The following is a 68100-nucleotide window of genomic DNA, read 5'->3' on the forward strand; positions in this document are numbered from 1 at the left end:
ACCACCATCAGTGAGCCTTCCCCCCCCACCACCATCAGTGAGCCTTCCCTCCCCACCACCATCAGTGAGCCTTCCCCCCCCACCACCATCAGTGAGCCTTCCCTCCCCACCACCATCAGTGAGCCTTCCCTCCCCACCACCATCAGTGAGCCTTCCCTCCCCACCTCCATCAGTGAGCCTTCCCCCCCCACCACCATCAGTGAGCCTCCCCCCCCCCCCCCCCACCATCAGTGAGCCTCCCCCCCCCCCCCACCATCAGTGAGCCTCCCCCCCCCCCCCACCACCATCAGTGAGCCTTCCCTCCCCACCACCATCAGTGAGCCTTCCCTCCCCACCACCATCAGTGAGCCTTCCCTCCTCACCACCATCAGTGAGCCTTCCCTCCCCACCACCATCAGTGAGCCTTCCCTCCTCACCACCATCAGTGAGCCTTCCCTCCCCACCACCATCAGTGAGCCTTCCCTCCCCACCACCATCAGTGAGCCTTCCCTCCCCACCTCCATCAGTGAGCCTTCCCTCCCCACCACCATCAGTGAGCCTCCCCCCCCCCCCCACCACCATCAGTGAACCTCCCCCCCCCCCCACCACCATCAGTGAGCCTTCCCTCCCCACCACCATCAGTGAGCCTTCCCTCCCCACCACCATCAGTAAGCCTTCCCTCCCCACCTCCATCAGTGAGCCTTCCCTCCCCACCTCCATCAGTGAGCCTTCCCTCCCCACCTCCATCAGTGAGCCTTCCCTCCCCACCTCCATCAGTGAGCCTTCCCTCCCCACCTCCATCAGTGAGCCTTCCCTCCCCACCTCCATCAGTGAGCCTTCCCTCCCCACCTCCATCAGTGAGCCTTCCCTCCCCACCACCATCAGTGAGCCTTCCCTCCCCACCTCCATCAGTGAGCCTTCCCTCCCCACCTCCATCAGTGAGCCTTCCCTCCCCACCTCCATCAGTGAGCCTTCCCTCCCACCTCCATCAGTGAGCCTTCCCTCCCCACCTCCATCAGTGAGCCTTCCCTCCCCACCTCCATCAGTGAGCCTTCCCCTCCCCACCTCCCTCAGTGAGCCTTCCCTCCCCACCTCCATCAGTGAGCCTTCCCTCCTCACCCCCATGTCACGAGTTCACGCCACACCCACAGTGACTAGCTATCCCGAGGCACACGTGCGGCCATGACTTGGGGGTACGAGGGAATAAAGGGGACTTAAGTTTGAATGTACAAAACCGTATATAAGATCAGCCGGGATATCCTTCCACAGCTGCACTACCTCTGCCCACCACCAGATGGAGACTCCACTCCAATCCAGATGGCTGACCACACACTGGCAGATACAAATCTTACATACAATCTGGTGCACTGATTAGAGTTGCGGAGCAGCTTAGTAATCACACCCTTCTAGGGTCCCTCCAGCTACCTACAGCTTGAACCCCGATGTTATCACCCTTCCACTGTCCACACCCCCCCCCCCCCCCCACACCAGACACACCACAAAAGGTAGCCTGCCACCACCCAACAGTTTATCTGCAGAACGGTCTGCTGGGACACCCCACACACACAGATCTCCGTCTGGACGATCTGTTACCTATACAATCTGCCCACACACAGTGCAATTCCATACAGATTGGTAATGAGCTGACCGAGCAAATAAATAAAATAAAATACAATACAAGACACAGAAATGACTTCACTATAAAATAAAAGGGAATAAAACAGAATAAAACTTTTACCGAGATCTATCCTGCGACTGGAGCCAGTCAGAGCGTCAGCAATCCGTCAGTCAATAGGACGGGCTCCGTACGAATCACAACGTCCATACCTCAGGGTCCTCAATTTATGGGGATATGGATGTAGGCGGGACGTTGGTCTTTGGCCAATTGACTCTGGGGGGTGTTCCTGTACCCGTCCACAGGATGTTCTGGGTGCTGACCTGCCCAAAGTCAATTGGACCAAGACCGGCTTGAATCACCAAGTCGGGGATTGAATTTCCGACACCAGCGCATCAGTCCGATCGCGACCGTACCAATCACTGTTCCGCTATCGCACTCCAGCGCCACATAACCATTCCCTGCATTTCCTGGCCTTCTACCTAATCCACAAATATGATTTGTATATGTCGGTGTGACCCACAGAGTGTCCAATCAGAAGGAAGTATTTTCATCTCTGTGCAACTAATATTTTAGCTTTTATGAGGGAGGAAACATTCCCCTTTGATGTATGGAGACACTTTTAGAGCTCCCAATGTCAAGGAGACAGATCGGAGCCCCCTGGTGTCATGGAGCTGAAATCTTCAGGAAGATGGCAGAGTCTGATTACATATAGGTGACAACATCTTATTAGCACCCAGGTGTCACTTCCAGCCTGAGGAAGCTTTTCAGATGCTAATTGATGACCCTATACCTCTGCCTATGACTGAATATTTCTTTCATGACAAGGAATGAACTACATTTCCGATTACATATTGCTACAGATCACATTTCAGCTACTCAAATCTTACATTTACGTCACATCCCCCCCTTCTAGATGACACATAGCTGAGCCTAAACGGGCCGGCTAACTCGTCTGCCAGGAAGGTTCCCTAGGTTGGGGGGGGGGGGGGGGAGTTCTCCCAACAAAAGCTTGACACCGCTGACAGCTCAGCCCATCCCCCTGCCGATGGGGGAGGGCTCCTGTACAGCTCTCTGACTGATCCTAAAGGGTTTGGGTCACCACTGGCCAGCAGATCCCCCCGCGGATCCATTTCATCCACTGGCCACCGACTATCTACTGGACAGGTCCAGGCAAACTTGCCATTGTGCGCTGTCACCATTTCCAGCCACTGGCCAGGGTCATCTGGAGGTTCTCTATCAGCTGCAACACCCAGATGCCTGAGCCTGGCATAGGGTCATTCCTGGGTGATCTGGACCTGGTTCCATGGCCTGGATACTAGAGCCTCCACCCTTGGACCTGTCTCCCACACTTCTGCTCTTTCTGCCTCAGCCAGAGACCGGTCAGCACAACCCCTGAGCTCCTCCAGGCTGACATCCAACCTATCAGCCTGCGAGAATGCAGTGTTGTCAGCTCCAGCCTCTGAGAAAGCAGATTCCGAGGGGGTCAGTGTTCCCCATCATCCTGTGGTCCTTCCCTTGCTGTGCACAGCAATGACTCCTCAATCATGATACTCAGCTGTGGGGACCAAGGATAGATCCACAGAAGACTTTATTCCACCCGGGGTCATCCTCTGACCCGTGCCACACCCTTCTACTCTGTCCTCCTCAGCAGAACATCTGTCAGCACCACCCCTGAGCTCCTCCGGGCCAACCTCAAACCTATCAGCCTGGAAGGACTCAGTGAGGTCAGCTGCAACTGCTGAGGTGGAAGACACTGATTGGTTTGAATTGGCCCCAACATCCTGCAGACGTCCCTCTGCAACACACAGCAATGAGTCTGCACTGGCAGCACCCGCGACTGGTGACAGAGGGGAAGGTTACAGGAGGAAGGATTCCACTAGGGGTTGTCCTCCGACCCACGTCACACACCAGAGGTTGTCCTCCGACCCACGTCACGCACCAGGGGTTGTCCTCCGACCCACGTCACGCACCAGGGGTTGTCCTCCGACCCACGTCACGCACCAGGGGTTGTCCTCCGACCCACGTCACGCACCAGGGGTTGCCCTCCGACCCACGTCACGCACCAGGGGTTGCCCTCCGACCCACGTCACGCACCAGGGGTTGCCCTCCGACCCACGTCACGCACCAGGGGTTGCCCTCCGACCCACGTCACGCACCAGGGGTTGCCCTCCGACCCACGTCACGCACCAGGGGTTGCCCTCCGACCCACGTCACGCACCAGGGGTTGCCCTCCGACCCACGTCACGCACCAGGGGTTGCCCTCCGACCCACGTCACGCACCAGGGGTTGCCCTCCGACCCACGTCACGCACCAGGGGTTGCCCCCCGACCCACGTCACGCACCAGGGGTTGCCCCCCGACCCACGTCACGCACCAGGGGTTGCCCCCTGACCCACGTCACGCACCAGGGGTTGCCCTCCGACCCACGTCACGCACCAGGGGTTGCCCTCCGACCCACGTCACGCACCAGGGGTTGCCCTCCGACCCACGTCACGCACCAGGGGTTGCCCTCCGACCCACGTCACGCACCAGGGGTTGCCCTCCGACCCACGTCACGCACCAGGGGTTGCCCTCCGACCCACGTCACGCACCAGGGGTTGCCCTCCGACCCACGTCACGCACCAGGGGTTGCCCTCCGACCCACGTCACGCACCAGGGGTTGCCCTCCGACCCACGTCACGCACCAGGGGTTGCCCTCCGACCCACGTCACGCACCAGGGGTTGCCCTCCGACCCACGTCACGCACCAGGGGTTGTCCCACGTCACGCACCAGGGGTTGTCCCACGTCACGCACCAGGGGTTGCCCTCCGACCCACGTCGCACACCAGGGGTTTTCCTCCGACCCACGTCGCACACCAGGGGTTGCCCTCCGACCCACGTCGCACACCAGGGGTTTTCCTCCGACCCACGTCACACACCAGGGGTTGTCCTCCGACCCACGTCACACACCAGGGGTTTCCCTCCGACCCACGTCACACACTTCTACCCCGTCCTCAGCAAAGCGTCTGTCGGCACAGCCGAGTTCCTCTGGGCATCAGATGTAACATCCTCTGGAAACTCGGTACCGTCAGCCCCAGCTACTGAGGGGGTAGAGTCAGAAAGAGTCAGACTTAAACCCTCACTCTGTGGTCCCTCCTCTGTGCTCCACAGATCAGGATCCAAAATGGCATGACTGGTATCTGTGGTGTCAGGGGAGCGGACAACAGAGAACTTCATCCCACAAGGGGCGAGGGGCACACAACACGGGTCCATACCAGGACTTACTGACACACAATGTGCCTTTTCCCCGGGAACTTCAGAAGAACATTCTGTTTCTTCACATAGGGGTACAAAACCAAATTCCTTTTGCCCATGCAACCCCATCCTGCCATCCACTGCTGGCGGTCCTTCAGCCAGACCCCTGAGATCCTCTGGGCTGCCATCAATTCTCACAGCTCCAGGGGACCTAGAGCTATCTGCCACAGGGGACAGGTGGACAACAGTCTGAGGAGACCTTAGGCCCTCTGGACCAGGTTCACAAGGGTCCAACCCAGCTAGATTGGGCCCTTCCACAGACAGTTCCTCTGTAGCAGTGGGCAGTGACTGGTCCGGGGCCACCTGGTGGGCACCCTGAGTCACCACTGCAGCAGAGGGAAGGTCTGCCTTGTACATGTCATTACATATGGCATCACATAACACATTGTCAGTTGCAGAGTCCTCTGGGACTTTAAACTCTTCTCCAGGCCTTGACCCCAGACATCCACTAGAGCCAGGCCCTGGTACACAGTCCTTCACCCCCTGACCCTCCCCAGAACCCCCAGTGTTCATGGAGTCTTCAGTCGTTTACATGAGTCCAGGGCGTCAGGTGGTGAGGTAGGTTCTAGGGGGGCTGGATATGGCTCATAATGGGCTACCAACCGTCCCAGGTCAGTACCCAATAATACATTAGTGGGAATGGCATCTGTTACCCCCACTTCTCTCATTCCTCTCCCAGCTCCCCAGTCTAGATAAACACAGGCCGTGGGGACCGCTGGGTTGATGCCCCCAACCCCCCTTACAGTCATGGTCTTACCAGGAAGATCCCCAGGTCTCACCAGTTCATGGGTGCACTAAGGTCACCTCCGCTCCGCTGTCCCTCAGGCCGGTGGTAACTTTGCCCCCCACAGTGACAGGCTGCAGGTTATCGGAGAGCCCTCCGGCATCCCTGGAAGCACACAGAACAGTAGACTCCGGGCCGGTTGTCCTGGTAGGTTGTGGGGCAGCCTTCCTTTTCTCAGGGCAGGATACACTGAGATGACCTATCTGGTGGCACAAAAACATCTCCGGGTATCCACAGTGGTTGGGGCGGCTCCTGAAGGTCAGGATGTCTTGGTCTTCTGGATGTCCTGAGAAGAGCGGCCGGTTGCTTCTCCTCCTTTCCAGCTGGGTTCAGTAGTCCTCCTGCTGACAGGCATTCTGTTAGCCGCATAGGAGTCAGCTATTTCTGCTGCTTGATCCACTGTCTCGGGATCTCGGTCCAGTACAAACTGCCGGACCTCAGAAGGACATGTCTGTAGGAACTGGTCCTTAATCATTAGCTCCTGTAGGGTGTCAGAGGTGCTACGGACAGTCCCTTTAGCCATTGCTGGAAAGCAGCGCGCTGACTGCAGACGAGGTCCATGTAGCTGTCATTAGGACCCCACTGCAATGTTCTGAAACGCTGGTGGTACACCTCTGGCGTGAGCTGGTACCGTGTAACAATGGCCTGTTTAAGAGTCTCATAGTCCCTTTCTTGGCCCTCCGGAAGACTTAGAAGCACATCCAGGGCCTCGCCTTCCAGCCCTGGGATGAGGTACTGTGCCCATCGCTCCTTGGCAGGAGGTACTGACGACAAGTCCTCTCAAATCCTTGTAAGAAAGTGTCCATATCACCATCCCGGTCCATGGTGGGGAACCTGTCCGGGGGAACTCTGTGTATCCGTTCTTCCCTGGACCCAGTGTTACCAGCAGATCTGTTCTGCTGCAGCCGGAGTTTTTCTAGCTCCAGTTCATGTCGCCGTTCTGCTTCCCGGTCTTTTCGTCTGTCCTCCCGCTCTGCCCGCCTGTGCTCCCGCTCTGCCCGCCTGTGCTCCCGCTCTGCCCGCCTGTCCTCCCGCTCTGCCCGCCTGTCCTCTGCTTCCCGCTCTGCCCACCTGTCCTCTTTCTCTGCCCGCCTGTCCTCTTGCTCTGCCCACCTGTCCTCTCGCTCTGCCCGCCTGTCCTCTCGCTCTGCCCACCTGTCCTCTCGCTCTGCCCGCCTGTCCTCTGCTTCCCGCTCTGCCCGCCTGTCCTCCCGCTCTGCCCGCCTGTCCTCCCGCTCTGCCCGTCTGTCCTCCCGCTCTGCTCGCCTGTCCTCCCGCTCTGCCCGCCTGTCCTCTGCTTCCCGCTCTGCCCACCTGTCCTCTTTCTCTGCCCGCCTGTCCTCTCGCTCTGCCCACCTGTCCTCTGCTTCCCGCTCTGCCCGCCTGTCCTCCCGCTCTGCCCGCCTGTCCTCCCGCTCTGCCCGCCTGTCCTCTCGCTCTGCCCACCTGTCCTCTCGCTCTGCCCGCCTGTCCTCCCGCTCTGCCCGCCTGTCCTCTGCTTCCCACTCTGCCCACCTGTCCTCCCGCTCTGCCCGCCTGTCCTCCCGCTCTGCCCGCCTGTCCTCTCGCTCTGCCCGCCTGTCCTCTCGCTCTGCCCGCCTGTCCTCTCGCTCTGCCCGCCTGTCCTCTCGCTCTGCCCACCTGTCCTCTCGCTCTGCCCGCCTGTCCTCCCGCTCTGCCCGCCTGTCCTCTGCTTCCCGCTCTGCCCGCCTGTCCTCTCGCTCTGCCCGCCTGTCCTCCCGCTCTGCCCGCCTGTCCTCCCGCTCTGCCCGCCTGTCCTCCCGCTCTGCCCGCCTGTCCTCCCGCTCTGCCCGCCTGTCCTCCCGCTCTGCCCGCCTGTCCTCCCGCTCTGCCCGCCTGTCCTCTGCTTCCCGCTCTGCCCACCTGTCCTCTTTCTCTGCCCGCCTGTCCTCTGCTTCCCGCTCTGCCCACCTGTCCTCTCGCTCTGCCCACCTGTCCTCTCGCTCTGCCCGCCTGTCCTCTCGCTCTGCCCGCCTGTCCTCCCGCTCTGCCCGCCTGTCCTCTGCTTCCCGCTCTGCCCACCTGTCCTCCCGCTCTGCCCGCCTGTCCTCTGCTTCCCGCTCTGCCCGCCTGTCCTCTCGCTCTGCCCGCCTGTCCTCCCGCTCTGCCCGCCTGTCCTCTGCTTCCCGCTCTGCCCGCCTGTCCTCCCGCTCTGCCCGCCTGTCCTCCCGCTCTGCCCGCCTGTCCTCCCGTCTGTCCTCCCGCTCTGCCCGCCTGTCCTCCCGCTCTGCCCGCCTGTCCTCCCGTCTGTCCTCCCGCTCTGCCCGCCTGTCCTCTGCTGGAGGGGGAGGGGAGGAAGGAGGGGGGGAGGAGCAAATAGCCAAGTATGTGTTTTACAAAACACAAATGATGCACTGAGTGATCTTCTGTAGGTGTCACTGCTACCGAGAGTCCAACCTTCAGTACACGGGGTACATGACTAAACCACTAATGTACTAAGCAGATCCCACCGCTGCCACCAATCTGTCACGTGTCCCCCACATGCCACGCCCACAGCGACTAGCTAACCGAGGCGCACGTGCAGCCGTGACTTGGGGTAAAGAGGGAATAAAGGGGACTCAACCTCCATCAGTGAGCCTTCCCTCCTCACCCCCATCAGTGAGCCTTCCCTCCTCACCCCCATCAGTGAGCCTTCCCTCCCCACCCCCATCAGTGAGCCTTCCCTCCCCACCCCCATCAGTGAGCCTTCCCTCCCCACCCCCATCAGTGAGCCTTCCCTCCTCACCTCCATCAGTGAGCCTTCCCTCCCCACCCCCATCAGTGAGCCTTCCCTCCCCACCTCCATCAGTGAGCCTTCCCTCCCCACCTCCATCAGTGAGCCTTCCCTCCCCACCTCCATCAGTGAGCCTTCCCTCCCCACCTCCATCAGTGAGCCTTCCCTCCCCACCTCCATCAGTGAGCCTTCCCTCCCCACCTCCATCAGTGAGCCTTCCCTCCCCACCCCCATCAGTGAGCCTTCCCTCCTCACCCCCATCAGTGAGCCTTCCCTCCTCACCTCCATCAGTGAGCCTTCCCTCCCCACCCCCATCAGTGAGCCTTCCCTCCCCACCCCCATCAGTGAGCCTTCCCTCCCCACCCCCATCAGTGAGCCTTCCCTCCCCACCCCCATCAGTGAGCCTTCCCTCCCCACCCCCATCAGTGAGCCTTCCCTCTCCACCCCCATCAGTGAGCCTTCCCTCCCCACCCCCATCAGTGAGCCTTCCCTCCCCACCCCCATCAGTGAGCCTTCCCTCCTCACCCCCATCAGTGAGCCTTCCCTCTCCACCCCCATCAGTGAGCCTTCCCTCCCCACCTCCATCAGTGAGCCTTCCCTCCCCACCACCATCAGTGAGCCTTCCCTCCCCACCACCATCAGTGAGCCTTCCCTCCTCACCCCCATGTCACGAGTTCACGCCACACCCACAGTGACTAGCTATCCGAGGCGCACGTGTGGCCGTGACTTGGGGGTAAGAGGGAATAAAGGGGACTTAAGTTTGAATATGTAAAACCGTATATAAGATCAGCCGGGATATCCTTCCACAGCCCGCACTACCTCTGCCCACCACCGGGGGAGACTCCACTCCAATCCAGATGGCTGACCACACACTGGCAGATACAAATCTGTCCAAACCCCCCACAGCAGACACACCCCTCCCCCACACACCCCCACACCAGACACCCCTCCCCCACACACCCCCACATCAGACACACCACAAACTGTAGCCTGCCACCACCCAACAGTTTATCCACAGAACGGTCTGCTGGGACACCCCCCACACACAGATCTCCATCTGGCAGATCTGTTACCTTTACAATATGCATGCAATCTGCCCACACACAGTGCAATTGCATACAGATTGGTAATGAGCTGACCGAGTGTTTAAAGGCACTAAAATACGATCCAATCTCTCCAATCCCATCTCTCCGGAGATATGAGCCGGAGCTTAAATACACAGAAGTCACTAATTAATTTTAAGATTTAATTTCCCAAAAGTGGGCGGGGCATAAAATATGTACAAAATATAAAGAGTTACAGAAATACAAGAAGACACACAAATGACTTCACTATAAAATAAAAGGGAATAAAACGTTTACCGAGATCTATCCTGCGACTGGAGCAAGTCAGGGAGTCCGCAATCCGTTAGTCGATTGACCAGCTCCATACGAATCACAATGTCAGGGTACTCAATTCATGGTGTGCTGTGATCACAGGATGTTCATCATTTAGAGTTCATGTGGATTGCAGATGACAGCACACAGCGGGGGATGGTAAAGGATCAAAATCCCGCCCCTTTCTGTGCCATGTAGTCAGGAAACATGCCATGTCAGCACACGTGTTGGCTCTCTTCCCTCACAGGGGGGTCTCCAGCACAGTCCGGCGCTGTATACACCGAGAGACGGGACGGGAATACGCCGCAAAGATCATTGAGGTAACGCCGGAGAGGCTGAGTCCAGAGCAACTACAGGAGGTGCGGATGTCCACCGCCAAGGAGATGGAGATCCTTCACCAAGTGTCCCACCATCCGTCCATCAGTAAGGACTTCCCGAGACCCAACAGGGTTCTATCACTGTCCTACCGTCTCCTCTCCACCACCCATCTCCTGTCCTACCGTCTCCTCTCCACCACCCATCTCCTGTCCTACCGTCTCCTCTCCACCACCCATCTCCTGTCCTACCGTCTCCTCTCCACCACCCATCTCCTGTCCTACCGTCTCCTCTCCACCACCCATCTCCTGTCCTACCGTCTCCTCTCCACCACCCATCTCCTGTCCTACCGTCTCCTCTCCACCACCCATCTCCTGTCCTACCGTCTCCTCTCCACCACCCATCTCCTGTCCTACCGTCTCCTCTCCACCACCCATCTCCTGTCCTACCGTCTCCTCTCCACCACCCATCTCCTGTCCTACCGTCTCCTCTCCACCACCCATCTCCTGTCCTACCGTCTCCTCTCCACCACCCATCTCCTGTCCTACCGTCTCCTCTCCACCACCCATCTCCTGTCCTACCGTCTCTGACTCCTCTCCACCACCCATCTCCTGTCCTACCGTCTCCTCTCCACCACCCATCTCCTGTCCTACCGTCTCCTCTCCACCACCCATCTCCTGTCCTACCGTCTCCTCTCCACCACCCATCTCCTGTCCTACCGTCTCCTCTCCACCACCCATCTCCTGTCCTACCGTCTCCTCTCCACCACCCATCTCCTGTCCTACCGTCTCCTCTCCACCACCCATCTCCTGTCCTACCGTCTCCTCTCCACCACCCATCTCCTGTCCTACCGTCTCCTCTCCACCACCCATCTCCTGTCCTACCGTCTCCTCTCCACCACCCATCTCCTGTCCTACCGTCTCCTCTCCACCACCCATCTCGTGTCCTACCGTCTCCTCTCCACCACCAATCTCGTGTCCTACCGTCTCCTCTCCACCACCCATCTCCTGTCCTACCGTCTCCTCTCCACCACCCATCTCCTGTCCTACCGTCTCCTCTCCACCACCCATCTCCTGTCCTACCGTCTCCTCTCCACCACCCATCTCGTGTCCTACCGTCTCCTCTCCACCACCAATCTCGTGTCCTACCGTCTCCTCTCCACCACCCATCTCCTGTCCTACCGTCTCCTCTCCACCACCCATCTCCTGTCCTACCGTCTCCTCTCCACCACCCATCTCCTGTCCTACCGTCTCCTCTCCACCACCCATCTCCTGTCCTACCGTCTCCTCTCCACCACCCATCTCCTGTCCTACCGTCTCCTCTCCACCACCCATCTCCTGTCCTACCGTCTCCTCTCCACCACCCATCTCGTGTCCTACCGTCTCCTCTCCACCACCCATCTCCTGTCCTACCGTCTCCTCTCCACCACCCATCTCCTGTCCTACCGTCTCCTCTCCACCACCCATCTCCTGTCCTACCGTCTCCTCTCCACCACCCATCTCCTGTCCTACCGTCTCCTCTCCACCACCCATCTCCTGTCCTACCGTCTCCTCTCCACCACCCATCTCCTGTCCTACCGTCTCCTCTCCACCACCCATCTCATGTCCTACCGTCTCCTCTCCACCACCCATCTCCTGTCCTACCGTCTCCTCTCCACCACCCATCTCCTGTCCTACCGTCTCCTCTCCACCACCCATCTCCTGTCCTACCGACTCCTCTCCACCACCCATCTCCTGTCCTACCGTCTCCTCTCCACCACCCATCTCCTGTCCTACCGTCTCCTCTCCACCACCCATCTCCTGTCCTACCGACTCCTCTCCACCACCCATCTCCTGTCCTACCGTCTCCTCTCCACCACCCATCTCCTGTCCTACCGTCTCCTCTCCACCACCCATCTCCTGTCCTACCGACTCCTCTCCACCACCCATCTCCTGTCCTACCGTCTCCTCTCCACCACCCATCTCCTGTCCTACCGTCTCCTCTCCACCACCCATCTCCTGTCCTACCGTCTCCTCTCCACCACCCATCTCCTGTCCTACCGTCTCCTCTCCACCACCCATCTCCTGTCCTACCGTCTCCTCTCCACCACCCATCTCCTGTCCTACCGTCTCTGACTCCTCTCCACCGCCCATCTCCTGTCCTACCGTCTCTGACTCCTCTCCACCGCCCATCTCCTGTCCTACCGTCTCTGACTCCTCTCCACCACCCATCTTCTCTAGTCATCTCTATCACTGATCACCTCCAAAATCATCTCTAGCTCCTCTCCAGCACAAACCTTCTGTCTTACGATCACCGACCTCCTCTAACCATCTTTGGCTCCTCCACCAATCATTTTATATCCTGTCCTACCATCTCCATTGCCTCTCCATCATCAGTTTCCTCTAATCATCTCGATCTCGTCTCCATTACCGATCTCCTCTAGTCCTCCATCTCTCCTCCACCCCCTATCATGCTTATTGAAGATGTAATGTTTGGAGATGTTTTGGCGGCAGACTTTGATTTTCTCTTCCAGTTTCCCTCATCGATTCCTTTGAGTCTTCCACGTTTATCTTTCTGGTCTTTGACTTGTGAGTATGTTGGGTCTGTGTGTCGGTTGTGTGCGGGGCGGTTGTGTTGGGCAGTTGTGTGGGGCGGTTGTGCGTGTCGGTTGTGTGCGTGTCGGTTGTGTGCGTGTCGGTTGTGTGCGTGTCGGTTGTGTGCGTGTCGGTTGTGTGCGTGTCGGTTGTGTGCGGGGCGGTTGTGTGCGGGGCGGTTGTGCGTGTCGGTTGTGTGGGGTGGTTGTGCGGGGCAGTTGTGCGGGGCGGTTGTATTGGGCGGTTGTGTGTGTCGGTTGTGCGTGTCGGTTGTGTGGGGTGGTTGTGCGGGGCAGTTGTGCGGGGCGGTTGTATTGGGCGGTTGTGTGTGTCGGTTGTGCGTGTCGGTTGTGTGGGGTGGTTGTGCGGGGCAGTTGTGCGTGTCGGTTGTATTGGGCGGTTGTGTGTGTCGGTTGTGCGTGTCGGTTGTGCATGTCGGTTGTGCGTGTCGGTTGTGTGGGGTGGTTGTATTGGGCGGTTGTGCGGGGCAGTTGTGTGGGGCGGTTGTGTGGGGCGGTTGTATTGGTCGGTTGTGTGTGTCGGTTGTGCGGGGCGGTTGTATTGGGCGGTTGTGTGTGTCGGTTGTGTGGGGCGGTTGTGCGGGGCAGTTGTGCGGGGCGGTTGTATTGGGCGGTTGTATTGGGCGGTTGTGTGTGTCGGTTGTGCGGGGCGGTTGTGCGGGGCGGTTGTGCGGGGCGGTTGTATTGGGCGGTTGTGTGTGTCGGTTGTGCGGGGTGGTTGTATTGGGGGGTTGTGTGGGGCGGTTGTATTGGGCGGTTGTGTGTGTCGGTTGTATTGGGGGGTTGTGTGGGGCGGTTGTATTGGGCGGTTGTGTGTGTCGGTTGTATTGGGCGGTTGTGTGTGTCGGTTGTATGGGGCGGTTGTATTGGGCGGTTGTGCGGGGCGGTTGTATTGGGCGGTTGTGCGGGGCGGTTGTATTGGGCGGTTGTGTGTGTCGGTTGTGCGGGGCGGTTGTGCGTGTCGGTTGTGCGGGGTGGTTGTGCGGGGCGGTTGTATTGGGCGGTTGTGTGGGGCGGTTGTATTGGGCGGTTGTGTGTGTCGGTTGTGTGTGTCGGTTGTGTGGGGCGGTTGTATTGGGCGGTTGTGTGTGGCGGTTGTGTGTGTCGGTTGTGTGGGGCGGTTGTATTGGGCGGTTGTGTGTGTCGGTTGTGTGTGTCGGTTGTATTGGGCGGTTGTGTGTGTCGGTTGTGTGTGTCGGTTGTATTGGGCGGTTGTGTGTGTCGGTTGTGTGTGTCGGTTGTATTGGGCGGTTGTGTGTGTCGGTTGTGTGTGTCGGTTGTGCGGGGCGGTTGTATTGGGCGGTTGTGTGTGTCGGTTGTGCGGGGCGGTTGTATTGGGCGGTTGTGTGTGTCGGTTGTATTGGGCGGTTGTGTGTGTCGGTTGTGTGTGTCGGTTGTGCGGGGCGGTTGTATTGGGCGGTTGTGTGTGTCGGTTGTGTGGGGCGGTTGTGCGGAGCGGTTGTGCGGGGCGGTTGTGTGTGGCGGTTGTGCGGGGCGGTTGTATTGGGCGGTTGTGTGTGTCGGTTGTGCGGGGCAGTTGTGCGGAGCGGTTGTGCGGGGCGGTTGTGTGTGGCGGTTGTGCGGGGCGGTTGTATTGGGCGGTTGTGTGTGTCGGTTGTGCGGGGCGGTTGTGCGGGGTGGTTGTATTGGGGGGTTGTGTGGGGCGGTTGTATTGGGCGGTTGTGTGTGTCGGTTGTATTGGGCGGTTGTGTGTGTTGGTTGTATGGGGCGGTTGTATTGGGCGGTTGTATTGGGCGGTTGTGTGGGGCGGTTGTGTGGGGCGGTTGTGCGGGGCGGTTGTATTGGGCGGTTGTGTGGGGCGGTTGTATTGGGCGGTTGTGTGGGGCGGTTGTATTGGGCGGTTGTGTGGGGCGGTTGTGTGGGGCGGTTGTATTGGGCGGTTGTGTGGGGCGGTTGTGTGGGGCGGTTGTATTGGGCGGTTGTGTGGGGCGGTTGTGTGGGGCGGTTGTATTGGGCGGTTGTGCGGGGCGGTTGTATTGGGCGGTTGTGTGGGGCGGTTGTGTGGGGCGGTTGTATTGGGCGGTTGTGTGGGGTGGTTGTGTGGGGCGGTTGTGTGGGGCGGTTGTGCGGGGCGGTTGTATTGGGCGGTTGTGTGTGTATTGGGCGGTTGTTTCTTGGTCGTCTTTCTGGTTTGGTCACCCGGTGGTCTCGGTTTCTCTTGTAGGATGAAGAGGGGAGAATTGTTCGATTATCTGACAGAAAAAGTCAAGCTGAGTGAGAAGGAGACTCGGTGAGGACTTCCTGGGACTCTTCAGGAGATCTTTGTAGATCTGTCTTCATTTGCACTAATCTGTGTGTGTGGGGGTGCAGGGTTTGGGGGGAGGGGGGTGCAGGGTTTGGGGGGAGGGAGGTGCAGGGTTTGGGGGGAGGGGCGTGCAGGGTTTGGGGGGAGGGAGGTGCAGGGTTTGGGGGGGGGTGCAGGGTTTGGGGGGGAGGGGAATCATGGAGTGTCTCTGTAAAGTAGCTATAGAGGTAATATTGCACAATATGTTCCCCTGAATTCCTCTCCAAGTGCCGCCTTCCTGTGGGAGGAGCATTTTGTGTAGCAAGCCTATAGGCTTCATCTGTAGAGCCCACGGAGGTGGAGAGGCGGAGCTTGTTCAGCAATATGGAAGCAGGAGTTGTAATTGAAGTGAGATACGGGGTACTGGACTGGGCACCCAATACAAACCACGGACGGTCCATATATAGGAACCTCCACTGATCATAGTCTGCACACCGGCCAGTCTTCCCCCCTAATGGTGTCCTTGGAGATCCCCGCTCTTCCCTACGTGTCCTACGTGTCCCCTCTCTGGCCTCACTCTTCTCCCCGTGTCGCTGTAGGTGCATCATGCGCTCTCTGCTGGAAGCCGTGTCCTACCTACACAGGAACCACATCGTTCACCGCGACCTGAAACCAGAGAATATCCTGATGGACGACCACCTCAACATCAAGTTGTCTGACTTCGGCTTCAGCTGCGTCCTGAAACCTTCCGAGAAGCTGAGAGGTGCGTCTTCTGTGTACATATGTGGGGTGGACGAGCAATCATTGTCTGCCAGAGTTCTGTGCAATCCCCGAGAGATTCCTCGCTGTCACTGACCGTCCATTTCATGGTGCCTACATGGCCACAGGACCAACGCAACGAGGAGGAGTCAGCGGCATCACTCCACGGATCATGAGAGCGATCTGTAAGGGTGGTACTATAACCAGCACATCAAGAGGGGGGACATTCTTCCCACTGACCCCCAATGTAAGGGACATTCTTCCCACTGACCCCCAATGTAAGGGACATTCTTCCCACTGACCCCCAATGTAAGGGACATTCTTCCCACTGATCACCAATGTAAGGGACATTCTTCCCACTGACCCCCCGATGTAAGGGACATTCTTCCCACTGACCCCCCGATGTAAGGGACATTCTTCCCACTGACCCCCCGATGTAAGGGACATTCTTCCCACTGACCCCCCGATGTAAGGGACATTCTTCCCACTGACCCCCCGATGTAAGGGACATTCTTCCCACTGACCCCCCGATGTAAGGGACATTCTACCCACTGACCCCCAATGTAAGGGACATTCTTCCCACTGACCCCCCAATGTAAGGGACATTCTTCCCACTGACCCCCCAATGTAAGGGACATTCTTCCCACTGACCCCCAATGTAAGGGACATTCTTCCCACTGACCCCCCGATGTAAGGGACATTCTTCCCACTGACCCCCCGATGTAAGGGACATTCTACCCACTGACCCCCAATGTAAGGGACATTCTTCCCACTGACCCCCCAATGTAAGGGACATTCTTCCCACTGACCCCCCAATGTAAGGGACATTCTTCCCACTGACCCCCAATGTAAGGGACATTCTTCCCACTGACCCCCAATGTAAGGGACATTCTTCCCACTGACCCCCCGATGTAAGGGACATTCTTCCCACTGACCCCCCGATGTAAGGGACATTCTTCCCACTGACCCCCAATGTAAGGGACATTCTACCCACTGACCCCCAATGTAAGGGACATTCTTCCCACTGACCCCCCAATGTAAGGGACATTCTTCCCACTGACCCCCCAATGTAAGGGACATTCTTCCCACTGACCCCCAATGTAAGGGACATTCTTCCCACTGACCCCCCGATGTAAGGGACATTCTTCCCACTGACCCCCCGATGTAAGGGACATTCTTCCCACTGACCCCCCGATGTAAGGGACATTCTTCCCACTGACCCCCCGATGTAAGGGACATTCTTCCCACTGACCCCCCGATGTAAGGGACATTCTTCCCACTGACCCCCCGATGTAAGGGACATTCTTCCCACTGACCCCCCGATGTAAGGGACATTCTTCCCACTGACCCCCCGATGTAAGGGACATTCTACCCACTGACCCCCAATGTAAGGGACATTCTTCCCACTGACCCCCCAATGTAAGGGACATTCTTCCCACTGACCCCCCAATGTAAGGGACATTCTTCCCACTGACCCCCAATGTAAGGGACATTCTTCCCACTGACCCCCCAATGTAAGGGACATTCTTCCCACTGACCCCCAATGTAAGGGACATTCTTCCCACTGACCCCCAATGTAAGGGACATTCTTCCCACTGACCCCCAATGTAAGGGACATTCTTCCCACTGACCCCCAATGTAAGGGACATTCTTCCCACTGACCCCCAATGTAAGGGACATTCTTCCCACTGACCCCCAATGTAAGGGACATTCTTCCCACTGACCCCCAATGTAAGGGACATTCTTCCCACTGACCCCCAATGTAAGGGACATTCTTCCCACTGACCCTCCAATGTAAGGGACATTCTTCCCACTGACCCTCCAATGTAAGGGACGTTCTTCCCACTGACCCCCAATGTAAGGGACGTTCTTCCCACTGACTCCCAATGTAAGGGACGTTCTTCCCACTGACCCCAAATGTAAGGGACGTTCTTCCCACTGACCCCCCAATGTAAGGGACGTTCTTCCCACTGATCACCAATGTAAGGGACATTCTTCCCACTGATCCCCAATGTAAGGGACATTCTTCCCACTGACCCCCAATGTAAGGGACATTCTTCCCACTGACCACCAATGTAAGGGACATTCTTCCCACTGACCCCCAATGTAAGGGACGTTCTTCCCACTGACCCCAAATGTAAGGGACGTTCTTCCCACTGACCCCCCAATGTAAGGGACATTCCTCCCACTGACCCCCAATGTAAGGGACATTCTTCCAATTGACCTCCAATGTAAGGGACATTCCTCCCACTGACCCCCAATGTAAGGGACATTCCTCCCACTGACCCCCAATGTAAGGGACATTCTTCCCACTGACCCCCAATGTAAGGGACATTCTTCCAATTGACCTCCAATGTAGGGAGCTGTGCAGGAAGGAGATGATGATAGGACAAAGTCTGATATGGAGGAGGAAAGGATCTCCTGGATTTTTATCATTAGTTCATCAGCTCTTCCTTTATGTTGTCCTCAGAGCTCTGTGGAACCCCGGGGTATTTGGCTCCAGAGATTCTCAAGTGTTCCATGGATGAGACTCACGCTGGATATGGGAAGGAGGTGGACCTGTAAGTACAGGAAGGTGCGGGTAAGGGTAGTAGTGTGGCGGTAGCAGACATTCATTGAATCTTGCCTTGTAGGTGGGCGTGCGGTGTGATCATGTTTACCCTGCTGGCCGGCTCCCCTCCATTCTGGCACCGCAGACAGATGTTGATGCTTCGAATGATCATGGATGGACGCTTCCAGTTTAGTTCTCCGGAGTGGGATGACCGATCTGCCACAGTGAAGGATCTGGTAATGTCACATCTCTACGTTCCTCCTCTTTGTGTAGGAAGTCTCACATCTCTACGTTCCTCCTCATTGGGTGGGAAGTGTCACATCTCTACGTTCCTCCTCATTGGGTGGGAAGTGTCACATCTCTACGTTCCTCCTCTTTGTGTAGGAAGTCTCACATCTCTACGTTCCTCCTCATTGGGTGGGAAGTGTCACATCTCTACGTTCCTCTTCATTGGGTGGGAAGTGTCACATCTCTACGTTCCTCCTCATTGGGTGGGAAGTCTCACATCTCTACGTTTCTTCTCATTGGGTGGGAAGTCTCACATCTCTACGTTCCTCATTGGGTGGGAAGTCTCACATCTCTACGTTCCTCATTGGGTGGGAAGGGTCACATCTCTATGTTCCTCATTGGGTGGGAAGGGTCACATCTCTACGTTTCTTCTCATTGGGTGGGAAGTCTCACATCTCTACGTTTCTTCTCATTGGGTGGGAAGTCTCACATCTCTACGTTCCTCATTGGGTGGGAAGTCTCACATCTCTACATTTCTTCTCATTGGGTGGGAAGTCTCACATCTCTACGTTTCTTCTCATTGGGTGGGAAGTCTCACATCTCTACGTTCCTCATTGGGTGGGAAGTCTCACATCTCTACGTTCCTCATTGGGTGGGAAGGGTCACATCTCTACGTTCCTCATTGGGTGGGAAGGGTCACATCTCTACGTTCCTCATTGGGTGGGAAGTCTCACATCTCTATGTTCCTCATTGGGTGGGAAGGGTCACATCTCTACGTTTCTTCTCATTGGGTGGTAAGTCTCACATCTCTACGTTTCTTCTCATTGGGTGGGAAGTCTCACATCTCTACGTTTCTTCTCATTGGGTGGGAAGTCTCACATCTCTACGTTCCTCATTGGGTGGGAAGGGTCACATCTCTACGTTCCTCATTGGGTGGGAAGTCTCACATCTCTATGTTCCTCATTGGGTGGGAAGGGTCACATCTCTACGTTTCTTCTCATTGGGTGGGAAGTCTCACATCTCTACGTTCCTCATTGGGTGGGAAGGGTCACATCTCTACGTTCCTCATTGGGTGGGAAGTCTCACATCTCTATGTACCTCATTGGGTGGGAAGGGTCACATCTCTACGTTTCTTCTCATTGGGTGGGAAGTCTCACATCTCTACGTTTCTTCTCATTGGGTGGGAAGTCTCACATCTCTACGTTCCTCATTGGGTGGGAAGGGTCACATCTCTACGTTCCTCATTGGGTGGGAAGTCTCACATCTCTACGTTTCTTCTCATTGGGAGGGAAGTCTCACATCTCTACGTTGAGCTGTCACTTTATGAACTGGATTGAACTGTGCTCTCTTGTCTTCAAGATTACCCGTCTCCTCGAGATGTCTCCAGAAAAGCGTCTTACGGCAGACCAGGCGCTCCAGCATCCGTTCTTCCAGAGTCACCAGAGAGAGCAGGGCTCGACTGTCACACCATATTACCGTTTTCGGGTCAGTCTGTCTTCCATTGATCAGGGAGAAGGGAGGAGCTTATTGTGATGAGGAAATTATCTTTGGTCATAGGTGAAGGGCAGGGTTAGTGCTGAAGTCGGGTTTCTCTTGGAGGAGATTTTTCTTCTTTTCGTGGGGAGTCAGACACCCGTCACCTGGACAGGAATTGAAGAAAAATCTCACAAATGAGAATACAGAGAACAATAGGTTTTAATTCATCCCTGCTCCACCCGATTGTAAAAATCTGAAGTTTTGTCTGGAGTTGGACTTTAATAACAGGATGGTCTCTCCACAGATGGCAGCCTGGGCAGCTTTGGCGTGTGTGCGAATACTGATGAGATGGCGGCGAGCCCGGCCCGTTACAAGTGAACTTCTTATTAGGGACCCGTATGGTGTGAAGGGTGTACGGCGACTGATCGATGCCTGTGCCTTCCGGATCTATGGGCACTGGGTGAAAAAGGGAGAGAGACAAAATCGAGCAGCTTTATTCCAGAACCAGCCCAAAGCTCTGCTGCTGACACTGGGGGAGGATGAGGATCAGGATGGTGAGCTGTAACTGCACCTGATTGGGTCCAACGGCTGGAAATGGGCCAACACTGGAGAATCACGCGGTCAATGCTGGATCCAGTCCAGATCCCATCTGCTGATACACACTGTCCCTGGACTCAACAGGTTGGCCAGGGACCAGCAAAGCCAACTTCAGAGACCTCTTTGTTTACTGCAATGTTCTCTGTGTATCGGTGACTCGAGGGTGGGGGTGGGGGGTTCTTATAACAGAGGGGCCACTTTTAGGGTCCATCAGTCACAAGAGATACACTAACCATACAAACTTCCATTCATTTTTTTATTATTATTTATGTTACAAAATGAAATAAAATGTCTAACCTGATCAACAACCACAGAAAACTGGCCACTGTGTTTTCCTGCCACGACTGAGATTGGTCCTGGTCACGGCACCAAAATGCGATGAAAGCATGTAGAACGCAACCTTCATGCAGGTTCCAGGCAACCTTGGTTCTTCTCGGAGACGTAGCCTTTGTTTTTGGATATTCGATGGATGACAAGTCCACCAGAGTATACACAGAAGAACCTGGTCATAAGACCCCCTTCAGAACCCCCAGATCTTCATCATCACTTTAGCCAAGTCAGTCTTCCTCTGCTAGATCCCTTCCCCCCTCGTTCACTGAGGTGTGGAAGAAGCTGATTGGTTGGCCATACTGATCTTATGAAGGAACGATGGTCCTTGGAGATCCCCCATAACAGAGGAAGACGTTCCTGCAGTCATGGATCACATCCAGTGGAGTTCCAGTCACTCTGCAAAAAAATGTCAGAAGCTACAAAAACTGTACCTGCTGACTTCAAACCAGCCACTCAGCTGTCCCTCGATTCCGTGGTGCCCCCCCAGCTGCCTGTTTCACTGGCCGTCTGGTGTTCCCGATGCCGGCACATGGCTAGGACAGCTTGCAGCTTCACAGCCGGGTGCCCACTGCGCATGCGAGAGTAGCGCTGGGCTTTCTGATAGGTCCCGTAGTCTTCTAGGATGTGTCAGGGACCCGGAAGACTACGGGGAGGGAGGACAACTTCTGATTGCCTAGGTCCGTGATGGTGAACCTTCTAGAGGCCGAGGGCCCAAACTGCAACCCAAAACCCACTTATTTATCACAGAGTGCCAGATTACACCGGAATACCGAGGGTTAGAAAATCAACCCACTGAGCACCGGCACAAGGAGGGCAAAGTCCCACTGAGAACCGACACAAGGAGGGGCAAAGTCCCACTGAGCACCGGCACAAGGGGGGAAAAGTCCCACTGAGCACCGGCACAAGGAGGGGCAAAGTCCACTGACCACAGGCACAAGGGGGGGGCAAAGGCCCACTGAGAACCGACACAAGGAGGGGCAAAGTCCCACTGAGCACCGGCACAAGGGGGGCAAAGTCCCACTGAGCACCGGCACAAGGAGGGGCAAAGTCCACTGACCACAGGCACAAGGGGGGCAAAGTCCCACTGAGAACCGACACAAGGAGGGGCAAAGTCCCACTGACCACAGGCACAAGGGGGGCAAAGTCCCACTGACCACAGGCACAAGGGGGGCAAAGTCCCACTGAGAACCGACACAAGGAGGGGCAAAGTCCCACTGAGCACCGGCACAAGGGGGACAAAGTCCCACTGAGCACCGGCACAAGGAGGGGCAAAGTCTCACTGACCCCAGGCACAAGGAGGGGCAAAGTCCCACTGAGAACTGACACAAGGAGGGGCAAAGTCCCACTGAGAACCGACACAAGGAGGGGCAAAGTACCACTGACCACAGACACAAAGGGGGCAAAGTCCACTGAGCACCGGCACAAGGAGGGGCAAAGTCCCACTGAGCACCGGCACAAGGGGGGCAAATTCCCACTGAGCACCGGCACAAGGGGGGGCAAAGTCCCACTGAGCACCAGCACAAGGGGGGGCAAAGTCCCACTGAGCACCGGCGCAAGGGGGGGCAAAGTCCCACTGAGCACCGGCACAAGGGGGGGCAAAGTCCCACTGAGCACCGGCACAAGGGGGCAAAGTCCCACTGAGCACCGGCACAAGGGGGCAAAGTCCCACTGAGCACCGGCACAAGGGGGGCAAAATCCCACTGAGCACCGGCACAAGGGGGGGGGCAAAGTCCCACTGAGCACCGACACAAGGGGAGGGCAAAGTCCCACTGAGCACCGACACAAGGGGAGGGCAAAGTCCCACTGAGCACCGACACAAGGGGAGGGCAAAGTCCCACTGAGCACCGACACAAGGGGAGGGCAAAGTCCCACTGAGCACCGACACAAGGGGGGGCAAAGTCCCACTGAGCACCGACACAAGGGGGGGCAAAGTCCCACTGAGCACCGGCACAAGGGGGGGCAAAGTCCCACTGAGCACCGGCACAAGGGGAGGACACAGTCTCACCACCAGCACAACTCCCAGCCAGTCCAATATATATATATATCCTTGGCAGCGCACTGACCGGCCATGTGAAAGCTCGGACGAGTTGCAGCTATTGAGTCACGGCTCGTGACGTCACTACCTGGCACCTCTACTCCTTTCCGAGCATGCGCATGGCCCTATGTGCGCTGTTTTCCGATGTTCGACTGCTGGGGTGTATTGGCTTACGTGCCGACAGACAGGGTCCCCGAGTACCCGCTGCGGCAAGCGTGCCATAGGTTCACCACCACTGGCCTAGGCAAGCACAGTCGAAGTGGTAACTCCCTGATCTCCAAGAGGTGCCAATCCTTAATGCAGAGCAGAGGACCAGTCCTTCAAGCAGAACGTACCCTTTTGGGTGGAGCGCCGCTTTAAGGCCAATTGCTGTATTTACGACTCGCATAGCAGATTGCAGTCTGTGTTACGGCGAACAATTACAGATCCCGAAATCTGTCGGTACCATCATTCAATGACAGATTCGTTCAGATCTGAAGAGAGGGAGAGTCTGGCATTCTATCAGTCCCAGTAACAAGGGGCTTAGGAGTTGTAAAACTACGGTGGTCTTCATAGAATTGGCCAAAACAATAACTGACATCAAGGGACCAGTCTGTGTGTTTGAGTCTTTTATTGCCTGACGGGATATCCTACACCCATTCCGAGGGAAAAAATGTGCTGGAAGGTTGAGGGAGGCCGAGACTCCGGCCTGGAAGATTTTTTTTTTTTTCATTAGGTCTCCATTAGCTCAACCCAAAAGACAGTGTCCTTGGGATTAGACGGTCAGGTGGGGCCTGAAGATGTCAATGATTATATTCTGATCTGGTTATTTCAGGCTTCCTTTGACAGATCCTTTTCTACTCCCTACAATTCCTCTGGAGATCTGGTTCTCGTCTCGGATCTTCCCTCTGGCCTTCCTCAAGGAGATCTGGTTCTGGTCTCTGATCTTCCCTTTGGCCTTCCTCCAGATCTAGTTCTGGTCTCTGATCTTCCCTCTGGCCTTCCTCCAGGAGATGGGTTCCTGGTCTCTGATCTTCCCTCAGTCCTTCCTCCGGGAGATGGGTTCCTGGTCTCTGATTTTCCCTCTGTCCTTCCTCCGGGAGATGGGTTCCTGGTCTCTGATTTTCCCTCTGTCCTTCCTCTGGGAGATGGGTTCCTGGTCTCTGATTTTCCCTCTGTCCTTCCTCCGGGAGATGGGTTCCTGGTCTCTGATCTTCTTCCAGATCTAGTTCTAATCTCTGCTCCTCCCTCTGTCCTTCCTTCTGGAGATCTGGTTCTGGTCTCTGCCCCTCCCTCAACATGGTCCTGGACTTCCTGGCTCAGTGGCTGGTCTATGTGTTCTGTCAGAGTTACATTTCCATTCTCTTCTGAATACAAAAATGAACATTAGAGAAATGTTATCAGAATTATAAAACACCTTTAATTAGTGTACATCATGAGCAGGACACAGAGCATCTTCATATCCATTACCATAGGTTAGGCTGCCATCTTACCCCAAGGTGATTGGACAAACAAAGACAGGAAGTCCCCTCCCAGGCATAACCCCTCCCTGTTAGGCCAGGCTCTAGTTTTATGACTAGTGTCCTAGTTGACGGTCATGTCTGTGTAGTTTTCTGCATGAAAATATCTTCTCAACTGTTCCATCTGAGATTTGGAGATTGTTTTATCCAGGACCATCTTCCTTAATGGTCAGAGAAATGGTAACTGAACCCCAGGGCGGTGAACCACAGCTGGGATGTCGAGTCCCTGAAGCCACTTGTGGCAAAGCTCACCATGATGGTTGAAGACTGGACCCCCTTAAGGGCCCTGCGACAGACAGGTGAGTGCCCTGGGTTAGCCCTATGCTGGGTTCTGAATGTTCGGAAGCCTGCCTTAAGCCCAGCCCAGGGGTTGGTTTACCTGGGCCTGATTCTGGACACCACCCAGGAGAGAATGATCCTCCCTCTGGAAAAATGTCTTCCTCTGAGGACTCGGGGACTTTGCTCAAAACAATGTCAAATCCTGCAATTCACTTTTGCATGAGAGTTCTGGGAAAGATGGTGGCCTCCTAGTTGATTCCTTTTGCCCAGTCTCATTCCAAATCCCTTGAACAGAATGTCTTCACGGTATGGAGCAGGAGACTGCAGTCATTCAATTCTCCGATGCTGTTAACCCCCAGCACGAGACTGTCTCTGACCTAATGGATCTCCTCATAGATGCTGGAGATAAGATCATTTCTTCCTCTGTCCTGGAGGGTCCTGACCATGGATACCATCCTGCTGGGCGTTCTCAACCATCTTTCAGTCCAAGGGTCTTGGTCTCCACAGAAGGGGTTGTTGCCCACTAATATCTTAGAACTGAGGGTGATTAGCCTTACCCTGCTGCATTGGTCAGTGTTGCTGAAGGGCCTCTGAGGGTTCAGCCAGACAAAGCCATGGTGGTAGCATACATAAATCATCAAGGAGACACCAGAAGTTGGGCAGTCCATGAGGAAGTGGATTTCATTGTGTCTTGGGCAGAACTATACATTTCTGCACTGTCCTCAGTCCACATTCGAAGTGTGAAAAATTTGCAGCTGAATTTCTCAGCCTTCAATAACTGCCTCCAGGGGAGTAGCCTCTTCATGCAGAGGTGCTTGAGGAGCTCTGCCAATGAAGGGGTACCCCAGATGTGGATCTTATGGCATCCAGGTTCAATGTGAAGCTGGACAGCTTTATCTCCAGGACCAGGGATCCATGAGCATTCGTAGCAGATGCTCTGGTGATATCTTAAGATCAGTTCTCCCAAATGTATGTCTTCCCACCATTGCAGCTTCTACCTTGTCTGCTTTGCAGGATTCGAGTGCAAGGAATTCTGGTGACTTTGATTGCTCCGGGCTGGCCCAGGAGAACTTGGTAATCTGACATTGTGAACATGTCATGACGATCGTTGGACTCTTCCAGACCCAGCTGACCTGCTGTCACAAGGTCCAGTCTTCCATCCTTTACAGTTGCTGATTTTAATGACTGTTGAAGCCTGGGCCCTAAGGGACAGGATTGTCTATTTCACTCCTACCCTGCTGAAGGCAAAGAAAGCAACTTCCAGGGAAATGTACAAGACTTGGAAGTCTTATTTTGCCTTGTGTAAGGTGTGAAGTATCCCTTGCAAGTATGTGGTTGGCCATATTCTTACTTTTCTCCAGTCCTGGAGTGGACTGAGCCTGGCGTAGAGCATGATCAAGGGTCAAATCAAGGGGACCTTGGCGGTCCTTTTTTCAGAGACCAGTTGCTTCACCTTCTTTGGTGCGTGCCTTTGTACAAGGTATTATGCACATGATTCCAAGACTTCATTGACTCCATGGGACCTCAACTTTGCACGTTTGTAATTGCAGAAGTCCTCTTGAATCCATCCAGGATATTCCCTTAGGCCTTCTGACTCAGAAGGCTATTTTGTTGGTTGCCATTAGTTTTGCTGACAGAGTTCTGGAATTGGCTACTCTTTGCTGTGAGGAAATGTTCCTGGTACCCCACCACAATGAGGTGGTTCTACGACCTCAGCTGCCACCTTTACATAAGGTGGTTTCTTTTTTCCATCTCAGCCAGGACATTGTATTACCTTCTCTCTTTCCTAAGCCACAGTCATCGGGTGACAAGGCTCTTCTCACCTTGAATGTGGTTTGAGTTCTCCGATGTTTCCTGATATAGACTGTTGCAAATTGATAGTCAGATTCAGTATTTGCGCTTCCCAAGGAGGGGTCACACAGCTTCCAAATCTTCCATGTCTTGTTGGATCCGTCGGCTTATTTCTCAGGCTTACAGTCTAAAGTGCCAGTTCCACCATTTTTGATGGCAGTTCATTGTCCAGGAGTGTGAGCGCCTCTTGGGCTATTCCACATCAGGCTTCCAAAGCTCATATTAGTACAGTTGATACCCGGTCTTGGGTTCATACTTTACAGTTTTACCATTGGGATGTTGGAGTCGCTGAGGACGCTGCCCTTGGTCGGTGTGTTTTGCAGGTTGCTGTGCGAGGCTCTAACCTATTTGGGTTGTTGGGGCCTGTTGGCTTATTGGCCTTCCCTCATATTCGGTGCTCTGAGACTTCCCTACCATAATGGATATGATGGTGCTGTGTGTCCCGTCATGTACGGTAAAGAAAATGGGATTTCTGGTGTATCTGTACACTTGGAGTACACCCAGGGACACAGAGATCCCGCCCATCCTCCTTCCTGGATCATGGCTTGCCACTAAAACTGAAGCCCTAACAGGGAGGTGTTGTGTCTGGAAGGGACGTCCTGTCTTTTCTGCCAGTGTCCAAGCACCTGAAGGTGGCACCATAACCCTGTGGTAATGGATATGAAGACACCCCATGTCCGGGGATGTGCTCCAAGAAAAGGATTTCACAGATAAACCCAACCCCCATTTTCTAGGTGGATATAGTTAGGGGTGGATCACATGTCCTGGTACCTCCTCCAGTCTGGTCCGGTTTCACCACTTTCCCATCATTCTCTGCTCTGGGGCTGCTCACATCTCCCTCCGTGACATTATTCGGCACAGTGTCTGTCAGAAAATCAGAACACACTCTTACTCCTCACTGGTGGAGTGCTGCCATGATGACCTTCCAGTCATGTGATTGTTATGTACTTGCTGACTCACTACGTCTCACTCCCTGCCTGCCCTGCGCATCACTCACGCCTGCACTCACCACCCGCACTGCGCATCACTCACGCCTGCGCTCACTGCCCGGTGCATCACTCCCGCCTGTGCTCACCGCCCGCCCTGCGCGTCACTCCCGCCTGCGCTCACCGCCCGCCCTGCGCGTCACTCCCGCCTGCGCTCACCGGCCGCCCTGCGCGTCACTCCCGTCTGCGCTCACCGCCCGCCCTGCGCGTCACTCCCGCCTGTGCTCACCGCCCGCCCTGTGCGTCACTCCCGCCTGCGCTCACCGCCTGCCCTGCGTGTCATTCCCGCCTGCGCTCACTGCCTGCCCTGCGCGTCACTCCCGCCTGTGCTCAACATCTGCGCTCACCGGCTACTCTTTGCGTCACTCCCGCCTGCGCTCACCGGCTGCCCTGCGCGTCACTCCCGCCTGCGCTTACCGCCCGCTCTGCCCGTCACTACCACCTGCGCTCATGGCCCGCCCTGAGCATCACTCCCGCCTGCGCTCACTGCCTGCCCTGCACGTCACTCTACCCTGCGCTTCATTCCCGCCTGCGCTCAACATCTGCGCTCACCGTCTGCTCTTTGTGTCACTCCCGCCTGCGCTTACCGCCCGCTCTGCCCGTCACTACCGCCCGCCTTCACCACCTGCCCTGCGCGCCACTCCCGCCTGCACTCACCGCCTGTCCTGCGCATCATTCCCGCCTTCACTCACCGCCCGCCCTGCATGTCACTCCCGCCTGCACTCACCGCCCGCCCTGCGCGTCACTCCCGTCTGCACTCACCGCCCACCCTGCGCGTCACTCCCGCCTGCACTCACCGCCCGCCCTGCGCGTCACTCCCGCCTGCACTCACCACCCGCCGTGCGCGTCACTCCCGCCTGCGCTCAGCATCTGCCCTGCGCGTCACTCCCGCCTGCGCTCAGCATCTGCCCTGCGCGTCACTCCCGCCTGCGCTCAGCATCTGCCCTGCGCGTCACTCCCGCCTGCGCTCAGCATCTGCCCTGCGCGTCACTCCCGCCTGCACCCACTGTATGTGAATCTGAGTACAGGGGGTTGTGCGGTTGTTCGTGATTTTGCTTGTGGACGTATTGGAGTGCTATAATAGTGCTGAAATTTGAATATATGCGTTACACATTTCATCCAGGGAGCAGCACTGAGGTCATTGAGAACTGTGAGAGAGAACACAAGAAGATCGGTGTTCAGAGTAAACTTCACATGGCAGAGCAGGAAAAAGTCCTCTAAATGCTCTCAGCTGTGTGTGTAATCTGAGTTCCACTAATCAGTGCAGTAAAAAGGTTTGGGTTCAGCAAAGCATCGAAGGTTAGCCTGGAGTGCCACCTACTGGCGGGAATAGCTTCTTCTCACTGTCTGTGGTGGAACAATATGAGCCCCCCAAAAAACCGCCTGATGGGAAGCGCGGAGTACACCACCATGCTGTGCCTTTGTACAGATGACCCCCTACTGGGGCAGTAATACCCCAACAGCTACAGGATGTTCTCTACTATGAGGGGCCCAAATCACAGAGATACTTCTTCAAGGACCCTTCATTCACCTATGATGTCCCCTCCATGTACACACCTTGGTCAAGGCCTTCCGACTCTTCCTCATAGGAGATGGTGAGGTCTAAGCAAACCTGGGAGAAAAGGAGGCTGGTCATTACCTTCCATCAGGAGCCAAGAGACTCTTCCCGACCCCAGGGACGGAACCTACTCCCTTCCCGACCCCAGAGACGGAACCTACTCCCTTCCCGACCCCAGAGACGGAACCTACTCCCTTCCCGACCCCAGACACGCAGCCTACTCCCTTCCCGACCCCAGACACGCAGCCTACTCCCTTCCCGACCCCAGACACGCAGCCTACTCCCTTCCCGACCCCAGAGACGGAACCTACTCCCTTCCCGACCCCAGACACGCAGCCTACTCCCTTCCCGACCCCAGAGACGGAACCTACTCCCTTCCCGACTCCAGAGACGGAACCTACTCCCTTCCCGACCCCAGAGACGGAACCTACTCCCTTCCCGACCCCAGAGACGGAACCCACTCCCTTCCTGACCCCGGACACGCAGCCTACTCCCTTCCCGACCCCAGAGACGGAACCTACTCCCTTCCCGACCCCAGAGACGGAACCTACTCCCTTCCTGACCCCAGAGACGGAACCCACTCCCTTCCTGACCCCAGACACGCAGCCTACTCCCTTCCCGACCCCAGACAAGCAGCCCGCTCCCTTCCCGACCCCAGACACGCAGCCCGCTCCATTCCCGACCCCAGACACGCAGCACGCTCTTCCCGACCGCAGATACGGAGCCCGCTCCCTTCCCGACCCCAGACTCTTCCCGGAGGGAGGTGCGCACCCCCTGCAGACTTTTCCCGGAGGGAGGAACGCACCCCCCGTAGACTCTTCCCGGAGGGAGGCGCGCACCCCCCGCAGAATCTTCCCGGAGGGAGGCGCGCACCCCCCGCAGACTCTTCCCGGAGGGAGGCGCGCACCCCCCGCAGACTCTTCCCGGAGGGAGGCGCGCACCCCCCGCAGACTCTTCCCGGAGGGAGGCGCGCACCCCCCGCAGACTCTTCCCGGAGGGAGGCGCGCACCCCCCGCAGACTCTTCCCGGAGGGAGGCGCGCATTGTCCGCAGAATCTTCCCGGAGGAAGGAACGCACCCCCTGCAGAATCTTCCCGGAGGAAGGAACGCACCCCCTGCAGACTCTTCCCGGAGGGAGGAACGCACCCCCTGCAGACTCTTCCCGGAGGGAGGAACGCACCCCCAGCAGACTCTTCCCGGAGGGAGGAACGCACCCCCCGCAGACTCTTCCCGGAGGGAGGAACGCACCCCCCGCAGACTCTTCCCGGAGGGAGGAACGCACCCCCCGCAGACTCTTCCCGGAGGGAGGCGCGCACCCCCCGCAGACTCTTCCCCCACAATCTGCACATGGGTTGACCACAGCTGAATCCGGCCCAAAGATATCCCGATGATCCCTTCCTAGTCTGAGATTTCCCCAGCAATTCTGATTCCTTACCTGAGGTGTGAAGACACATTTATAAAGCTTGAAGTGGCGGAAATAAGTGTTCAGAACATAATCCGATATGTGTGGAAGCTGCTGCTGTGTGAAGACGGCGACGCTGAATGGAGGTCTCTGCAAAACAAACAAAATGGTCACGTTGCCCACGGAGCTGCCTGGGACTCATATACTAAAGGAACACTTCCTGATACTGCAGTGGCACCACCTCCCCGTGTCACTATCTGTAGTGTCTGCACTCCCCCGTGTCACTATCTGTAGTGTCTGCACTCCCCGTGTCACCATCTGTAGTGTCTGCACTCCCCGTGTCACCATCTGTAGTGTCTGCACTCCCCGTGTCACCATCTGTAGTGTCTGCACTCCCCCATGTCACCATCTGTAGTGTCTGCACTCCCCCGTGTCACCATCTGTAGTGTCTGCACTCACCGTGTCACTATGGACAGTGTCTGCACTCCCCGTGTCACCATCTGTAGTGTCTGCACTCCCCGTGTCACCATCTGTAGTGTCTGCACTCCCCCGTGTCACCATCTGTAGTGTCTGCACTCCCCCGTGTCACCATCTGTAGTGTCTGCACTCCCCAGTGTCACCATCTGTAGTGTCTGCACTCCCCCGAGTCACCATCTGTAGTGTCTGCACTCCCCCGTGTCACCATCTGTAGTGTCTGCACTCCCCCGTGTCACCATCTGTAGTGTCTGCACTCCCCGTGTCACCATCTGTAGTGTCTGCACTCCCCCGTGTCACTATGGACAGTGTCTGCACTCCCCAGTGTCACCATCTGTAGTGTCTGCACTCCCCAGTGTCACCATCTGTAGTGTCTGCACTCCCCCGTGTCACCATCTGTAGTGTCTGCACTCCCCCGTGTCACCATCTGTAGTGTCTGCACTCCCCCGTGTCACCATCTGTAGTGTCTGCACTCCCCCGTGTCACCATCTGTAGTGTCTGCACTCCCCCGTGTCACCATCTGTAGTGTCTGCACTCCCCGTGTCACCATCTGTAGTGTCTGCACTCCCCCGTGTCACTATGGACAGTGTCTGCACTCCCCCGTGTCACTATGGACAGTGTCTGCACTCCCCCGTGTCACTATCTGTAGTGTCTGCACTCCCCCGTGTCACCATCTGTAGTGTCTGCACTCCCCCGTGTCACCATCTGTAGTGTCTGCACTCCCCGTGTCACCATCTGTAGTGTCTGCACTCCCCCGTGTCACTATGGACAGTGTCTGCACTCCCCAGTGTCACCATCTGTAGTGTCTGCACTCCCCCGTGTCACCATCTGTAGTGTCTGCACTCCCCCGTGTCACCATCTGTAGTGTCTGCACTCCCCCGTGTCACCATCTGTAGTGTCTGCACTCCCCGTGTCACCATCTGTAGTGTCTGCACTCCCCCGTGTCACTATGGACAGTGTCTGCACTCCCCCGTGTCACTATGGACAGTGTCTGCACTCCCCCGTGTCACTATGGACAGTGTCTGCACTCCCCCGTGTCACTATCTGTAGTGTCTGCACTCCCCCGTGTCACCATCTGTAGTGTCTGCACTCCCCCGTATCACTATCTGTAGTGTCTGCACTCCCCCGTGTCACTATCTGTAGTGTCTGCACTCCCCCGTGTCACCATCTGTAGTGTCTGCACTCCCCCGTGTCACTATGGACAGTGTCTGCACTCCCCCGTATCACTATGGACAGTGTCTGCACTCCCCCGTGTCACTATCTGTAGTGTCTGCACTCCCCGTGTCACTATCTGTAGTGTCTGCACTCCCCCGTGTCACTATGGACAGTGTCTGCACTCCCCCGTGTCACTATGGACAGTGTCTGCACTCCCCCGTGTCACTATGGACAGTGTCTGCACTCCCCCGTGTCACTATCTTTAGTGTCTGCACTCCCCCGTGTCACCATCTGTAGTGTCTGCACTCCCCCGTATCACTATCTGTAGTGTCTGCACTCCCCCGTGTCACTATCTGTAGTGTCTGCACTCCCCCGTGTCACCATCTGTAGTGTCTGCACTCCCCCGTGTCACTATGGACAGTGTCTGCACTCCCCCGTATCACTATGGACAGTGTCTGCACTCCCCCGTGTCACTATCTGTAGTGTCTGCACTCCCCGTGTCACTATCTGTAGTGTCTGCACTCCCCCGTGTCACTATCTGTAGTGTCTGCACTCCCCGTGTCACTATCTGTAGTGTCTGCACTCCCCGTGTCACCATCTGTAGTGTCTGCACTCCCCGTGTCACTATCTGTAGTGTCTGCACTCCCCCGTGTCACTATCTGTAGTGTCTGCACTCCCCGTGTCACCGTCTGTAGTGTCTGCACTCCCCGTGTCACCGTCTGTAGTGTCTGCACGCCCCCGTGTCACCGTCTGTAGTGTCTGCACTCCCCGTGTCACCGTCTGTAGTGTCTGCACGGCCCCGTGTCACCGTCTGTAGTGTCTGCACTCCCCGTGTCACCGTCTGTAGTGTCTGCACTCCCCGTGTCACCGTCTGTAGTGTCTGCACTCCCCGTGTCACCGTCTGTAGTGTCTGCACTCCCCGTGTCACCGTCTGTAGTGTCTGCACTCCCCGTGTCACCGTCGGTAGTGTCTGCACTCCCCGTGTCACCGTCGGTAGTGTCTGCACTCCCCGTGTCACCGTCGGTAGTGTCTGCACTCCCCGTGTCACCGTCTGTAGTGTCTGCACTCCCCGTGTCAGTATTAATGGTAGACATTCTCATCATACGCTGCACATAAAAACACACAATATCTATACAATTTGGACTCACGTGGACGGCATGACACAGCAGCAGCTCCTTGAAGTACTGAAAACACTCGTCCACATTTCCCAGCGATGTCTCTAGATGGTGAAACAAACAACTATCAGCAGATTAATATGGACAATTCAGGAGGAAAGGTCGGCCTTCATCCAGAAGAAACCTCAGGGGAGGGTGGGACAGAAAGAGAAAAAGACATTCAGGGAGATCATCACTACACTATGCGTGTCTATCGGGACCACGGAATGGGAGGGGGGAGGACAGAGCATGGAGGAGGGAAATGAGGTGCTGAGAGATCCCTGGGGGGGGGGGGAATGACTAGACTGAGGACACTGCTCTACAGCACACCAGAGACAGGAGATTAGAGAGGGGAACCGAGTCCCAGAGGATATTTTACGTGAGGCAAGACATAGGAACAGAGCTCTAGAGGATACCTAGGAGAGGAGATTAGTGGGGAGAAATGGAGGTCTAGAGGAAACCACAAGGGTTGGGATAACTAGAGGAAACCACAAGGGTTGGGATAACTAGAGGCAACCACGAGCGTTGGGATGACTAGAGGCAACCACGAGCGTTGGGATGACTAGAGGCAACCACGAGCGTTGGGATGACTAGAGGCAACCACGAGCGTTGGGATAACTAGAGGCAACCACGAGCGTTGGGATGACTAGAGGCAACCACGAGCGTTGGGATGACTAGAGGCAACCACGAGCGTTGGGATGACTAGAGGCAACCACGAGCGTTGGGATGACTAGAGGCAACCACGAGCGTTTGGATGACTAGAGGCAACCACGAGCGTTTGGATGACTAGAGGCAACCACGAGCGTTGGGATGACTAGAGGCAACCACGAGCGTTGGGATGACTAGAGGCAACCACGAGCGTTGGGATGACTAGAGGCAACCACGAGCGTTGGGATGACTAGAGGCAACCACGAGCGTTGGGATGACTAGAGGCAACCACGAGCGTTGGGATGACTAGAGGAAACCACGAGCGTTGGGATGACTAGAGGAAACCACAAAGGTTGGGATGACTAGAGGAAACCATGGGGTAGGGATGACTAGAGGAAACCATGGGGTAGGGATGACTAGAGGAAACCATGGGGTAGGGATGACTAGAGGAAACCATGAGCGTTGGGATGACTAGAGGAAACCATGGGGTAGGGATGACTAGAGGAAACCATGGGGTAGAGATGACTAGAGGAAACCATGAGCGTTGGGATGACTAGACAAGGATAGGAGGTCTAAAAGGAAACCATGGGGTTGGGATGACTAGACAGGGAAATGTAGGTCTAGAGGAAACCATGGGGTTGGGATGACTAGACAGGGAAATGGAGGTCTAGAGGAAACCATGGGGTTGGGATGACTAGACAGGGAAATGGAGATCTAGAGGAAACCATGGTGGAGGGATGACTAGACAAGGATAGGAAGTCTAGAGGAAACCATGGGGGAGGGATGACTAGACAACGAAATGGTGGTCTAGAGGAAACCATGAGGGTTGGGATGACTACACAGGGAAATGGAGGTCTAGAGGAAACCATGAGGGTTGGGATGACTACACAGGGAAATGGAGGTCTAGAGGAAACCATGGGGTTGGGATGACTAGACAGGGAAATGGAGGTCTAGAGGAAACCATGGTGGAGGGATGACTAGACAAAGATAGGAAGTCTAGTGGAAACCATGGGGATGGGATGCCTAGACAGGGAAATGGAGATCTAGAGGAAACCATGGTGGAGGGATGACTAGAAAGGGAAATGGTGGTCTATAGAATATGTAGATGGAGAAAATACTAGATATGGGATCAGAGGAAACCATGGAGGAGAGATAACATTGGGGTCTATAGAATATCTAGAAGAAGAGAAGACTAGCAAAGGGCAGTGAGGTCCAGAAGAAGCTATGGGGGGGGGGGGTCTACAAGACACATAGCAGGGGAGAGGACTATAGACAAACTGAGGTCCAAAGGAAACCATGGACGGGATGACTAAGCAGAAGAACTGAGGCCTAGAGAATGCTGAGAGAAGATAAAACTAATCAGAAGAGGTCCAGAGGAAACCATGGAGGTGGGATGATTAAACAGAAGAACTGAAGTCTAGAGGACACATGGGAGAATATAAAACGAAGCAGAACTGAGGTCCAGAGGAAACCATGGAGGTTGGAAGCTAAGACTGAAGAACTGAGGTCCAGAGGAAACCATGGAGGTTGGAAGCTAAGACTGAAGAACTGAGGTCCAGAGGAAACCATGGAGGTTGGAAGCGAAGACTAAAGAACTGAGGTCCAGAGGAAACCATGGAGGTGGGATGATTAAACAGAAGAACTGAGGACCCTTCGGAGGAGAGAACACTGGAGAAGGGAAGTGAAGTGTGAAAAACTCCATGGCATAGAGATGTAAATTCTACAATAAATGTTCAGTAGAGAGGTACACAGAACAGGAGTACAGAAGAGGCTGGTTTCAGTCTTACCTACGCAAGAACCATGTATCTCCTTCATGATGGAAAATAGACAGGATGTCTGCTCCCTGGTGAATCCACTGTCCCAACAGAAATGCACTGTGTAGTAATACAGATCCAAGAGTGCAGAGGCTCGAAGCTCACCTACACTCTCCTCCGGAGACAGAAGACGGGACAGAGCTCTGCAGAGACACAGAATGAGACATCATATTGAGGTAGATGGACTGTCATACAACATTCCAAAAGCTCAGAGGTCTCACCTACCGGCGCACATCCTCTGCACTCTCCACTTTTTCCAGTGTCTTGATATCGCTCAGGGTAAGATCTTTCCTAAACACAACAACAAACAATTACCTTCCTACAATACCACTGCAAACAGTTCCTGGAGAGCCAACTATAGAGAAGGAGCCATGCTCTGGAGGACATTATGGAGGACTACAGACAAGGATCCAGAAGACACAATAAAGGACTATAGGGAGGAAGCCAGGTTCCAGAAAACACTATGAAGGACTATAGAGAGGGAGCCATGTTCCAGAGGACACTATGCAGGGCTATGGAGAGGGAGTCATGTTTCAGATGACACTATGTAGGACTACAGAGGGGGAGCCATGTTCCAGAGAACACTATAGTGTACTATAAACAGGAAGCTATATTGTGGAGGACTATATAAAGTGAGCCATGTTCTGCAGGACACTATAGAAGGTTATAGAGACTATAAAGAGGGTGCCATGTTCCAGAGACATTATGGGTGACTATAGGGAAGGAGCTATGTTCTGGAGGACACTATGATGAACTATAGAGAGGGAGCCATGTTCTGGAGGATATTATGGAGGACTATAGAGAGGAAGCCATGTTCTCAAGAACACTATGGAGGACTATAGAGAGGGAGCCATGTTCTGGAGGATATTATGGAGGACTATAAAGAGGGAGCCATATTCTGGAGGATATTATGGAGGACTATAAATAGGGAGCCATGTTTCACAGGACATTATGGAGAAATATCGAGAGGGAAACGTTCTGTATGACATTATGGAGGAATACTGAGAAAGAGCCATGTTCTGGAGGACAATATGGAGGGCTATAGAGAAGGAGCCTTGTTCTGGAGGACATTATGGAGAACTATAGAGAGGGAGCTATGTTCTGGAGGACATTATGGAGAACTATAGAGCGGGAGCTATGATCTGGAGGACACTATGGAGGACTATAGAGAGGGTGCTATGATCCTGAGGACATTATACAGGACTAGAGAAAGGAAGCCATGTTCCAGATGACACTATGAAGGACTATAGAGAGGGAGCCATGTTCCGGAGGACACTATGGAGGACTATAGGGAGGGATTCATGTTCCAGATGACACTATGGAGGACTACAGAGAGGGAGGCACATTCTGGAAGACACTATGGAGATCTATAGAGAGGAAGCCATGCTCTCAAGGACACTATGGAGGATTATAGAGAGAAAGCCATAATCTGAAGGACACTATGGAGGTCTATAGAGAGGGAGCCATGTTCCGGAGGACACTATGGAGGACTATAGGGAGGGAGTCATGTTCCAGATGACACTATGGAGGAGTATTGAGGAAGAGCCACGTACTGGAGGACATTATGGAGGACTATAGAGAGGTAGCCATGTTTTGGAGGACACTATGGGGGACTATAAAGAGGAAGCCATGTTTTGGAGGGCACTATGAAGGACTATAGACTATTAAGGAGAAATATAGAGAGGGAACCTTGCTCTGAGGACAGTATGGAAGACTATAGAGGGGGGGGGGACTATGTTCTGGAGGACATTTTGGAGGACTATAGAGGAGGAGCCATGTTCCTGAGGACATTATACAGGACTAGAGAAAGGAAGCCATGTTCCACATGACACTATGAAGGACTATAGAGAGGGAGCCATGTTCCTGAGGACACTATGGAGGACTATAAGGAGGGAGTCATGTTCCAGATGACACTATGGAGGACTACAGAGAGGGAGGCACGTTCTGGAAGACACTATGGAGATCTATAGAGAGGAAGCCATATTCTGGGGGACACTACGGAGGACTATAGAGAGAAAGCCATGCTCTCAAGGACACTATGGAGGATTATAGAGAGAAAGCCATAATCTGAAGGACACTATGGAGGTCTATAGAGAGGAAGCCATGTTCTGGAGGACACTATGGTGGACTATAGAGAGGGAGCCATGTTTTGGAGGATACTATGGGGGATTATAAAGAGGGAGACAAGTTTTACAGGACATTATAGAGAAATATAGAGAGGGAGCCATGTTCTGCATGACATTATGGAGGAGTATTGAGGAAGAGCCACATACTGGAGGACATTATGGAGGACTATAGAGATTTAGCCATGTTTTGGAGGACACTACGGAGGACTATAAAGAGGAATCCATTTTTTGGAGGGCACTATGAAGGACTATAGAGAGGGAGTCATTCTACAGGACATTATGGATTAATATAGAGAGGGAACCTTGTTCTGGAGGACACTATGGAGGACTATAGAAAAGGAACCATTTTCTGAAGGACACTATGGAGGACTATAGACAGGAAGCCATGTTGTGGGGGACACTATGGAAGACTATAGAGGGGGAACTATGTTCTGGAGGACATTTTGGATGACTATAGAGGATTATAGAGGAGGGAAGGTGACAGTCTGATGGATTGGGGTAGTGAGTTCCAGAGGATGGGGGAGGACCTGGAGAAGTCTTGCAGTCGTGCGTGTGAGGAGGAGACCAGGGAGCAAGATAGAAGGAGGTCCTGTGAAGAGCGAAGGGTACGGGTAGGGTGGTACCTGGGAATCAGGTTGGTGTGGTAGTTAGGGGCAGTGTTCTGAATGGCTTTGTAGGTCAGAGTGAGCAGTTTGAATTTGATGCGTTGGGCAATAGGGAGCCAGTGGAGGGATAGGCAGAGGGGGGTGGAGCCAGTGGAGGGATAGGCAGAGGGGGGTGGCAGAGGTGGAGCGTTTGGTGAGGTGGATGAGTCTAGCCGCTGAGTTCAGGATGGTCTGGAGTGGGGAGAGCCTGCACTGGGGTAGGCCAGTGAGGAGGGAGTTGCAGTAGTCAAGGCGTGAGACAATCAGGGAGTGTACAAGTAGTTTAGTGGTGTCTGGGGTAAGGAACGTACGTATCTTGGAGATATTGCGGAGGTGGAGCCTGCATGTGTTGGTAAGTGATTTGACATGAGGTTGGAAGGAAAGGTTTGAGTCCAGAATGACGCCAAGGACTTTGGCTTGCGGGGCGGGATTGATGGTGGTGTTGTTGGTAGTGATGGATAGGATGGGGGGGGCACGGGGAGGGGAAAGACGAGGAGCTCGGTTTTGGAGAGGTTAAGCTTGAGGAAATGGAGCGACATCCAGTCAGAGATGTCGTTTAGGAGGTGAGTGATGCGGGCGGAGAATGTGGGGGTGAGGTGAGGGGTGGAGAGGTAGATTTGAGTGTCATCAGCGTAGAGGTGGTAGTTGAAGCCGTGGGAGTGTATGAGTTTGCCAAGGGAGGAGATGTAGATGGAGAAGAGAAGGGGTCCAAGGACAGAGCCTTGGGGGACCCCAACAGAGAGGGGGAGTGAGGGGGAGGTGGCACCGTTGTAGGAAACGCTGAAGGAGCGTCGGGATAGGTAGGATGAGAACCAAGAGAGAGCGGTGTCTCTGATGCCAAGGGAGAGTAGTTTATTAAGGAGGAGGGGGTGGTCAACTGTGTCGAAGGTCGTGGAGAGGTCCAGGAGGAGGAGGACAGAGTAGTTGCCTTTGGCGGTTAGTAGGTCGTTGGTGATTTTGAGGAGGGCGGTTTCGGTGGAGTGTAGGGGACAGAAGCCGGACTGTAGGGGATCAAGGAGATTGTTGTCAGTTAGGTGGGCGCTTAGGCGGTCGTAGACTAAGCGCTCAAGGAGCTTGGAAGTGAGTGGCAGCAGGGAGATGGGTCTGAGGTTGTTTGGGTCAGTGGGGTCCAGGGAGGGCTTTTTGAGTATGGGGGTGATGTGCGCATGCTTTAGGGGGGAGGGGAATACGCTGGTAGAGAGGGAGAGATTGAAGATGTGGGTGAGGGAGCGGATGAGGGAAGAGGGGGGTGACCGGAGGAGTTGAGAGGGGATAGGGTCCAGGGGGCAGGTAGTGAGGCGGGCTTCTGAGAAGACTCTGGTGACTTCCTCAGTGGTAGCAGGGCTGAAGGAGTACAGTGCTGGGGGGGTTACGGTAAGTGGGGCCTTGGGTGTGGTGGGGGGCAGTGCGGTTGCGAGGTCAGAGGAGGGAAGAGATGGGGGGGATATGGGGGGGGGGGCTAGGTGGGGAGGTAGATTGCGAGTTGACTATGTCCTTACGGATTGTGTCAATCTTGTTGTGGAAATGAGTGGCAATATAGAGAAGGAGTCTTGTTCTGGAGGACATTATGGAGGACTATAGACAGAAAGCCATGTTTTGGAGGGCACTAGGAAGGACTATAGAGAGCGCACTATGTTCTGGAGGACTTTAAAGAGGTAGCCATGTTTTGGAGGACACTATGGAGGACTATAGACAGAAAGCCATGTTTTGGAGGGCACTAGGAAGGACTATAGAAAGGGAGCCGTGTTCTACAGGACATTATGGAGAAATATAGAGAGGGAACTTTGTTCTGAAGGACACTATGGAGGACTATAGACAGAAAGCAATGATCTAGAGGACACTATGAAAGACTATCGAGAGGGAGCCATGTTCTTGAGAACACTATGGTGGACTATAGAGAGGGAAACATGTTCTGGAAGACACTATGTTGAACTATAGTGAGGAAGCCATGTTCTGAAGGACACTATGGTGGACTATAGAGAGGAAGCCATGTTCTGGAGGACACTACGGTAGACTATAGAGAGGGAGCCATGTTCTGGAGGACACAATATTGGACTATAGAGAGGGAGCCATGTTCTGCAGGACACAATGTTGGACTATAGAGAGGGAGCCATGTTCTGGAGGACACAATGTTGGACTATAGAGAGGGAGCCATGTTCTGAAGGACACTACTTGTGGACTATAGAGAGGGAGCCATGTTCTGAAGGACACTACGGTAGACTATAGAGAGGAAGCCATGTTCTGAAGTACACTACGGTGGACTATAGAGAGGGAGCCATGTTCTGCAGGACACAATGTTGGACTATAGAGAGGGAGCCACGTTCTGGAGGACACAATGTTGGACTATAAAGAGGGTGCCATGTTCTAGAGGACACAATGTTGGACTATAGAGAGGGAGCCATGTTCTGGAGGACACAATGTTGGACTATAGAGAGGGAGCCATGTTCTGGAGGACACAATGTTGGACTATAGAGAGGGAGACATGTTCTGGAGGACACAATGTTGGACTATAGAGAGGGAGCCATGTTCTGGAGGACACAATGTTGGACTATAGAGAGGGAGCCATGTTCTGGAGGAATACTATGGTGGAGTACACAGGGGAAGGTGAAATCTTTATTTACCACAGACAGATGTGAGGTCTCTTCATGGTGTCCTGTTAAAAGAGAAGAGAGCTGAGTAAAAATGGATGGAAGTTGATGTGGTTAGTCATTACAGGGATGACACAGAATCCCTCTGGTCACATGACATGCCACCCAGCACAGGGACCCTTTAGTCACATGACAAACCTCTCTAATCACATATCAGACTCCCTGTACAGGGCCCCTCTGGTCACATGACAGACCTCTTTGCATGGGGCCATCCGGGTCCATGGCCAGATCTAGGCATGTGCTGGGGTGGGCTACCGCCCCGAAACCAATAGCTCGCCCTCCTGCCTCCAGCATGGGATGCTGTGCCTGGCTGTTGAACTCCTTCTCCCAGGCCCGGGACAAGGAGGGTGCAGTGGATAGAGGCAGGGGAGCACTGGGAGCTCCAGCAGCTCCCTTCTCCCTCTCCTGTCATGTAATAAAAGACAAAAGCTCAGTAATAAAATGTTAGACAAAAGTAAATCTTCCCACCTGATGATAGAACTTTGTGCCTTGTGTACTGCCGTGCCGACTGTGTATCTCCATCTCCACTCTATGGTGAACCTTCACTGCACACCGATAATCAGCCCAGCAGTACACATGGCGGTGCCGGAATGTGCGGTGATCGTTCATGTCTGGTTGATGGACCTGTCAGCACAGAGCGGACATGGAGATACAGAGTCGGCCCGGCAGTACACATGGCGGTGCCGGAATGTGCGGTGATCGTTCATGTCTGGTTGATGGACCTGTCAGCACAGAGCGGACATGGAGATACAGAGTCGGCCCGGCAGTACACATGGCGGTGCCGGAATGTGCGGTGATCGTTCATGTCTGGTTGATGGACCCGTCAGCACAGAGCGGACATGGAGATACAGAGTCGGCCCGGCAGTACACATGGCGGTGCCGGAATGTGCGGTGATCGTTCATGTCTGGTTGATGGACCTGTCAGCACAGAGCGGACATGGAGATACAGAGTCGGCCCGGCAGTACACATGGCGGTGCCGGAATGTGCGGTGATCGTTCATGTCTGGTTGATGGACCTGTCAGCACAGAGCGGACATGGAGATACAGAGTCGGCCCGGCAGTACACATGGCGGTGCCGGAATGTGCGGTGATCGTTCATGTCTGGTTGATGGACCCGTCAGCACAGAGCGGACATGGAGATACAGAGTCGGCCCGGCAGTACACAAGGCGGTGCCGGAATGTGCGGTGATTGTTCATGTCTGGTTGATGGACCCGTCAGCACAGAGCGGACATGGAGATACAGAGTCGGCCCGGCAGTACACATGGCGGTGCCGGAATGTGCGGTGATCGTTCATGTCTGGTTGATGGACCTGTCGGCACAGAGCGGACATGGAGATACAGAGTCGGCCCGGCAGTACACATGGCGGTGCCGGAATGTGCGGTGATCGTTCATGTCTGGTTGATGGACCTGTCGGCACAGAGCGGACATGGAGATACAGAGTCGGCCCGGCAGTACACATGGCGGTGCCGGAATGTGCGGTGATCGTTCATGTCTGGTTGATGGACCCGTCAGCACAGAGCGGACATGGAGATACAGAGTCGGCCCGGCAGTACACAAGGCGGTGCCGGAATGTGCGGTGATTGTTCATGTCTGGTTGATGGACCCGTCAGCACAGAGCGGACATGGAGATACAGAGTCGGCCCGGCAGTACACATGGCGGTGCCGGAATGTGCGGTGATCGTTCATGTCTGGTTGATGGACCTGTCGGCACAGAGCGGACATGGAGATACAGAGTCGGCCCGGCAGTACACATGGCGGTGCCGGAATGTGCGGTGATCGTTCATGTCTGGTTGATGGACCTGTCGGCACAGAGCAGACATGGAGATACAGAGTCGGCCCGGCAGTACACAAGGCGGTGCCGGAATGTGCGGTGATTGTTCATGTCTGGTTGATGGACCTATTGGCACAGAGCGGACATGGAGATACAGAGTCGGCCCGGCAGTACACATGGCGGTGCCGGAATGTGTGGTGATCGTTCATGTCTGGTTGATGGACCTGTCAGCACAGAGCGGACATGGAGATACAGAGTCGACCTGGCAGTACACATGGCGGTGCCGGAATGTGTGGTGATCGTTCATGTCTGGTTGATGGACCTGTCGGCACAGAGCGGACATGGAGATACAGAGTCGGCCCGGCAGTACACATGGCGGTGCCGGAATGTGCGGTGATCGTTCATGTCTGGTTGATGGACCTGTCGGCACAGAGCAGACATGGAGATACAGAGTCGGCCCGGCAGTACACATGGCGGTGCTGGAATGTGCGGTGATCGTTCATGTCTGGTTGATGGACCTGTCAGCACAGAGCGGACATGGAGATACAGAGTCGGCCCGGCAGTACACATGGCGGTGCCGGAATGTGCGGTGATCGTTCATGTCTGGTTGATGGACCTGTCGGCACAGAGCGGACATGGAGATACAGAGTCGGCCCGGCAGTACACATGGCGGTGCTGGAATGTGCGGTGATCGTTCATGTCTGGTTGATGGACCTGTCAGCACAGAGCGGACATGGAGATACAGAGTCGGCCCGGCAGTACACATGGCGGTGCTGGAATGTGCGGTGATCGTTCATGTCTGGCTGATGGACCTGTCAGCACAGAGCGGACATGGAGATACAGAGTCGGCCCGGCAGTACGTATGGTGGTACCGGAATGTGCGGTGATCGTTCATGTCTGGTTGATGGACCTGTCAGCACAGAGCGGACATGGAGATACAGAGTCGACCCGGCAGTACGTATGGTGGTACCGGAATGTGCGGTGATCGTTCATGTCTGGTTGATGGACCTGTCAGCACAGAGCGGACATGGAGATACAGAGTCGACCCGGCAGTACACATGGCGGTGCCGGAATGTGTTGTGATCGTTCATGTCTGGTTGATGGACCTGTCAGCACAGAGCGGACATGGAGATACAGAGGGGGGTGGCTCTAGGGATCCTGAAATAAAGCTGAGGAACCCCAGGCACCCTGATGTAAGGAGGGAAGGATGGCACTGCGGATTGGGATGTTTGGGGGGGGGGGGGGAGGGGGCGACTATGGGGACCCTGATGTAATGCTGGGGAACCCCATGGAGACAGACATAAGAAGGGGCTCTGGGAACCCTGATGTTAAGGTGGGGAGCTGTGAGGACCCTGATGTAAGGGGGGCTCTGGGGACCCTGATGTAAGGAGGGCTCTGGGGACCCTGATGTTAAGGTGGGGAGCTGTGAGGACCCTGATGTAAGGGGGGCTCTGGGGACCCTGATGTATGGAGGGCTCTGGGGACCCTGATGTTAAGGTGGGGAGTTGTGAGGACCCTGATGTAAGGAGGGCTCTGGGGACCCTGATGTTAAGGTGGGGAGCTGTGAGGACCCTGATGTAAGGGGGGCTCTGGGAACCCTGATGTAAGGAGGGCTCTGGGGACCCTGATGTTAAGGTGGGGAGTTGTGAGGACCCTGATGTAAGGGGGGCTCTGGGGACCCTGATGTTAAGGTGGGGAGCTGTGAGGACCCTGATGTAAGGGGGCTCTTGGGACCCTGATGTTAAGGTGGGGAGCTGTGAGGGCCCTGATGTAAGGGGGGCTCTGGGGACCCTGATGTAAGGGGGATCTGTGAGGACCCTGATGTAAGAAGGGGCTCTGGGGACCCTAATGTAAGGGGGATCTTGGCACCCTGATGTTAAGGTGGGGAGCTGTGAGGACCCTGATGTATGGGGGGCTCTGGGCACCCTGATGTTAAGGTGGGGAGCTGTGAGGACCCTGATGTATGGGGGGCTCTGGGCACCCTGATGTAAAGGTGGGGAGCTGTGAGGACCCTGATGTAAGGGGGCCTCTGGGGACCCTGATGTTAAGGTGGGGAGCTGTGAGGACCCTGATGTAAGGGGGGCTCTGGGGACCCTGATGTTAAGGTGGGTAGCTGTGAGGACCCTGATGTATGGGGGGCTCTGGGGACCCTGTCACGGGGGGTACAGAGAGGGATATGTGATGGAAATGTTGATATTATTGCTCCTTTGTCCCCAGGTTTGTGTGTGTCGGTGAGGCTGAGGTGCAGTAATGAGGAGTATGTTGTGGGAAGGAGGCGTGGTATATGGGCGTGGTATATGGGCGTGGTATATGGGCGTGGTATATGTATATACACTCACCGGCCACTTTATTATGTCCACCCGTTCAATGGCTCAGTAACACAAATTGCTGATCAGCCAATCACACGGCAGCAACTCAATCACATGGCATCTAGATGTGGTGAAGACAACTTGCTGACATTCATACCAGGAAGAAAGGGGATTGAAGTGCCTTTGAACGTAGCATGGTTGTTGGTGTCAGGCGGGCTGGTCTGAGGATTTCACAAACTGCTGATCTCCTGGGATTTTCCCGCCAACCATCTTTACAGAGAATGGTCCGAAAAAGAGAAAATATCCAGTGAGTGGCAGTTGTGTGGAGGAAAATGCCTTGTTGGGGTCAGAGGTCAGAGGAGAATGGGCAGACTGGGTGCTGCGACATTCAGATGGTGGGGTCAGAATTTGGTGTAAACAACACGAAAGCATGGATCCATCCTGCCTTGTATCCATGGTTCAGGCTGGTGGTGGTGGTGTCATGGTGTGGGGGATCCATCCTGCCTTGTATCAATGGTTCAGGCTGGTGGTGGTGTCATGGTGTGGGGGATCCATCCTGCCTTGTATCAATGGTTCAGGCTGGTGGTGTCATGGGGGGGGGGGATCCATCCTGCCTTGTATCAATGGTTCAGGCTGGTGGTGTCATGGTGTGGGGGATCCATCCTGCCTTGTATCATTGGTTCAGGCTGGTGGTGGTGGTGTCATGGTGTGGGGGATCCATCCTGCCTTGTATCAATGGTTCAGGCTGGTGGTGTCATGGTGTGGTGGATCCATCCTGCCTTGTATCAGTGGTTCAGGCTGGTGGTGGTGGTGTCATGGTGTGGGGGATCCATCCTGCCTTGTATCAATGGTTCAGGCTGGTGGGGGTGTCATGGTGGGGGGGGGAGATATTCTTGGGACTAGCAAGGTGGACCTAATAAAGTGGCTGGTGAGTGTATACAGAGGGGTATATGGAGAGGAGGGGCGGGGTATACGGAGGGGAGGAGTATATGAAGGGGAGGGGTATAGGCTTCCTCTGGTCAAATAATAGCCCCCCCATATAGGATCCCCCTGGTCATGACAGCCCCCCCCCCATAGGACCCCCCTGGTCACATAACACCACCCCCCCTGTAGGACCCCCCTGGTCACATAACACCACCCCCCCGTAGGACCCCCCTGGTCACATGACAACCCCCCCGTAGGACCCCCCCTGGTCACATGACAGCCCCCCTTAAGACCCACCATCACGACAGCCCCTCCCTGTAGGACCCCTCTAGTCAAATAACAGCCCCCCTGTACGACCCCCCTGGTCACATAGCCCCCCCGTAGGACCCCCCTGGTCACATGAAAGCCCGCTCCTTGTAGGACCCCCCTGGTCACATGACAGCCCCCTCCTGTAGGACCCCTCCAGTCACATGACAGCCCCCCTCATAGGACCCCCTTGGTCATGACAGCCCCCCTGTAGAACCCCCCCTGGTCACATGACAGCCCCCTCCCTGTAGGACCCCTCTGGTCACATGATAGCCCCCCCTGTAGGACCCCTCTGGTCACGACAGCCCCCCCCCTTTAGGACCCCTCTGGTCATATGACAGCCCCACCCTGTAGGGCCCCCCGGTCACATGACAGCCCTCCCTCTGGTCACATGACAGCGCCCCCTGTAGGACCCCCCCTGATCACATGACAGCCCCCATGTAGGACCCCCCTGGTCAAATGACAGCTCCCCCTGTAGGACCCCTCTAGTCACATGACAGCCCCCCTGGTCATATGACAGCTCCCCCTGTAGGACCCCCCTGGTCAAATAACAGCCCCTCCTTAGGACCCCCCCTAGTCACGTGACAGCCCCTCCCTGTAGGACCCCTCTAGTCACATGACAGCCCCCCTGGTCACATGACAGCCCCCCTGTACAAACCTCCTGGTCACATGACAGTCCCCCCCATAGGATCTCCCTGGTCACATGACAGCCCCCCCCCCATAGGACCTCCCTGGTCACATGACAGCCCCCCTCGTAGGACCCCCGTGGTCACATAACACCACCCCCCTGTAGGACCCCCCCGGTCACATGACAGCTCCCCCATAGGACCCCCCAATCACATGACAGCCCCTCCCTGTAGGATCCCTCTAGTCACATGACAGCCCCCCCCCCCCCTTAGGACCTCCCTGGTCACATGACAACCCCCCACTTTAGGACCCCCTGGTGACATGATAGCCCCCCCCCCTTAGGACCCCCCTGGTGACATGACAGCCCCTCCCCTTAGGACCCCCCTGGTCACATGACACCCCCCCCTTAGGACCCCCCTGGTGACATGACAGCCCCCCTCTAGGACTCCTGTGCTCAGACGACAGCCCCCCCCTTAGGACCCCTCTGGTCACTCGTCAGCCCCCCCCCCCCCGGTACCGGCCGGTTACTATGGGACACCACAGCTCCTCACTCACCACCTTCTATCAGCAGCGTCTCGTCCCCTGGAAACCGTCACCAAGGCAACATCCCGCCTCCTCAAACAGCAGCCAATGAGCAACGAGTACGCTACGGGTGACATCCCTCCCGTCCAATCGGCCCGGGATCCAGACTACGTGACGTACACACGTATAGGGACAGTTCTGCGCATGCGCGATATGTGAGGTACTTCCGGCTGTCCCCAAACCAATATGGCGGAGGTGGGAAGAGACGGTTGTGTGTGATTGGACGGTGTGTGATCCCGGGAGCCGAGAGAGACTTGACTGACCGACCTGGGGGGGTACAGGGGGAGAGGAGTGCTGGGGGGATGGAGACGGACGGGGGGGATGGAGACGGGCAGGTGGCAGTGATGAGGGGGTTGGAGACGGCAGTGACGGGGGGGGGGGGGGGTGATGGAGACGGGCAGGCGGCAGTGATGGGAGGGTGGGGGGAGACGGCAGTGATGGGGGGATGGAGACGGCAGTGATGGGGGGGGGAGACGGCAGTGATGGGGGGATGGAGACGGCAGTGATGGGGGGGGGGAGACGGCAGTGATGGGGGGGGAGACGGCAGTGATGGGGGGGGGAGACGGCAGTGATGGGGGGATGGAGACGGCAGGCGGCAGTGATGGAGGGGATGTAGACGGCAGTGATTGGGGGGGGATGGAGACGGCAGGCGGCAGTGATGGGGGTGATGGAGACGGGCAGGCGGCAGTGATGGGGGTGATGGAGACGGGCAGGCGGCAGTGATGGGGGGGGGGGATGGAGACGGGCAGGCGGCAGTGATGGGGGGGGTGATAGAGACGGGCAGGCGGCAGTGATGGGAGGGGGGGGGTGATAGAGACGGGCAGGCGGCAGTGATGGGAGGGGGGGGTGATAGAGACGGGCAGGCGGCAGTGATGGGAGGGGGGGGTGATAGAGACGGGCAGGCGGCAGTGATGGGGGGGGTGATAGAGACGGGCAGGCGGCAGTGATGGGGATGGAGACGGCAGGCGGCAGTGATTGGGGGAGGGGGGATGGAGACGGGCAGTGGGCAGTGATGGGGGAGGGAATGGAGATGGGCAGGCGGCTGTGATAGGGGGAGGGGATGAATGAGGGAGATGGAGGGGACACATTGATGGAGGAGGGAGATGGGGGCAGAGTGACGGAGGAGGGAGATGGAGAAGACGGAGAAGAGGGGGCATAGTGATGGAGGGGAGGCAGAGGACGGGGTGGAGTGACGGAGGAGGGAGATGGAGGGGAGGGAGGAGGGAGATGGAGGGGAGGCAGAAGTGACAGAGGAGGGAGATGGAGGGGACGGAGAAGACGGGGCATAGTGATGGAGGAGGGAGATGGAGGGGAGGCAGAGGATGGAGAGGAGGGAGATGGAGGGGACGGAGAAGACAAGGGCATAGTGAACGGGGAGAGAGATGGAGGGGACATAGTGACGGAGGAGGGGAGGGAGGAATGAGATGGAGGGGAGGCAGGGGACGGGGGCATAGTGATGGAGGGGACAGAGAAGATGGGGCATAGTGATGGGGGAGGGAGATGGAGGGGAGGCAGAGGACGGAGCGGAGTGACAGAGGAGGGGAGGGAGATGGAGGGGACAGAGAAGATGGGGCATAGTGATGGGGGGGAGGCAGAGGACGGAGCGGAGTGACGGAGGGGACGGAGACGATGGGGCATAGTGATGGGGGAGGGAGATGGAGGGGAGGCAGAGGACGGAGGAGGGAGATGGAGAAGATGGGGGAGGGAGATGGAGGGGAGGCAGAGGACGGGGCGGAGTGATGGAGGAGGGAGATGGAGGGGACAGAGAAGATGGGGGAGGGAGATGGAGGGGACAGAGAAGATGGGGCATAGTGATGGGGGAGGGAGGAGGGAGATGGAGGGGAGGGAGGAGGGAGATGGAGGGGACAGAGAAGATGGGGGAGGGAGATGGAGGGGACAGAGAAGATGGGGGAGGGAGATGGAGGGGACAGAGAAGATGGGGGAGGGAGATGGAGGGGACAGAGAAGATGGGGGAGGGAGATGGGGGGGAAGCAGAGGACGGAGTGGAGTGACAGAGGAGGGGAGGGAGATGGAGGGGAGGGAGATGGGGGGGAAGCAGAGGACGGAGTGGAGTGACGGAGGAAGGAGATGGAGGGGACAGAGAAGATGGGGGAGGGAGATGGGGGGGGAGGCAGAGGACGGAGTGGAGTGACGGAGGAAGGAGATGGAGGGGACAGAGAAGATGGGGGAGGAGATGGGGGGGAGGCAGAGGACGGAGTGGAGTGACGGAGGAAGGAGATGGAGGGGATGGAGAAGTTGGGGGAGGGAGATGGGGGGGAAGCAGAGGACGGAGTGGAGTGACGGAGGAAGGAGATGGAGGGGACAGAGAAGATGGGGGAGGGAGATGGGGGGGGGAGGCAGAGGACGGGGTGGAGTGACGGAGGAGGGACATTTTCAGTGATGGTCTCCTCTGATCTTCTCCCAGGTCCGGTGATCGGGTCGCTCATAGTGGGTCCACCATGTCTGGGGCCGGCAGTAAGAGGTCAGCGGGAGAAGGAGGTTCTGGTCCTTCAGAGAAGAAAGCCAACCATGAAGAGAAGACCCCGACTACACTCATCGAGCCCATCCGCCTGGGAGGGATCTCTTCTACGGTCAGTGCATGGAGCATGGCTGACAACTGCAACAGGGTGCCGTGTGGGATGTCCAGTACAATGTTGGGGTGCAGTGGGGGTGCTGTCAGGGGCAGTGTGGGGGTGCATTGTTGAGCATTGGGCACTGTCACGGGTCCCCCACACGCCACGCCCACAGTGACTAGCTATCCGAGGCGCACGTGCGGCTGTGACTTGGGGTAAGGAGGGAATAAAGGGGACTTAATCTGAATATATAAACCGTATATAAGATCAGCCGTGATATCCTTCCACAGCCCGCACTACCTCTGCCCACCACCGGGGGAGACTCCACTACAATCCAGAGGGCTGACCACACACTGGCAGATACAAATCTTACATACAATCTGGTGCACTGATTAGAGTTGCGGAGCAGCCTAGTAATCACCCCCTTCTAGGGTCCCTACAGCTTGAACCCCGGTGTTATCACCCTTCCACTGTCCACCCCCCCACACCAGACACACCACAAAAGGTAGCCTGCCACCACCCAGCAGTTTATCCGTAAAATGGTCTGCTGGGACACCCCACACACACAGATCTCCGTCTGGCCGATCTGTTACCTTTTACAATCTGCATGCAATCTGCCCACACACAGAGGATTTGCATACAGATTGGCAATGAGCTGACCGAGTGTTTAAAGGCATTAAAATACAATACAATCTAATCTCTCCAATCCCTCCAATCCGATCCCTCCAATCTCATCTCTCCAATCCGATCTCTCCAATCTAATCTCTCCAATCCGATCTCTCCAATCCGATCTCTCCAATCCGATCCCTCCAATCCCATCTCTCCAATCCCATCTCTCAATCCCATCTCTCCAATCCCATCTCTCCAATCCGATCCCTCCAATCCGATCCCTCCAATCCGATCCCTCCAATCCCATCCCTCCAATCCCATCTCTCCAATCCCATCCCTCCAATCCCATCTCTCCAATCCCATCTCTCCAATCCCATCTCTCCAATCCCATCTCTCCAATCCCATCCCTCCAATCCCATCCCTCCAATCCCATCCCTCCAATCCCATCTCTCCAATCCCATCCCTCCAATCCCATCCCTCCAATCCCATCTCTCCAATCCCATCCCTCCAATCCCATCCCTCCAATCCCATCCCTCCAATCCCATCCCTCCAATCCCATCCCTCCAATCCGATCCCTCCAATCCGATCTCTCCGGAGATATGAGCCGGAGCTTAAATACACAGAAGTCACTAAGTAATTTTAAGATTTAATTTCCCAAAAGTGGGCGGGGCATAAAATATGTACAAAATATAAAAAGTTACAGAAAATACAAAAAATAGAAGACGCACAAATGACTATTCGCTATAAAATAAAAGGGAATAAAACCGAATAAAACGTTTACCGAGATCTATCCTGCGACTGGAGCCAGTCAGAGCGTCAGCAATCCGTTGGTCGATCAATCAGCTCCATACGAATCACAATGTCCCAATGTCCGGGTACTCCATTTATGGGGATATGGATGTAGGCGGGACATTAGTCTTCGGCCAATTGACTCTGGGGGGTGTTCCTGTACCCGCCCACTGGATGTTCTGGGTGCTGACCTGCCCAAGTTCAATTGGACCAAGACCGGCTTGAAACACCAAGTTGGGGATTGGATTTCTGACACCAGCGCATCAGTCCGATCGCGGCTGTACCAATCACCATCCGACTGTCACACTCCAGCGCCACCTAACTATTTCCTGCATTTTCCTGGCCTTCTACCTAATCCACAAATATGATTTTTATATGCAGATGTGACCCACAGAGTGCCCCATCAGAGGGAAGTATTCTCATCTCTCTGCAACTAATATTTTAGCTTTTATGAGGGAGGAAACATTCCCTTTGATGTATGGAGACACTTTTAGAGCTCCCAATGTCAGATCGGAGACAATCTGTCCACAGCCATTTCCTTCAAACCAGTTTCCCCCAGAAGGTGACAACCTCTTATTAGCCCCCAGGGGTCACTTCCAGAGGAAGCCGGGCTTTTCCCATGTTAATTGGTGACCATTTGTGTCTCTGAGTCCCTCTGACTGAATACTTCCCCCAATGACAAGGACTGGAACTACATCTACCATTACATGGTCATAGCTACTCAAATCTGTACATGCATGTCACATGTACGTCAGGGGCACACTATGACATGTAGGGGTGCAGTGTGGCGGGCGCAGTGTTGAACGTTGAGCACACTATGGCGTGTGGGGGTGCTGTCGGGCGGTCACGTTGGGCACACTGGCGTGTGGGGGTGCTGTCGGGCGGTCACGTTGGGCACCCTGGCGTGTGGGGGTGCTGTCGGGCGGTCACGTTGGGCACACTGGCGTGTGGGGTGCTGTCGGGCGGTCACGTTGGGCACACTGGCGTGTGGGGGTGCTGTCGGGCGGTCACGTTGGGCACACTGGCGTGTGGGGGTGCTGTCGGGCGGTCACGTTGGGCACACTGGCGTGTGGGGGTGCTGTCGGGCGGTCACGTTGGGCACACTGGCGTGTGGGGGTGCTGTCGGGCGGTCACGTTGGGCACACTGGCGTGTGGGGGTGCTGTCGGGCGGTCACGTTGGGCACACTGGCGTGTGGGGGTGCTGTCGGGCGGTCACGTTGGGCACACTGGCGTGTGGGGGTCCTGTCGGGCGGTCACGTTGGGCACACTGGCGTGTGGGGGTCCTGTCGGGCGGTCACGTTGGGCACACTGGCGTGTGGGGGTCCTGTCGGGCGGTCACGTTGGGCACACTGGCGTGTGGGGGTCCTGTCGGGCGGTCACGTTGGGCACACTGGCGTGTGGGGGTGCTGTCGGGCGGTCACGTTGGGCACACTGGCGTGTGGGGGGCTGATTTTGCCTCCATTCTGCCCCCTGCAGGAGGAGATGGACATGAAGGTTCTGCAGTTCAAGAACAAGAAGCTGGCGGAGCGGCTGGAGCAGCGGCAGGGCTTTGAGGACGAGTTGCGGGAGAAGATCGAGAAGCTGGAGAAGCGACAGGCCACAGATGACGCCACGCTGCTGATCGTCAACCGCTACTGGAGCCGGGTAGGTGCAGCGCCAGCAGGGGGCGGAGTCTGCTCTGTGTATGGGGGGGGGGGGACAATGCTGGGAATGTGGGAGCTGTGAGCTCACTTCTGAAAGGCTGGACCCCCGCACTCCGTCCACCAGGGGGGGCTGGACCCCCGCACTCGCTCAGCAGTGTTGGGGTGCAGTGATTGTACATTGCTGACCCCCCCCCCCCGTCTCTGGGTATGCAGTGTTGGGGTGCGGTGATTGTACATTGCTGACCCCCCCCAGTCTCTGGGTATGCAGTGTTGGGGTGCAGTAATAGTACATTTTTGCCCCCCCCCCCTCTGGGTATGCAGTGTTGGGGTGCAGCGATTGTACATTGTTGCCCCCCCCAGTCTCTGGGTATGCAGTGTTGGGGTGCAGTGATTGTACATTGTTGCCCCCCCAGTCTCTGGGTATGCAGTGTTGGGGTGCAGTAATAGTACATTGTTGCCCCCCCCCCAGTCTCTGGGTATGCAGTGTTGGGGTGCAGTGATTGTACATTGCTGATACCCCCCCCCCAGTCTCTGGGTATGCAGTGTTGGGGTGCAGTGATTGTACATTGTTGCCCCCCCCCAGTCTCTAGGTATGCAGTGTTGGGGTGCAGTGATTGTACATTGTTGCCCCCCCCAGTCTCTGGGTATGCAGTGTTGGGGTGCAGTAATAGTACATTGTTGCCCCCCCCCAGTCTCTGGGTATGCAGTGTTGGGGTGCAGTGATTGTACATTGCTGATCCCCCCCCCAGTCTCTGGGTATGCAGTGTTGGGGTGCAGTGATTGTACATTGTTGCCCCCCCCCAGTCTCTGGGTATGCAGTGTTGGGGTGCAGTGATTGTACATTGTTGCCCCCCCAGTCTCTGGGTATGCAGTGTTGGGGTGCAGCGATTGTACATTGTTGCCCCCCCCCAGTCTCTGGGTATGCAGTGTTGGGGTGCAGCGATTGTACATTGTTGCCCCCCCCCCAGTCTCTGGGTATGCAGTGTTGGGGTGCAGTAATAGTACATTTTTGCCCCCCCCCTCTGGGTATGCAGTGTTGGGGTGCAGCGATTGTACATTGCTGATCCCCCCCCCCCCGTCTCTGGGTATGCAGTGTTGGGATGCAGCGATTGTACATTGTTGCCCCCCCCCAGTCTCTGGGTATGCAGTGTTGGGGTGCAGCGATTGTACATTGTTGCCCCCCCTCCAGTCTCTGGGTATGCAGTGTTGGGGTGCAGTGATTGTACATTGCTGATCCCCCCCCCCCCCTCTGGGTATGCAGTGTTGGGGTGCAGTGATTGTACATTGTTCCCCCCCCCCCCCGTCTCTGGGTATGCAGTATTGGGGTGCAGTGATTGTACATTGTTGCCCCCCCCAGTCTCTGGGTATGCAGTGTTGGGGTGCAGTAATAGTACATTGTTGCCCCCCTAGTCTCTGGGTATGCAGTGTTGGGGTGCAGTAATAGTACATTGTTGCCCCCCCCCCCCCAGTCTCTGGGTATGCAGTGTTGGGGTGCAGTGATTGTACATTGTTGCCCCCCCCAGTCTCTGGGTATGCAGTGTTGGGGTGCAGTAATAGTAAATTGTTGCCCCCCCAGTCTCTGGGTATGCAGTGTTGGGGTGCAGCGATTGTACATTGTTGCCCCCCCCAGTCTCTGTAAATGCAGTGTTGGGGTGCAGTGATTGTACATTGCTGATCCCCCCCCCTCTGGGTATGCAGTGTTGGGGTGCAGTGATTGTACATTGCTGATCCCCCCCCCCTCTGGGTATGCAGTGTTGGGGTGCAGTGATTGTACATTGCTGATCCCCCCCCTCTGGGTATGCAGTGTTGGGGTGCAGTAATAGTACATTGTTGCCCCCTCAATCTCTGGGTATGCAGTGTTGGGGTGCAGTGATTGTACATTGTTGCCCCCCCAGTCTCTGGGTATGCAGTGTTGGGGTGCAGTGATTGTACATTGTTGCCCCCCCAGTCTCTGGGTATGCAGTGTTGGGGTGCAGTGATTGTACATTGTTGCCCCCCCAGTCTCTGGGTATGCAGTGTTGGGGTGCAGTGATTGTACATTGTTGCCCCCCCAGTCTCTGGGTATGCAGTGTTGGGGTGCAGTGATTGTACATTGTTGCCCCCCCAGTCTCTGGGTATGCAGTGTTGGGGTGCAGTGATTGTACATTGTTGCCCCTCTAGTCTCTGGGTATGCAGTGTTGGGGTGCAGTGATTGTACATTGCTGATCCCCCCCCCCAGTCTCTGGGTATGCAGTGTTGGGGTGCAGTGATTGTACATTATTGCCCCCCCCCCAGTCTCTGGGTATGCAGTGTTGGGGTGCAGTGATTGTACATTGTTGCCCCCCCAGTCTCTGGGTATGCAGTGTTGGGGTGCAGTGATTGTACATTGTTGCCCCCCCAGTCTCTGGGTATGCAGTGTTGGGGTGCAGTGATTGTACATTGTTGCCCCCCCCCCCCGTCTCTGGGTATGCAGTGTTGGGGTGCAGTGATTGTACATTGCTGATCCCCCCCCCCCAGTCTCTGGGTATGCAGTGTTGGGGTGCAGTGATTGTACATTATTGCCCCCCCCCCCCAGTCTCTGGGTATGCAGTGTTGGGGTGCAGTGATTGTACATTGTTGCCCCCCCAGTCTCTGGGTATGCAGTGTTGGGGTGCAGTGATTGTACATTGTTGCCCCCCCAGTCTCTGGGTATGCAGTGTTGGGGTGCAGTGATTGTACATTATTGCCCCCCCCCAGTCTCTGGGTATGCAGTGTTGGGGTGCAGTGATTGTACATTATTGCCCCCCCCAGTCTCTGGGTATGCAGTGTTGGGGTGCAGTGATTGTACATTGCCCCCCCAGTCTCTGGGTATGCAGTGTTGGGGTGCAGTGATTGTACATTGCCCCCCCAGTCTCTGGGTATGCAGTGTTGGGGTGCATTGCTGCCCCCCCATATGTCGTGCCCTCTCCTGATTCGTTGCTGGTCTCTCTCCTCTCAGCTAGATGAGAATGTGCAGCTTCTGTTGAAGCGTTATGATAATGAGCCGCCCGCCCAGCCTGGGGCCCCCGCTCTGGCCCCAGAGGAGAAGGAGGAGTCTATGGAGATACATGCTGGAGCAGAAGGTCCCAAGGCCCCTGAGGAGACGGACAGTAAAGGTAGTGGGGTGCAGGGTGATGGGGGGGGGACCCCCCGTGTGTAGTACGTGTTATGGGGGTGATTGGAGGGCGGACCCCCCCTCCCCCCCGTGTGGGGTACGTGTTGTGGGGGGATGATTGGAAGGCGGACCCCCCCGTGTGTGGTACGTGTTATGGGGGGGTGATTGGAGGGCGGACCCCCCCCCCCCCCGTGTGTGGTACGTGTTATTGGGGGATGATTGGTGGGCGGACCCCCCGTGTGTAGTACGTGTTATGGGGGGATGATTGGAGGGCGGACCCCCCCCCCGTGTGTGGTACGTGTTATGGGGGTGATTGGAGGGCGGACCCCCCCGTGTGTGGTACGTGTTGTGGGGGGATGATTGGAAGGCGGACCCCCCCCGTGTGTGGTACGTGTTGTGGGGGGATGATTGGAAGGCGGACCCCCCGTGTGTGGTACGTGTTATTGGGGGATGATTGGAGGGCGGACCCCCCGTGTGTGGTACGTGTTATTGGGGGATGATTGGAGGGCGGACCCCCCCCCCCATGTGTGGTACGTGTTATGGGGGGATTATTGGAGGGCGGACCCCCCCGTGTGTGGTACGTGTCATGGGGGGGTGATTGGAGGGCGGACCCCCATGTGTAGTACGTGTTATGGGGGGATGATTGGAGGGCGGACCCCCCCCCCCCCCCCCCGTGTGTGGTACGTGTTATGGGGGGATGATTGGAGGGCGGACCCCCCCCCCCCGTGTGTGGTACGTGTTGTGGGGGTGATTGGAGGGCGGACCCCCCGTGTGGGGTACGTGTTATGGGGGGATGATTGGAGGGCGGACCCCCCCGTGTGTGGTACGTGTTATGGGGGTGATTGGAGGGCGGACCCCCCGTGTGTAGTACGTGTTATGGGGGGATGATTGGAGGGCGGACCCCCCCCCCCCCCGTGTGTGGTACGTGTTTATGGGGGGATGATTGGAGGGCGGACCCCCCCCCCCCCCGTGTGTGGTACGTGTTGTGGGGGTGATTGGAGGGCGGACCCCCCCGTGTGTGGTACGTGTTGTCGGGGTGATTGGAGGGCGGACCCCCCCGTGTGTGGTACGTGTTGTCGGGGTGATTGGAGGGCGGACCCCCCCCCCGTGTGTGCTACGTGTTGTGGGGGGGTGATTGGAGGGCGGACCCCCCCCCCATGTGTGGTACGTGTTATGGGGGGATTATTGGAGGGCGGACCCCCCCCCCCCCCCCCGTGTGTAGTACGTGTTATGGGGGGATGATTGGAGGGCGGACCCCCCCCCGTGTGTAGTACGTGTTATGGGGGGATGATTGGAGGGCGGACCCCCCCGTGTGTGGTACGTGTTATGGGGGTATGATTGGAGGGCGGACCCCCCCCCCGTGTGTGGTACGTGTTGTGGGGGGATGATTGGAAGGCGGACCCCCCCGTGTGTGGTACGTGTTATGGGGGTGATTGGAGGGCGGACCCCCCCCCCCGTGTGTGGTACGTGTTGTGGGGGGATGATTGGAAGGCGGACCCCCGTGTGTGGTACGTGTTATGGGGGTGATTGGAGGGCGGACCCCCCCGTGTGTGGTATGTGTTGTGGGGGATGATTGGAAGGCGGACCCCCCGTGTGTGGTACGTGTTATGGGGGGATGATTGGAGGGCGGACCCCCCCGTGTGTGGTACGTGTTATGGGGGATGATTGGAGGGCGGACCCCCGTGTGTGGTACGTGTTGTCGGGGTGATTGGAGGGCGGACCCCCCCCCCCCCCCCCGTGTGTGGTACGTGTTGTGGGGGGATGATTGGAAGGCGGAGCCCCCGTGTATAGTACGTGTTATGGGGGGGTGATTGGAGGGCGGATCCCCCCCCCCCCGTGTGTGGTACGTGTTGTGGGGGGATGATTGGAGGGCGGACCCCCCCCCCCCGTGTGTAGTACGTGTTATGGGGGGATGATTGGAGGGCGGACCCCCCGTGTGTGGTACGTGTTGTCGGGGTGATTGGAGGGCGGACCCCCCCCCCCCCCCCCGTGTGTGGTACGTGTTGTGGGGGGATGATTGGAAGGCGGAGCCCCCGTGTATAGTACGTGTTATGGGGGGGTGATTGGAGGGCGGATCCCCCCCCCCCCGTGTGTGGTACGTGTTGTGGGGGATGATTGGAGGGCGGACCCCCCCCCCCCCGTGTGTAGTACGTGTTGTGGGGGGATGATTGGAGGGCGGACCCCCCCCGTGTGTGGTACGTGTTATGGGGGATGATTGGAGGGCGGACCCCCCCGTGTGTGGTACGTGTTATGGGGGGATGATTGGAGGGCGGACCCCCCCCATGTGTAGTACGTGTTGTGGGGGATGATTGGAGGGCGGACCCCCCCCCCGTGTGTGGTACGTGTTATGGGGGGATGATTGGAGGGCGGAGCCCCCGTGTGTGGTAAGTGTTGTGGGGGTGATTGGAGGGGACCCTCCGTGTGTGGTACGTGTTATGGGGGGATGATTGGAGGGCGGACCCCCCGTGTGTGGTACGTGTTATGGGGGATGATTGGAGTGCGGACCCCCCCGTGTGTAGTACGTGTTGTGGGGGTGATTGGAGGGCGGAGCCCCCGTCTGTGGTACGTGTTGGGGGATGATTGGAAGGCGGAGCCCCCGTGTGTAATACGTGTTATGGGGGTGATTGGAGGGCGGACCCCCCCCCCCCGTGTGTGGTACGTGTTATGGGGGTGATTGGAGGGTGGACCCCCCCCTTGTGTGGTACGTGTTATGGGGTGATTGGAGGGCGGACCCCCCCCCCCGTGTGTGGTACGTGTTATGGGGGGATGATTGGAGGGCGGACCCTCGTGTGTAGTACGTGTTATGGGGGGATGATTGGAGGGTGGGACCCCTCATGTATATATTTTTCACTCACCTCTCTCCTTCCATCCTTGCAGACCCCCCGCTCCTCCCGACCCCGCGGTACCTGAGTCCTCCGGATCACTCCCAGAATCCTCTCTGAACTTCCTGGCTACTCTCGCCTGCAGCACTCCGGAGGAGATCGAGCTGCAGCTACAAGATCGCATCGAGTTCAGCAAGAGAGCCGTGTCCTGGGTGCTGGAGACCGCCAGCAAGCTGCACCGCAGGATGCAGGAGCTGTGTGAGCGCATTCACAGCGGAGGTAAGGCTGCGGCGGAAGAGGTGTCCAGGGGACGGATAATGGACTCTTCCCGACTATACAGATGTGGGCTGCCCCCCATATACCACACAGCATGGTAAGCCACCTGCATTGCATTGTGGGATGCTCAGGAGAAGGCGGGGCTGACCTCTGACCCTAGAGCTGCATGTGGTGGGTTTGGGGTTTACAAATGGCGGCTGTGTGGTAATAGTATGAGGTTGGCTGAACACTCCCCCCCCCCCCCCCATGCTGTGCCGGCCCCTGTCTGTAATCCCCCCCCCATCTGGCAATATCCGGGGCTGGGGACACCGGAGGGGGTACTTATGATGTGACCTAGGAGAGGGGTCACTGAAGGGCGCTCCATGTCATGTGACCCATCTCACCCGTCATCTCTCTTGAGCAGCATTTGATCAGCTGGAGGAGTCTCTGCGCAGCCTGAACAAGGAGCTGATCACCGAGAACCACAGACTACAGGATCTGGCCACCGTCCTGCAAGAGAAGCACCATCGCATCTCCCTGCAGGTGAGACGGGGCGACCCCTTCCTCCGAGACACCCGGGACGGGGCGACCCCTTCCTCCGAGACACCCGGGACGGGGCGACCCCTTCCTCCGAGACACCCGGGACGGGGCGACCCCTTCCTCCGAGACACCCGGGACGGGGCGACCCCTTCCTCCGAGACACCCGGGACGGGGCGACCCCTTCCTCCGAGACACCCGGGACGGGGCGACCCCTTCCTCCGAGACACCCGGGACGGGGCGACCCCTTCCTCCGACACCCACCCCGGGACGGGGCGCCCCCTTCCTCCGACACCCACCCCGGGATGGGGCTTCGCTTACCGCGACTGCAGCTTAGCTCCACGATTCCTGCGCCTCCAACTGGTGTGCAAAGGTTTAGCTCTTTTGAGATGTGGGGAAAATGGAGCTCCCGTGATCCATAAAATCATATGATGACACTCCCAGGTTGGAGTTGGAATCCACTCTGTCTGGCTCTAACCCCAGACTCCTGTTTTATTCTCTTACAAAAACACCCCCCCCCGCACGGGGACCAAGTCAATCCCCTCCCACAGAACAATGTATAGGGAGTGTCCATACACGAGAATGTACATCCTGCTTGGAGTGTAACGTTCCCCCTTACCTTTTAGAGATCGAGTTTCCCATCAATTACATGTTATCAGCTCCTAGTGGTATGTCCATTCCCTGTACAAGCATCCCCCAGATTAAACAGTGCCAGTCTGTACCTGGATGGGCCGATACCATCTTTATTAAAACACATCCATCCAGATACAGTTCAGGTTGGTAGCGGCTTGTAAGATATACATGAGCCTACACGCGGAGTTCACACTGCCCGGCGCCTGGCCATACGGACTCCATGTGGTACTATGCTGCCATTATGTGGATACAGGCCCGTGGCATTCGCATGGAATGGTGGTATACACGCCGGTCTATAAGCGCAGATCTGCCATCTCATCCATTACCGAGCTGAGTACTGTAATACATACATTGTACATGGCATGGCCCAATTGCAGCCTCAGAGCTTTCATTATACACACCAGAGACATATGAAGAACACGAATATATGACACATTTAAAGTTCGACCAACAATACAACATTTCCATGACATTCCCTCCTGTTTTATCATATTCTCCTCGTGTCCCTTCTTGATCTTCTTCAGCTTGATGGGTGTCGTCTCAAAACCTCAAAGAGTTGGTCTTAGACCAGAGTTCCTGTAGTTGTCCCTGAGAATAAAGCTCCACGGGGTACCTGAAACAACAAGACCCGACGCAGACTCGATGCAAACAGGCTTGATTGAAGCGATGATCCTCAAGAGCGTTGGAACCTTCACTACAGGAAGACTCTTGTAAAAACCACAAACAGACTTGTGGTATGAATAAAGCTTGTGATCCCACGGTGGTCTGGGGAGATCCAGCAACAGATTCTCAAATTGCCCCTGCAGACGGGGCCACACAAGGCTGGTCTCGACCCAGACAGTTTTCCAAATCGCAGACACAAACAATGATGAGGCTTGAAGCTTGCTTGAAGGTCTTGGAGAATGTGGTCTTCAGGGAGATAAATTAGAGGGAAGCCAGGACGTAATCTGTAGAGAAGGTGGTTGGTTGGTGAGGTCTTCCTCCGATCAGTGGTTGGAGTAGGATCCCAGGAGCGGGCATGGAGATGTGGTCGTCTGCCCGAGCTTGGCTTACACGGTCGATGAGGCAACAGGAACATCTCACCGCGGCATATAAAAGGCAGATGAAAAAGAGAAGCATCAGGACATACACTCCCACTTCCTTCAACCAAGATCCGATGGAGAACAGGAAATCCCCCAATCCTCCCAAACCCTTGAACGGATTCCAACCCTCACTAGCTCTAGCTTTTCCCTGTAGTTCACTAACTTTGTCCATATGGGCCTGGACCTTGTCATCGGTGTCTTCTATCCAAGTACAACAATCCTCTCCGATGAACTCACAGAACCCCCCTTTGGCGGCTAAAAGGTAATCAAGGGCCATCTTCTCCTGAAGCACTAAAATTCCCATCTGCCGTTGTTCTTGGGCAATTTCTCTGACAGCCTCTACGGTCTCGTTAAACATACTATCCACGATGACAGAAAAATTGTTCAGGCGCTTCATAAGTTCTATTCCCCATCCTGTCCATGAGGGGAACCAAGCCCATGCCTGGTCGCCCTCAGAGAACAGTTCCCTGCGAACTCTCCCTGCCATCCTTACCTTCTTGTGGACCATCAACTCTTCATGGTCCATCACTACATAGGATGCGGGGACTAGCTTTATGAGGGCACACGAACCTTTCGCGTTCTGGGGAAATGTTCTATAGGCTGCCGAACCACACAGAAAATAGTATGGACCTGTCAGAGCAGAGCAGGAGGAGTTCCTCGTTCGGCCTCTGGCATTGAGCAACAGTTGCACAGACTGGGGGATTGCTCCCTCAGTCTGCACATCACATCCGTCCTTCCAACACACGTGGTCTGGTCGGTCAGTGTGGTTACTCAGAAAGGAAGTCTGGTTAGTCAGATTGACAGTTATACCTCCCTCACAGGTGGTAGTCCCAACAAACTTGTTACCTGTGCCAAAGCTGATGTTAAAGCACACCTGAGGGCTGCCTAGCTGCCCAGTTACCCATAATGGACTGACGAGGGTCCTACAGGAGCTAGAGCTAATATTGGTGCTGAAACTGATGTTACCTGCTAAAAATGTGTCATTAAGTTCTACCGATAAATGTCTACGTGGGGGCTGACCAGGGGTCCCTTGCTTTTTCATGCCGACGCGGATGTCATATAGGGCATGAACAGCGGCCATTGCGGACATGTGATGACTGGGTGGGGGCTTAGAGCATACCCAACAGTTGGTTTTGTTGGCGGTTCTGGCTAAACGCAGGTGCAATTTAAATAAAAGGTTGGGGTATCTGCCGTCTTTTCCTCCGTTCACACACATGTATGACATACAAACAAAAAGAAAAAGGAAAATGACACCCCTCATTCTCTGGTGTAGCTGAAAAGCTTCTTGCAGTGGCTTGCGTGCACCCAGTTGTCTCGTCCCTCGAGCTTGAGTGAGGTAGGTGTCGTCAGCTGGACTTGGTATGGTCCGGTGAACCGTGGCTCGAGTCCGGTTCTTTGATGTTTCTGTAGGACGACCCAATCACCTGGCTCAATAGAAAGAACACCAGTTATTGTATTTGGATCGGGGAGCGATTCGCGAACCCGATGGTGTATCTTCTGCAGCTCCCGTTGCAGAGATTGCACATAACCTGTAAGCTGTGAATGCAAAGACAACAACCGTTGAGGAAAGTACAACCCTGTTTTGGGAGGTCCCCCAAACAACACCTCGTAGGGTGACAGCCCATGTGGTTGCCGAGGGGCATTCCGGATGGAATAGAGGGCAATGGGGAGACACTCAGGCCAAGGTTTTTTGGTATCGGCCATGATGTTGGAGATCCTGTTTTTAAGGATTCCGTTGAGACGTTCAACCTTACCGCTACTCTCGGGGTGATACGGGGTGTGTAGCCCTTGGTTGATGTGAAGGGCTTTACATACCTCTGCAAAGATCTTTCCAGTGAAGTGTGACCCCCTATCGGACTCGATGGTTTCAGGTAGACCCCAGCGGCACACAACCTCAGACAGGATTTTCTTCGCCGTGGTACTAGCGTTGGCACACGTGATGGGCCACGCCTCAGGCCAGCCTGAAAACATATCTACACAGACCAAGGCGTATTCGTACGGCCCACTCTTTGGTAACGAGATGTAATCGATCTGGATGCGTTGGAAGGGGCGTTCAGGTTTTGGTGAGTGCCTTTGGGGTATTACTACCGTTCTGCCAGGGTTGTGTAGGGCACAGACTAGGCAAGAAGTTGCAAAGGTAGCTGCAGCAGTACTGAACCCAGGTGCAATCCAATGCTCGTCTACCAACGCACACATAGCCGTCTTAGATTGGTGCCCAGGGTAGTGAGCCAAGTGGGCCATCATGGGAGAAAGGGACTTTGGCAAACCATCTTTTGTTCAGGCACCAAATGTCATTCGACCCTTGGGAGGCTCCCGCTGCTGTCCATCTAGCCTTCTCCTGCAAACCCGCCTGCGATTGCAGTTTTTTAAACTCGTCTAATGAAACCTCTGAAGGAATGGCCAGCATCAGAACCCCCCTTTCCTGGACCAGTGCACCAGCCTTTGCGGACCGATCTGCTAAAGCGTTTCCACATGCCTCCACACTAGTCTCAGTGGTATGAGCCTTCACCTTAAGAACAGCCATCTCCCGTGGCAGGCCGAAGGCAATGAACAACCTGTCAATCAGTTCTGCATGCTTCACCGGTTTACCTGAACTTGTGAGAAATCCCCTCGCTTTCCAGATGGGACCAAAGTCATGTGCAATGCCAAACGCGTACCTCGAATCCGTATAAACATTAATCCTCTGACCATCATGTAACTCACATGCCCTGGCCAGTGCCCACAGCTCAGCCTCCTGAGCTGACATATGTGCGTTCAGAGAGCCCTTTTCCACAACGTCCCTTTCCGTCGTGACCGCGTAACCAGTGTGTGGCTTACCGTCTTGGGTGTAGTACCTGGACCCATCGACAAAAAGATTTTTCGCTTCCGGTATTGGCGTTTCCTTCACTGGGCTGATCGCCGCTGACTCCAGTTCCATCAAAGAAATGCAGTTGTGTCCTTTGGAAGAGAGGTTAGTAGTGGACAAAGAAGACATGTTAGCAGAAGAGGTGTTAGTATTGTTAGTCGTGTTGCAAAATTCAGCACTGTCATTGCTGTCCTCCCCCCCCCTTCTCATCTTCCAACACAGGAAGAAGAGAAGCTGGGTTAAGAATAGTGCATCGTTTGATAGTGAGGTTAGTAGGGGTTAGGAGGGCTTTCCCCTGAGAGGGGTACCTTGCCTTGGATGTCCTGTTTTAGCAGGACCATTCTTGCTGCACTGGTGTCGATGAGGCAAGGGAGGGGATATTTTAATTCCTCTAGAAAAAGATGGATCTGGGCCGACACCGATTTGCCAAATTCCTATGAGGATTCATAGGAGTTACTTACCATGGTGGTCATAGGGGTGGAGGACTCATCAGGAATGAACTGCCACCGACCTTTAGGTAATTGGGGACAGCTCCTCCTCATGTGCCCCGTTTGGTGGCACTGGAAGCACCTGGGTGGGGGCCTATCCTTCCTGTGACCCAGATCCCTTGGTTTTTCGTGTGGGGTCTGGGACATAAGAACTTTGGCCTTGTCCTGTTTTCTCCTATCCATTTCCCTCTCTATTGCCGCAAGAGTGGAAAGGATAGCAGGGATAGACATCTCATTATATTCGGGTCGGGCCAGAACCAGCCTTTCCCGAATTTTAGTATCGATGCCTTCCAAAAATGCGGCCCGCGACAGAATGTGCGTCGCGGTCACCTTTACCCCTTCAGTTGTGTCTTGGAAATTCGCTTTAACGAATTTCTCCTTACCGTGAGTACTCGCAGTTGGATGCGCAGAAATCCCCCATAAAGCTGTGCGAATCTCGCTTACCACGACTGCAGCTAAACTACACGATTCCTGCCCATCCAAATACTTTGGTTCTGTTGAAATGTGGGTGATTGGAGCTCCGTTACCCTAGAATGATCACACGACACTCTAAGGCTGGTGTTGCAATTCACATAAGGGCTGATTTTAGACCCAGCTCTCTGTTTTATTAAAAATACACACATGCCCCCCACATGAATAAAGTCAATCCCCTCCCACCAAACAATGCAATGGGGATTGCCTATACACAGGATGTACATTCCAATTGGAGCATAGCCTTTCCTATTATCTATCACTGGTCCTCCCCCATGAGTCTTCTGAGGTCAGCAGACTTCCTCCCCTTCCCCCCCATGAGCCATCTGAGGTCATATTTCCTGTCCTACTAGCTTCTATTGGTATGTAAATTCTCTGCACAAGCATCTCCTAAAAATACCAGTCTGTACCTGGATGGGCCCGATACGATCTTTATTAAAACACATCCATCCAGATACAGTTCAGATTAGTAATGGGTTGTAAGATATGAATAAGCCTACACGTGGAGTTCACACCGCTTGCGCATTGCGTTATGAAGCCCATGTGGTACCATGCTGCTGATATGTGGATACAGGCCCACGGTCTACTGACAGCAGCATTCGCATGGAATGCCGTGGTGGTATACACGCCGGTCTATAAGCGCAGATCTGCCATCTCATCCATTACCGAGCTGAGTACTGTAATACATACATTGTACATGGCATGGCCCAATTGCAGCCTTCAGAGCTTTAATTAAGCCACACGAGAGACATATGAATAACACGAATATATGACACATTTAAAGTTCGACCAACAATACAAAATTTCCATGACAGTTGGAGCATCAGGTCCAACTTCCAGATCTGCATCCAGTGCCGTCTGCTTGAGACGGCGCCAGAAGCAGGCGCTTTCCTCATTAGGACCCTGGGTGAGCTTCATCATGTCCGTAGTAGAGGTAGCACCATACATTTCTGGAAGCTTTGCCTTTAGCTGTGTACAGAACTCTTTGCCCCCTGAAGTCATCTCCTCATGCGTGGTTATAGAGCACCCTGCAATCACTGTACTGGCCACTTCCATGCCCACCTTAGCCCGCAGGATCTGTGCACAATCTGACCCGCTCATACCATAGCTGAACTGGTTTTGTCCAAACATTCGAGCAAATCTCTCGGATTGACTCGATAGTCCGGGAGCTCAGCCAGAATAGTGCGGATCTCTGCCGGGGTGAAGGGGACATGCCAAACTACCCGTTCCCCTAAAGTCCGTTCCCCTGTGCATTGGGAGGACCTTCAAATTGCTGCACCCTGACTGGATAGGCCTCGGTCCGGGAAGAGTGCAAGGGCTGGCCCAGCATCATCGGTGGGCTTAGATTAACCACCTCGCTTACTGCACCTTCAGGTTTGAGGTCCCTCAGATCAGGGTATAGCTGGGGGGCAGGGGTCTGATCAGTGGTTCGTAGCGCTTTGATGCAATCCGCCCTGTTTTTTAACCGGGTGTCTATTCCCCTTGATTCACAGATAGTCTGCAAATCGGTTGTTGAGTAGGCTTCATAGTTGGAAACAGAAGGAGCTGGGGTGAAGCAGGGAGAAGGGAGAGGTAGAGGCAGAGGCTGAGGCATAGAGACAGAAGGACACAGAAGGTATGTCAAGAGTGACGTCACTAACAGAAGAGACAGGTGCAGTTATACTTCTCTCAGCCACTGTTGGTTGTTGGGGGACCCCAGCAGACCCTGATCCTGCCTGCCTTAGTAGAGTCAGCCCTGAAAGAGCTTCCTCCACCTCTGACACTGGATCCTCCTGTTTTATTCCCTCTGGAGGCCAGGTATACATCACCAGGTTCTTCCGGACAGACACCAGTTTATGTATGCCCTGCCTCCCTAATCGGATTGACCTGTGAAGCCATAGCTGTGCGATCTCTAGTTCTGACGCCTGCATCCGTGGTTCAAATTCAGAGATGAATTTTTCCCACCTCCATGCGTCAAATGTACCTTCCCGGGGAATTTCCCATCTGGTACCCTTCGACCATTTATTCCACCTTTTGAGGGGTTCTGTAGACTTCCCCCCCAAACTCACCTTCATCAGTTGTGCAGCTGTCCTTACCCTGAAGAGGGCTGGTTCCCCCTCTCTCTTCATGGACTGACTACTGCCCATCGTGACTAGTCACTGGTATATATCCCGCGTCCGGGTACCTGTTTACCCCCTGGAGCACTCGGTGGGATCCTACCGAGAGGCCTGATTCCACCACTTTCCCAGCACAGCGTAATTTATGTGATACTTATCGATCACCCGAAGCGCATCAAGTGGCGGTCAGACTGAGAGCACACCTCCCACTCCCACAGCGCAATTTGTGTGATCCTGACCACCCGAAGTGTTTGTGGTAACCAGGCTAAGCGTTATACTTCCCTGGACCTCCCACTCCCACAGCGTAATTTATGTGATCCCGCCCACCCGAAGTGTTTGTGGTAACCAGGCTAAGCGTTATACTTCCCTGGACCGCCCACTCGCACAGCGCAATTTATGTGATCCCGCCCACCCGAAGTGTTTGTGGTGACCAGGCTAAGCGTTATACTTCCCTGGACCGCCCACAGCGCAATTT

The 68100-nt window shown here is 55.7% G+C and overlaps 3 protein-coding genes across 3 annotated transcripts; 2 read left to right on the top strand and 1 right to left on the bottom strand.

Annotated features, from left to right (window-relative positions):
• The first annotated feature begins 9848 nt into the window (after positions 1-9848).
• PHKG2 (phosphorylase kinase catalytic subunit gamma 2) lies at positions 9849-20866 on the top strand. Its single transcript, XM_089664689.1, has 8 exons — positions 9849-10207; positions 12612-12666; positions 14878-14943; positions 15537-15700; positions 18167-18257; positions 18330-18483; positions 19835-19960; positions 20256-20866. The coding sequence occupies exons 1-8, from the start codon at positions 9997-9999 to the stop codon at positions 20514-20516; spliced, it is 1128 nt and encodes a 375-aa protein (XP_089520815.1). The 5' UTR covers positions 9849-9996; the 3' UTR covers positions 20517-20866.
• Positions 20867-23508: 2642 nt separating this feature from the next.
• On the bottom strand, positions 23509-47781 carry LOC149433068 (cilia- and flagella-associated protein 119-like). Its single transcript, XM_089664690.1, has 8 exons — positions 47644-47781; positions 35958-36023; positions 35706-35875; positions 33265-33335; positions 30521-30637; positions 29086-29140; positions 27314-27406; positions 23509-24259 (listed from the first exon to the last, which is right to left on the bottom strand). Exons 1-8 carry the CDS (start codon positions 47745-47747, stop codon positions 23811-23813), a joined length of 1125 nt encoding a protein of 374 aa, XP_089520816.1. The 5' UTR covers positions 47748-47781; the 3' UTR covers positions 23509-23810.
• Positions 47782-47821: 40 nt separating this feature from the next.
• LOC149433069 (E3 ubiquitin-protein ligase BRE1B-like) lies at positions 47822-56556 on the top strand. Its single transcript, XM_089664691.1, has 4 exons — positions 47822-47896; positions 50096-50261; positions 53118-53285; positions 56241-56556. The coding sequence occupies exons 2-4, from the start codon at positions 50130-50132 to the stop codon at positions 56439-56441; spliced, it is 501 nt and encodes a 166-aa protein (XP_089520817.1). The 5' UTR covers positions 47822-47896; positions 50096-50129; the 3' UTR covers positions 56442-56556.
• The last annotated feature ends 11544 nt before the right edge of the window (positions 56557-68100 follow it).

This window comes from Staurois parvus, unplaced genomic scaffold (assembly GCF_062004578.1).
Source record: "Staurois parvus isolate SC_StPar_1 unplaced genomic scaffold, SC_StPar_1.0 ptg001995l, whole genome shotgun sequence".
In the NCBI taxonomy this organism is placed as follows: domain Eukaryota; kingdom Metazoa; phylum Chordata; class Amphibia; order Anura; family Ranidae; genus Staurois; species Staurois parvus.

Coding starts and splice junctions, on each gene's coding strand:
- PHKG2 (XM_089664689.1), top strand. CDS start 9,997: ATGTCAGCACACGTGTTGGCTCTCTTCCCTCACAGGGGGGTCTCCAGC. Junction 14,944..15,536: donor CTGAGTGAGAAGGAGACTCG/GTGAGGACTTCC, acceptor GTGTCGCTGTAG/GTGCATCATGCGCTCTCTGC. Junction 15,701..18,166: donor ACCTTCCGAGAAGCTGAGAG/GTGCGTCTTCTG, acceptor TGTTGTCCTCAG/AGCTCTGTGGAACCCCGGGG.
- LOC149433068 (XM_089664690.1), bottom strand. CDS start 47,747: ATGTCACCCGTAGCGTACTCGTTGCTCATTGGCTGCTGTTTGAGGAGG. Junction 35,876..35,957: donor AGTGCAGAGGATGTGCGCCG/GTAGGTGAGACC, acceptor GTGTCTCTGCAG/AGCTCTGTCCCGTCTTCTGT. Junction 24,260..27,313: donor ACCGGACCAGACTGGAGGAG/GTACCAGGACAT, acceptor TTTTGTATTCAG/AAGAGAATGGAAATGTAACT.
- LOC149433069 (XM_089664691.1), top strand. CDS start 50,130: ATGTCTGGGGCCGGCAGTAAGAGGTCAGCGGGAGAAGGAGGTTCTGGT. Junction 50,262..53,117: donor TGGGAGGGATCTCTTCTACG/GTCAGTGCATGG, acceptor TGCCCCCTGCAG/GAGGAGATGGACATGAAGGT. Junction 53,286..56,240: donor TCAACCGCTACTGGAGCCGG/GTAGGTGCAGCG, acceptor CTCTCCTCTCAG/CTAGATGAGAATGTGCAGCT.